At 35.1% G+C, this 71,171-nt stretch overlaps 6 protein-coding genes across 15 annotated transcripts; 3 read left to right on the top strand and 3 right to left on the bottom strand.

The window, feature by feature from the left end:
• Positions 1–11,505: 11,505 nt before the first annotated feature.
• Positions 11,506–14,886, bottom strand: LOC104899685 (UDP-glucose 6-dehydrogenase 5). The gene is made up of 2 exons (XM_010686923.4): positions 14,731–14,886; positions 11,506–13,234 (listed from the first exon to the last, which is right to left on the bottom strand). Exon 2 carries the CDS (start codon positions 13,211–13,213, stop codon positions 11,768–11,770), a length of 1,446 nt encoding a protein of 481 aa, XP_010685225.2. The 5' UTR covers positions 13,214–13,234; positions 14,731–14,886; the 3' UTR covers positions 11,506–11,767.
• Positions 14,887–24,173: 9,287 nt separating this feature from the next.
• Positions 24,174–27,354, top strand: LOC104899684 (uncharacterized). 7 transcript variants are annotated; one of them, XM_010686922.4, is made up of 2 exons: positions 24,174–24,387; positions 25,811–27,354. In XM_010686922.4, exon 2 carries the CDS (start codon positions 25,865–25,867, stop codon positions 26,984–26,986), a length of 1,122 nt encoding a protein of 373 aa, XP_010685224.2. In that variant the 5' UTR covers positions 24,174–24,387; positions 25,811–25,864; the 3' UTR covers positions 26,987–27,354. The 7 variants fall into 7 exon arrangements, with proteins under 7 accessions (XP_010685224.2, XP_010685223.2, XP_010685222.2 ...); XM_010686921.4 differs by having other exon boundaries at positions 25,808–27,354; XM_010686920.4 differs by having other exon boundaries at positions 24,174–24,394.
• An 8,022-nt stretch (positions 27,355–35,376) lies between these two features.
• LOC104899683 (1-phosphatidylinositol-3-phosphate 5-kinase FAB1B) lies at positions 35,377–47,629 on the top strand. Of its 3 annotated transcripts, none has more exons than XM_048648657.2 (12): positions 35,377–35,701; positions 36,406–37,365; positions 37,863–38,606; positions 38,737–38,890; positions 39,051–39,395; positions 40,435–41,319; positions 41,408–41,739; positions 43,600–43,723; positions 43,807–43,965; positions 44,395–45,900; positions 46,364–46,630; positions 46,928–47,629. In XM_048648657.2, exons 2-12 carry the CDS (start codon positions 36,764–36,766, stop codon positions 47,243–47,245), a joined length of 5,436 nt encoding a protein of 1,811 aa, XP_048504614.1. In that variant the 5' UTR covers positions 35,377–35,701; positions 36,406–36,763; the 3' UTR covers positions 47,246–47,629. The 3 variants fall into 3 exon arrangements, with proteins under 3 accessions (XP_048504614.1, XP_010685217.2, XP_057252222.1); XM_010686915.4 differs by having other exon boundaries at positions 36,363–37,365; XM_057396239.1 differs by lacking the exons at positions 35,377–35,701; positions 36,406–37,365 and adding an exon at positions 37,546–37,564.
• A 628-nt stretch (positions 47,630–48,257) lies between these two features.
• Positions 48,258–49,270, bottom strand: LOC125499626 (uncharacterized). 2 transcript variants are annotated; one of them, XM_048648658.2, is made up of 3 exons: positions 48,924–49,265; positions 48,710–48,834; positions 48,258–48,560 (listed from the first exon to the last, which is right to left on the bottom strand). In XM_048648658.2, exons 1-3 carry the CDS (start codon positions 49,080–49,082, stop codon positions 48,437–48,439), a joined length of 408 nt encoding a protein of 135 aa, XP_048504615.1. In that variant the 5' UTR covers positions 49,083–49,265; the 3' UTR covers positions 48,258–48,436. The 2 variants fall into 2 exon arrangements, with proteins under 2 accessions (XP_048504615.1, XP_048504616.1); XM_048648659.2 differs by having other exon boundaries at positions 48,368–48,586; positions 48,924–49,270.
• A 4,387-nt stretch (positions 49,271–53,657) lies between these two features.
• Positions 53,658–57,502, bottom strand: LOC104899680 (putative pentatricopeptide repeat-containing protein At1g77010, mitochondrial). The gene is made up of 3 exons (XM_057396240.1): positions 55,053–57,502; positions 54,508–54,645; positions 53,658–53,749 (listed from the first exon to the last, which is right to left on the bottom strand). Exon 1 carries the CDS (start codon positions 57,108–57,110, stop codon positions 55,074–55,076), a length of 2,037 nt encoding a protein of 678 aa, XP_057252223.1. The 5' UTR covers positions 57,111–57,502; the 3' UTR covers positions 53,658–53,749; positions 54,508–54,645; positions 55,053–55,073.
• A 5,034-nt stretch (positions 57,503–62,536) lies between these two features.
• On the top strand, positions 62,537–67,154 carry LOC104899679 (hypothetical protein). Its single transcript, XM_010686910.3, has 5 exons — positions 62,537–63,096; positions 63,238–63,847; positions 64,427–64,943; positions 65,042–65,123; positions 66,880–67,154. Exons 1-5 carry the CDS (start codon positions 63,031–63,033, stop codon positions 67,114–67,116), a joined length of 1,512 nt encoding a protein of 503 aa, XP_010685212.2. The 5' UTR covers positions 62,537–63,030; the 3' UTR covers positions 67,117–67,154.
• The last annotated feature ends 4,017 nt before the right edge of the window (positions 67,155–71,171 follow it).

The following is a 71,171-nucleotide window of genomic DNA, read 5'->3' as shown; positions in this document are numbered from 1 at the left end:
GTCATTCCACAAGCTAAACACTTTAATGTGGGCTTATCACCACCAAGGCAAAGCTCCTTCTTTGATACAAAAGAAAAGAAATTTTATCTACTCTATTATGGGTTCAGTTGAACTTAGTAAATTCATATATAGTGGATCCGAATCTGAATAGAAGGAAGGCTCCCAAATAATTAGGTCAACATTAATTCTTGTATAGAATATAGACAGATTTATTTCCGTTCTTTCCAAATACTCATTATTTTTCCGTGATTCACAGAAAGTCGGAAGGTATCTATTATTGAAATTTTAATCATGAACAAAAAAAAAAGTCACTCTATCCACGCCGTAGGGAAAACAAAAGGCAAAAGAGAAGCAAGTGGGAAGTCGGTAAATCATTAGGTTAAGCAGAATTATTAGGCTAAGAAACGGGAGAGAAGGAGTCATGTATCATGTTCATGTATATATGTGAAGTCAACCCCTTTTTATACTCCTATAGTCCTATTTATCTTGTATTACTCTTTCATACAAGATCTAATTTATATAATAGAGAAATCTCTTTCATTCTAACTTGTAGTAATGTTAATTAATGATGAAGTAAAGATTGTAATATTATAAAGAACTTTGAACAACGCATATAATTGGTAAATTCTTGAACACTCGTACAATTGAAAAAAAGTGTAATTTTATCATCTTTTTGTAGAATTATTTATCAATATATTGACCTTACTAAAAATGGAAAACATATTCTATCAGAAAGAGAATTGCACATTTGCACATTTGCACCTAACTAAAAGACAAATTTCATAACAAATTATTTATTGCTAAATTACATATCCCAAAATAATCTCCTAATTTATAGGATCGGAGTATGTCATTACCGACCTAAGATTAAACAAGAATCAAGCAAAATCTGATTCTTAGTGTTCACTTTTTCCGATAATTTAATCGAATATCCAAACAGTAAAGAAATTAAAACAACATAATCTAAACAGTAATGCACCAATAGCATATACAATAGCATTATCTTTATACTGCCTGCAGCCTGCAAGCTGCAGATAAGAGAAGACTTTAACAAATTCGTATTCATGCATGCACTAGGCTAAGCATGACCGAACTATTGAATCTTCTACCAAATTGTATACGTACGTAATGTTTAAGCTTCTCGAATTAACATTTCATGGCCCTAATGAAACGATTGCATTAGCTGACCTAATGAACGGGAAAATGATAAACTCTAATGTGAAGCCTATAACTAGAAAGGTGTTGTAGCTAATTGTTAGGAAGAAGGACTCTATATATGATAAGTATTAGGGATAGGATTGTTATTCTTAGTAGGACTCCTCGAAATAAGTTGTATAAATATATTGTTATGATGAATGAGAAAGGTGACTGAAATTGACCATATCATAACATGATAAATATATTGGAAGTTGAGTCTATTTATGCATTTTGTGGCTTTAACTGATCGCTAATTAGAACAGAAAATCAAACGTGTTCGCTGTGATAATGACACTAGATTTAAGTGCCTGAAATCATATCTCGTGCAAGAGGGCATTATTTTTGAAACTTCTTGTACTAAAACTCCACAACATTAGGGAGGGTTGAAATTTCAACATATTTTAAATGTGGCACATGCCTTGTGTTTTCAAGCTAACCTACCTTTAAAATTTTGGGGGGATTGTGTGCAGGCAGCTTATCATTTAATAAATCAAACTCCTTTTGTTGTCCTTAATTATAAAACTCCCTATGAGTGTTTTTTTAGTAAAACCCCTACAATGACTGATATAAATATTTTTGGGTGTTTGTGTTATGCCTACAATATTTCTCATGGAGGTGATAAGTTTGCCGGTAGGAGACGTCGATGTGTTTTTGTTGGTTATTCTTATACCCAGAAAGGATGGAAATTATATGATTTAGAAAGCCATAAATAGTTTGTTTCCCGCGATGTGAACTTTCTTGAAAATAAATTTCCTTTTGTTGTGTCTGAACCTATAACTGAGTTAGTTGTGGAGGGACCGATAGGAATGGATGAATTATTAGATGAGGAAATACATATGCTTGTTGTTGAAGTTCCCGTCGATGTTGACGGGAGACTTGGCGTAGGTGATGACGTGGAGGTGGCGCCGGTGGTGGACGATGAGCACATCGATTGAGGTGGTTCCACCTCTGGAGGCCGAGCCACGTGCACCGAGCCCTGCAAGTGTGGCCAGTGATGTTGGCACGCAGGGAGGGTGTAGAGTGGATGGTGGAAATGATTTGGGATGTGGAAAACGGGCTAAAATTGCAAATAAAAAGTTGCAGGATTATGTGACTCATATTGTAGTGAAAAACAAAAATTCATCGACTCAGGCACCTGTTTCAGCATCGTCCTCGGGTACTCCCTATCCTATTACACATTATGTTAGCTGTAAAAATTTTCGGACAAACGTCGCAGATTTCTAGCAACCATAACTGTAGGGAATCCTCCGAAATCATTAAAGAAGCAATGAAGCATGAAGGATAGCGTGAAGCCATGGGAACTGAGATAAAAGCTCTTGAAGATCAAGGAACATGGGTTTTGCAACCTCTTCCATCCGGCAAGAAGGCTTTAGGGAGTAAGTGGGTTTATACAGAAAAATATGATGAGCAGGGGAAATTACAGAGATTGAAGGCCAGATTGGTTATGTTTGGTCATCATCGGGTGGAATGAATTTATTATAATGAAATATTTACCCTGTAGCAGAATGACTACCGTTCGCACTTTCCTGGCCATTGCAACGATAAAAAAAAATAGGACATTATTCATCAGATGGATGTCCATAACGCCTTTTTACATGGTTATTTGGAGGAGGAAGTATATATGAAAATTCCTCTTGCTTTTCAGGGAGGAAATACTAATATGGTGCGCAGGATGAAGAAATAATTATATATATGGCTTAAAGCAGGTACCTAGGTGTTCGTTTGCTAAATTAGCCACTACGTTGAAAGAATATGGTTTTAAGCAAATCGTATTCTGAGTATTCCTTGTTCACTTTGACCAGGAGGAACGTTCAGTTAAACGTTCTTATTTATGTGGATGATATGATTATTGCAGGAAATGATCAGGAAGCTTTACTAAACTTCAAAGCTTACATTGGAAAATGTTTGAATATGAAAAATTTAGGTGCTTTGAAGTATTTCCTAGGCCTTGAAATTGCCAGGGGGCGTGGGAAATTTTAATGTCTCAACGCAAATATGCATTGGATATTATATCTGAGGCCGCCTATTAGGTGCCAAGCCGACAGAGTTTCCAATGGAGCAACACCATTAGCTTGCTTTGGCTGATGGTGCTTTATCTGAGGATGCAGAGCAATATCGTAAATTGATTGGCAGATTGATTTATCTGGCTATTACTAGACCTGATTTGGCATATTGTGTTCATAGTTTGTCACATATTTGTGTAGGCTCCTAAAGTAGTCCGTTGGGAGGCAGCTCTACCAGTGGTATGATATTTGAAGAAAAATCTAGGGTAGGGTGTATTATTTCGTTCTGATAGTGATCTCCGCCTGGAAGGGTGGTGTGATTCTGATTAGGCTAGTTGTCCTCTTACTAGGCGCTCTTGGAGTGGTTGATTCGTATTGTTGGGTTATTCTCTTGTTTCTTGGAAGACTAAGAAGCAGCCTACAGTGTCTAATTCCTTTGGCAAGACAGAATATCAATATATGGCTGCCATTGTCTGTGATTTAATAAAGTGGTTAAAGCAGCTCCTTGGTGATCTTGGAGTTCATCATCCTACAAGGATGAGATTATATTGTGATAGTCAATCTGCGTTGTATAGTGCCAAGAATCTTGTGTTTCATGAAAAAACTAAATGTACTGAGGCTAATTGTCCTTTTGTTTGTGACGATGTCACCGAAGGATCAGTGAGTCTGTCATATGTTCCTACTAAGTTTCCGTTGGCAGATATGTTTACTAAAGCTCTTGGTAGGACTCAGTTTGAATTTTTTAGAGGTGATCGTGAGACGGGTTGGGTCGGACCGGACTATGCTTAAAAAATGCCAATTGGTCGGGACGGGACAAAATTCAGGGTAAAATTTGTGCCCAAAGTCTGCTATTTCGGACCAAAACGAGCGGGGTTTTTGGGCCAAATTGGGTCGGGCCAAAAAAAATTGAAAAGTCATTTTTGGCTTGCCAAAGGAAAAAAATATTCAGGTCAGACCCGACCACGGGCCAAATAATTCTGCCCAAAACTCATCTAAAAAGCGGGTCGGGCCGAGCGGGGACAAAATGATCAGCTCTAGAATTTTTGTTATCGAAGTTGGGAGTTTGCAATTTGTATGCTGCAAGTTGAGGGAGGGCGTTACGAAGTAGGACTATATATATGATAAGTATTAGGAATAAAGTTGTTATTCCTAGTAGAACTCCTCTAAATAAGTTGTATAAATATATTCTTATGATGAATGAGAAAGGTGACTGAAATTCGTCATAACTTAACACTAATGCAATTATGCAACAGTCTCTTTTGCAATGGCTTGGTGAGATAGATAATGCAATGGGACTTCGCCATTGTCAAAAAACAAAAAAAAAAAAAAAAAACTATATAGGCACCTAATTCGCATGTTATGTTAATCGACTTCAAAACTCAACAAAGGTAAGCTAGCTAACATATTTAGAGGTCGTCATATAAAAGGCAACTTGTAATTGGACTAAATACTAAGTTAAAATAATTAAACAGCAAAGCCTGCACAGTGCTTCCTCTCACATTTTCCCCATATTTTATATTTGCACATTCGAGATTTGCTCATTTATGTGACAAATGTGCAAGAAAAAAAATATGCTTGGAAGCACATAATTCTAGTTGCTCCTTTGAACACCTAAGAAATTGTAAATAAAAGGATAAATCTTAAACCTTTGAAGATTTTCCCCCCTAACAGAATAACCAATCAGTGATATTGCATAGTGAAGCACATAGAGCATCCCCATTCCCCACTCATCGTTTATTTGGATATAAAATAAATTTAGTCATTAACCTTGCTAAAAAAACCATTAGGTGGCATCGTCCATGGTTTTTTTATGTTTGTATTAGGGTCTTGCTATGATTCATTCCATAATTGAGCATCCCATGACTCAAACCATGAGATAAGTAATGAAAATAGAGAGAGCGGGCTCATATATGAAAAAGTGTGACAAATTTGGCTGGCCAAAAATACAAAACAGTGAGTTTAAGTGGTAAAAACGAAAAGAGCCAATGAGGAATTGCCACACATGCGGACTAAACAACAAAAACCAGCAACACGTCAGTCATGAGTGGGGGTGCTTATTGCACGAGCCGAGCCCGAATAACATTGCGCTCGGCTCGAGCTCGCTTAATTATTCGTGGGCTCGGCTCGGCTCGGCTCGTGAGCTCAAAAAGCTTGAGGAAGCTGAGCTCGGCTTGAGCTCGTGAATAGTTCTTGCTGCTTGAGCTCGGCTCATGAGCTCGGTTCGGGCTCGCTCTCATGCTCGGGCGGGATTATGGGCTCGAGCTCGTTTGGAAAATTTATTTGCGAAAAATATGTATAAAGTGAGTTCAATTATTCAGTATAATAACTTATTCAAGCAACACAAGTAATTAACGAATTATTCCAATAAAACAATACAAAAGTTCTACAATAATACAAAAGTTTCACAATAATAAAAAGTTCCACAACAATACGATACCAATCAAACAACATTTGATCTTGTAAGAGACCGTCTACTTTTAATTTAAAATCAGGCACGGCCTAAACCTAATATTAAGAAGAGAACTTGTCACCTTTTTTTAAATATTGTGACTAGTTTAATCTATTTAGGGACCAGTGTAATCTATTTCGTGGCCAGTTTAATCGATTCAGTAATGATATTCTTTAACACATTCAGTGACTAGATAGTTTAATCCATTTAGTAGCTACTTTAATCCGTTTCATAAGACTACCAGGTTATTTTTTGAAATTGTATGTTGTCGTTCGAGAATCAAGAAAACAAAGAAAGGAGAAGAGAAGGGATATCTAGAATAGTGTTAGGTTAGAGTGAAATGGAATGGGCTTGTTAAAAAAATTCAATATTAGGTTCATCTAATTTTATGTTAAAATTAGACCGTCTGTTCTAATAATTTGTGATCAAACATATACAACATATTACTTAAAATAAAGGGTTCATTCTTTTTGTTTTTGTTTTTTTGTTTTGTTTTTCTTTTAATTGATTTTACCTTTTCTTTTTCTCTTTCTTTCAATGTATACTTAGTTAATATATTTAAAAGATATATTTAATATAATTTTAAAGATATATAAAATAATTTTATAATGTAAAATATATTTTTAGTATAAAATAATAATCGAGTTGTTCACGAGCTTTTTGAGCCGATTTATACCTAGCTCGACTCTACCCGTTTAAGTCTCGAGCGAGCTCGAGCCCTAGTTGAGCCATAACGAGCCGAGTTTTGGCCGAGCCGAAACGAATTATTCACGAACGGGTCAGGCTCATTATCACCCCCTAGTCATGAGTCAGCGCGCCAAACCCACCGTTTATTGACATGTGGAACCGCATTGGAAGGATTTTTTAATTGAGATTTTGGAATCTAAATAACTTTAAATATACAAATTTAAAAATATTATCACCAAAATAATATTTTTTTGAGATTTATAAATAGATATTCATTTTCTATATTTTGACACGCTTTTAAAATTAATTATTTTCTCTCTACATTACATACTTGAATATTTATTTTTTGAAGATTTTATTATTGAAGATTTTTTTTTTTAATTCAATTAATTACTACTATATGAAATTAATTAGGATAATAAATACACAAAATAATTTTATTTATAATATTGTATAATACTATATATATCAAAAGGCAAAAATAATGTATTGATGTAGGAGAGAGAAATTAGGATGAGTAGTAGAAAGTAGGGGGTTCACAAGAAAACCAAAACTGAAAAACCGTACCGAAATCCAGAAAACCAGTCAAAATGGACGTACGGTTACCGAACCAGAAAATTCGGGATTAAACGGTTCAGTTCCCAAACCGATAAAAATCACGGTTAAACGGTACGGTTGCAGTTATGATTTTTATAAAACGGTTAACCGAAAAATCGGATAAATTTATTTTATTTTATTATTATTTAATTTTTTAGAACAATTATATTAATTAATTTTTTATTAAATGTAGTAATTTAGTAAGTAAAGTGGTGTAGATTGTGGAGTCTATAGACTGATTTATGTGAGAAAACGTAAGTCAGTAAGTACTCCCTCCGTCCCTAAATAGAGTGCTCATTTTTCCATTTATGTATGTCCCAAATAGATTTTTTATTTTTTTTTATTTGGTATGGGTTCACCAATTAAAATATTATTTTGAATTCAATTTTTATAATATGACCCACTTTCCCATCTGACCCATATTCTCTCTCCTTAATAAACAATTCATAAAAAGTGTATCAACTTATATATTTAAATATTATTACGATTTTTTCATGAGGTACCCCTGAGGTTTAATGAAATGCACCAGGTACCCTCGTTGTTTGAAAAATGCACCAAATGTCCTTGAGGTTTGACTAAATTGCACCAAATGCCATTAATGATGAACGGCGTTAGTGTGTCGTTAGTGCATATTTACAGAAATGCCATCAGTCAGAACTGGCGCCATTGGATTGATCCCCTAATCCACAACCTTTCGTATTTACTCTTCCCTTCACCCACACCCTCTGTTTTTCAAACTCTCTCATCCAAAAAATGCCCTAAAGATAGCACAAAAATTTTTAGGAGAAATTTGCATAATCTGAAGACTGAAAATTGGAGTGGGAAGTTCAAGGTGTATAATTTGGGTTGTTCGCATCTGAATTGCGGATTTTGAAGAGGAATTGGGTGCACTTGGAAGTTGAAGAAAATCCGTGTTAAATCTTCAAAACGAATAGGTATGTATCTCTCTCATTCAGTTTTCTTTTAGTGGAATTAGAGAAGTTAATGGTTAAAATGTTTGAAATTAACTTTTTTTAGGGTTTAAGTCTGTGATTGTTGATTGTTTAAAGTTTGAATTTTTTTCCTTACTTCATGCATGTTATGATGTGGTTTTGATTCATTGCTTGTAATATGTTTAGGGTCAGAGATATTTGGTTACTTTGTGATTACAAGGGACGTAGGTTTGATGTTAGGGTATTAGATATGGATGAGAGTAGTTATATGGATTTGATTGATGAGTTCATAGTGGAGGGACAAAATCAAGATGTTCTTGTGCTTGAAACTCCTATTCAGTAGTGAAGGAGTCCAGAGATCGAATTCGACCTTTATTAGTGACAGAATGAGGGTTAGTCATCTAATACTTTCTAAGTTTTTTTTGTTTTCTTACACTACTATTTTTGGTGTTTGCTAATGTGTGGTACATAAATGTAGGGAGTTGAAATTGTCTTGCATGAAATTTTCCCTGATGCTGCAAGGAGGATATGCTGCCAGCATCTTTATGCAAACGGCAAAAATGCTGAGTTTAGTGGAAGTGCTTTTCACAAACTATTTTGGGTTGTTGTTGATGCATACAACATGTATGTTTACAAGCCCAATTTCTTAATTTTTTTTATTATTTTTGGTGAATTATACAAGTCATATTTTATTTAATGGAATTCAGATGCATTTGATTACATTGCTTTTCATTTCAGTTCTTCATTAAAAACACTAGTAAAAGAAACATGATAATTCCTATTTTGATGGCTACTTGCAAGCACTTGTGTTATTGCTTGATTTTTTTTCTTCAATTGCTTCATTTCCTCCACCAAATTAGCATTATTTTCCACTTCTTCTTCAAGTATATCATCCCCATTGTGTTGCTCAACATAACCACTACACCACCTAAATTTGTTACATGCATCACACTTGTAGTATAATCATTGCGGATTCATTGATGATTTCGAGCTCCTAATCGCAAATATTCTCCTACATTTGCAAGTCTTGGTTGGCACTCTAATGTAGGAGGATTAAAATTTGAAGAGCAAGTGTGGGATTGTGAGTTCATTGTAGTGTAAGAGGCAAAGTAGGCATAAGAGTTTGAAGAGTGTATCAAAATGCATCTGATGTTCTTTAAATAACCCCACAAATATCTCCCAACGGCTAGTTTTGAATTTCTTTTTGAAAAACTAGCCGTTATTACCATTTTCATACATTTATCTTATACTTCAAAGGTATATGGTGCATTCGAAACATGCACTAACGGCACACTAACGCCGTTCATCATTAATGGCATTTGGTGCAATTTAGTCAAACCTCAGGGACATTTGGTGTATTTTTCAAAAAACGAGGGTACCTGGTGCATTTCATTAAACCACAGGGGTACCTCATAAAAAAACCGTATTATTTAATACAACTAAGGCCCCACACATGATTTCTTCTTAATACGTGTGTCCGAAAGAAATGGGCACTTTATCTAGGGACGGAGGGAGTATTAAATAACAAAATGCAAAGCCTCCTTCATCCTTCAACTTGTAATAGTTACTATGTGCCTCTGTGCTCTCATTGTGAAGTTTAGAGATGATTGTGAACTACTCTCACTGTGAACTACCAACTTGTAATAGTTAAGATTTTTGTACTTGTTTTTTCTTAGAACTTTGAGATATATATTGTATGGTGCAGAATGTTTTTAGAAATGATTGTCTTTTATAGAAAATCTTGGTATTAATGGTATATTATTTATGTTGAGACAAAATTTGAAATCTAATATATAAAATTAGTAAATAATTTGATAAAACTTGAGTAACGGTTAATGGTTAACCTAAAAACCGTACCAAAAAGTTGGTTAGCCATTTATGCGGTTACCAATTTGAACGTTTATGGTTTCCAAAAATGGCGAACCAATACTTTCAGTTACTGAAACGGTTAACCACCGATGAACACCCCTAGTAGAAAGTAGGCGTGAGTAGGGGTGTGCACCGGTCCATAACTTTTCTGATTATCCGGAATTTTTTTGGATCGGGACCGGACCGAAACTTTTCCGATTGGACCGGAATTTGTATTTTTAAAGTCAAAAATTCTTTTTGCTAAGGTTTGATTTGAAATTTTTAGTAAATTCGATAGATTAAAAACTAATAATACTAAAAGCAATAATCTTAAAGGCAAAAAATATGAGGTTTTAATTTTTCCAAATTTTAAACTTATTTTTTTTAACCTTCAAACCTATTTTTACAAAAAAAAAAAAAAAAAAAAAAGCAGTCTATTAGTCTGGATTAGAAAATTCTGAATTTGGACCGGACCGAAAACTCAGAATCCCAAGTTTTCATGGTTTGGTCCCGTACGAATTTCGATCTCTATCCAAAACTGCACACCCCTTGGAGTGAGAAGGATGATGCTTTTTCTTTTGGGTCATAATTGGGGTTCATTTGTCAAAATGAGTCATACATGATCAATGTTTTAAAGATAAAGGAATGACATGTTTTTTTTGGAGCATGAGTGACCATGTTCTATATCAATGGAAGTTCACCATATTAACAGATTTAGCATTTTCATTTGGGTAGTGTCTCACTCTGTAGTTTATCGTAATAGCTGCAATACGACACTAAGATTATGCAATATATATGTTGCATTTGTAGGATAAGGTGGCATGAACTAACAAAGTGGAAGAAATTTCATAAAACTAATTCACCTATCTAGTAAGAGAACAAAACATATCTGGAGTAACAAGATTCGGAGAAATCTAAACTGAAAGACATTGCGAGCTTGCTGCAGAGCGCACACACATGTTTGAACTCTTCTTGATCTTTCTGATCCTCCACACAAGCTTCTTCACCTTATTGCCCTTCTACATAACAACCCTTGTTGCTCATTTTCCGTCAACATTCGCCGGAAAGGCACGACTTTACCACCACTATTCGCTTAGTCCCACTCCCCAATACCTTTGGTGAAGAAATATCACTCATTTCTTTGCAGTTTGCATAGCCACCTTTGTCTTGTTCCTTGCAGTGTATTGTATCCCTTAGCTCTTCGCATATACAAATGGCTTAAGCCTTGTTCGGAGATTACGCATCTAGCTAACTAGCTAACAAAGATGATTGGTTATCCTGATAAATAACATTTCAACTAGCTAAAATTTCGAAATCATAGTACAATACTTCACATCTTATCAGCTAACTTTACCGGACTACCAAAAAGATGTTAAACCATTAATATTTCTTTTTTAACTAAGGTACTTTACAACACTAATTTTGCTAAAATTTGTCTTTGCTGACAAGGCTTTGATTCCTTAATATATTTGGTTCCGGTTTTTCCCGTCAAAAAAAAAAAAAAAAAAAACACTAATTTTGCTAAAATCGACTTAAACATCTGATATGAAAAGCTAATAATAAGAGCTAAACAGATCAAAAGAAAACATAGAATGAAAACTTTGATTAGTCAAATAATTCATTTAAAGCCTCAGCATATTTTAAAATGCTGATTCACGAAAACAAAAGAAAACTATGAGGTCAGAGAGAACAAATGGAAATTAAATAAACATAGAATGAAAACTGCACATTCCTGTAACAAGTATAAAGAAAGCAGAACAGTTGAAAATAAAAACAGGTCAAACCCTGATCATTAAAAATATAAGTAGAGCTTAAATTTATTAGTATCATCACTAGGAATACTAAATAACAAATTTAAAATTCTGAGCTACATACAATCCTGTGATCCGCGTACATTTTGAGATTTAGCGGTAAAACCGCAAACATCAGAAAGGCTGATTATAACAGACAAGATAACAAACATATAGAAAATCAAAATCTTCCTGCTCTACTATCCAATAGTAAGAGAAACTACCATATAAAGCTAATAAAGAATAGTTTCAAGCTCACTTCGTTTAAGCTACGGCAGGCATGTCCTTAAGCCAAGCATCGAGCGGCTTACCAATGGAGTAGACGATAAATCCGATGTCCCTCAGCTTCTCTGCATCCACAATGTTCCTCCCATCGAAGACAAATGCAGGCTTCTGCATGTTGTTATAGATCTTGTTGTAGTCGAGGTTTCTGAATTCTTCCCACTCTGTGAGAATGCAAATACCATGAGAATCCTTGGTGGCTTCATAAGCATCCCAAACAACGCTAAGCTGCTTGATGGCAGTAGGGCTCGAAGGCTGAAGATGAGCCGGGTGATCCCAATCGAACTTGTTCATTGTAAGATCCTTCCTGATCTGATCTTCAGAGACCTGAGGGTCATAGATGCTTAGCTGAGCTTTGTCCCCCAATAGCCCCTTGCAAACATCAATAGCTGGAGTTTCCCTAGTGTCACCAGTATCTTTCTTGAATGCAAACCCAAGGATTGCAATCTTCTTATTGGATACAGTGTTGAACATTGAAGCAACGACTCGGTTAACAAAACGAGTCTTCTGGTAGTCATTCATCAGGATAACCTGCTTCCAGTAGTGAGCCACTTCAGGAAGTCCATTGCACTCACAGATGTACACCAAGTTTAAAATGTCCTTCTGGAAGCAAGACCCACCAAACCCCACGCTAGCATTCAAAAACTTTGATCCGATTCTGGTATCCTTACCAACAGCATGAGAAACTTGGGTCACATCTGCTCCAGTTGCCTCACAAAGTGCTGACATGGCATTCACAGAGGAGATTCTCTGAGCCAAGAAAGCATTTGCAGCAAGCTTTGAGAGTTCAGCTGACCAGAGATTTGTGCAAATGATTCGGTCTTCAGGAACCCAATGAGCATAAACGTCTTTCAGTGCTTTCACTGCCTTAGCACCATCAGGGGTTTCCCGTCCTCCAATAAGAACCCTGTCGGGTTTGAAAAGGTCCTCGATGGCAGTTCCCTCAGCAAGAAATTCAGGGTTGGACAAGATCTGGAAATCAATGCCTTTGCTATTGTGTGAGAGGATCTTCTCGATGGCCTCAGCTGTTTTAACAGGGACTGTTGATTTTTCAACAACAATCTTGCTTGATTTTGACACATCAGCAATCATTCGTGCAGCACTCTCCCAGTAAGTCAAGTCTGCTGCTTTGCCAGCTCCAAGACCCTGAGTCTTAGTAGGGGTGTTAACAGAAACAAAGACAATATCAGCCTCACAAACATGCTTTTCCACATCAGTGGAGAAGAAGAGATTCTTCCCTCGGCATTGCTTCACTACATCATCCAAACCAGGTTCGTAGATAGGAAGTTGGTCGCTGTTCCATGCATTGATCCGAGGGGCAGCAATGTCCACAACAGCAACTTCAATTTCAGGGCACTTGAGAGCAATGACAGCCATTGTAGGGCCACCAACATAGCCAGCACCAATGCAGCATATCTTCTTCCCCATCCTTTTTCTTGCTTAAAAAGCCTGTTATCATTAAAGCAGCAGTTGAAAGGAAGTAAATTTCATTTCAGCAATATGCAAACTACCAGGTGAAAACAATATCACAAGGGGAAATGGAGCAATATCCAACACCATAAAACAAATTTTACTTAAAACTAAGCATATTTCACGTAATTCCAAACCATAGATGTACATCTCATATGCAGAGTCAGTTCTTGAAGGGTAACCAAAGTATAAAGTGCAATGATGTGGCCAACACAAGGTGCCATTGTAACAAATTTATTCATAAACAGCACAAATGAAGATACAAAACAACCATTCACGTAATTGTAACAAACTAACAATACACTCCACCAGTCCCTCAAAGAGTATACATCCTTATACTTGTCAAAGTTTTACCTCTAATCTTTTGCAAAAAGTATATTGTATTTTCAAAAATAGCACTCTTCTTATCCTTGAGGTCGAACTTTGTCCATAAATTACTCTCAAGACAATAAATAAATATTATAATAATAAAATATAAAAGAATTATTCTTTAAGATAGATCAAATGGTATAACATCCTATAAAATTTATGCATCATAGTGGTTATAATATAATGTTTTCGAGAAGCATGCGTGCCTTATATTTATCGAAACTAATGTAAAAGCATTTCATAACTACGAATTGCTCTACAAATCTTACATGATGACATACATTCTTTTATGAAGTAGTGAGGTAGGACACTCTACGGGAATATGCACCTAGACATTTTGGAAAAGAACTCCTAATCTTTTGCCTTGAATTCACAAAAACAACAAAAACACGTGTAATCATATAACAAATTTCTTTAATTCTTCTGCTTTTAGCTAAAAAAAAGTTCATTCTTGAACCTTTTTTTTTTTATGCCCAATGTGAAATTAACAGCAAATGAGGTAAAATCTTACTGTTGAAGTAATAACAGGGATCAGATCTAAGATAAGAATTGTCAAAAGATCAATGATAATTGCAGATCCAAAGTATATAAATGTGAAACCAAAAAAAAGTTTAAAATTTTACTGGGTGAGTGTAAGTGTGAAACCATGATCTTGCAAAATCAAGAAGGCCACAATCACATAAATCAAGATACCACAAATTAATAACAACATATAATTATGAAACCAGATCTGGGTGTCTCACATTGGGTCCAGCAGATTTCCAGTCACAAAAACTTCAAAATTTGATTTGATTTGATGAAACAAACAAGAACAAAATGAACAATCGACATGAAAATATTCGCATGTAAAAATTGTACATAAAAATGTTTATCATTTTATTCTATGAAACAAACATGAATTGACAAGTTATACCAAAAATTCGGATCATAAATGTAAATTATCCCTAAAAACATGAGATCAGAAAAAAGAAGATGAATTCATGAAGCAAAAAAACAATAACAATGGCATGAATAATCACATGAAGTAGATCTTAAAAATCGCAAGAAATGAAATATCACATGAAAAATCGCAACAAAAGATCGTGTAAACAAGGGGGAAAAAAAACCTGGGACGAGCTTTGTTTGTTTTGTTTGTTTTGTTTTTTTTTTTTTTGTGGGTTAACAAGGAACGAGCTTTGAAGATCTAAGTTTTGGTGTGGAAGGGTGGTGATTTATATATACCCCATGTACTTTAGGAATTTTTGATTCAAATTGACCGACATTGTTGGCAATGGCATTGCCGCATTGGTATTAATATTATTGTTATTTAGTTTGTCTTTGTAAGAGACTGTCTATTTGAAATTAGGCGACTGTCTAAATTCAACATCTCTATTATACATCTTGCACCGTCTTTTATTAGTTAGCCTACTTTGATTTATGAGTTATAACATTATTCGATTTATTACTTTGACCATCATCTGTGCTTTATAAATAAGGAAAAATATAATCATACGGGATATCGTTTGATTCGTCTCCATATGTAGTAATTTTTACAAATACATAATTAGAGATATTATTACTCAAAGTTTTACATCGAAAAATGTGAAAAGTCCAAACGAGTAAACTAATAAAGAACGGAGGGAGTATAAGGGAAGGTAGAGCAAATGATATTCACATGAAAGATTCTCTTGTTCTTACTCACGCAATAAATCATGTAATTAATATAAAAAAAAAAATCAAACATGTTTAATAAGTCAAGAAATTCAAATTGAGACGTTTTAATGCGCGTAAATCGATGTAATTTTGGTTGGTTTTTTTGTTAATTTCTAGACATGCAAATTCTCCTCAGTTTATGTTTAATAGGATAATTTGGCCCTTAAGGGATCAACTGGGGGTCGAAATTATCACAACACAACTGCAATATCTCGATCTACGTGTCGAAAAAGTCTCCACTTGGGGTTTAGAAAATGAACGATTTGCATGGCTAGAAAAACTAGTCAGTCTAGGGTTTAGGGAGGCAATATTTGCCCTTTAGGGCTTAATTTGAGGTTGGAATTGACAAAAAGACCAAAAATACCTCGATTTCCGTGTTGAAAACCGTCTCGATTTGCCTTTCGGAAAAATTCTCGATTTCATGACTAGAAAAACTACTTAACTTAGGTTGGGGGGGGGGGGATTTGCCCCCTAAGGACCCGATTTGAGGACTAAATTGACAAAAAAAATGATAAAAAATACTCATTGTGGGTGTTGAAAAAGTCACGATTTACGTGCCATACTAATAAAATGTCAAAATTAATGAAAATTTAACGGAATTCACTTAAGAAGTGCTACCATGTAGAAAACCTAAAAGTTTAGGGCTACCAAGTATATAAAAATTAAAGAAATGCGACCATGTAAAAAACCTAAAAATTGGGGGGCTACCATGTAGAATTTCCCATTATCTATTTAACTTAATTGTCAATCAATTTAATTTTCAAAAAATATTCTATTTAACATTGATTCCAAATCTTTGAATAATGAGGAAAGTTGTTATATGAAGCGAAAAAGACCTTGAAATTACAATTTAAAATTTTTACTCCATACAGCATAAACACCATTGTTTTACTTAAAATCTAAATTACAATTAAATTAAATTTTTATATAAAATAAATACATAATTTGTCATCCCTATAACAAGTTCGTTCAACTTTGTGCAGATGTAGTATCTAATAACTATCAAACAATTTCAAGTCGAAATATAGTCGAAAAATTGGCAATTTATTACTCTGTACATATTGCATTTAATCCCTTTGAAACCATTTTTTTAATTACGAAAAATAATGTGTTGATCATGAACAAGTTGACATATGTATATGCGCATAACTCTTTAATATAAAGGAAATGCACAATATGATATATTGTAACCCTGCGAAAAATTATTATGTAACCTTTACAAAACTTTGAATTCACGCATGCATTACGTGTATAAATTGGTAGCTAAGTTTAGAATGGATCACCTAAATATAGTTACTAGTTTAATATATTTAATAACCAAGTTGATCCATTCAGTAACCAGTTTAACCCTTTTAGTTCTCACATTCTTTAATCAATTTAGTGGCTAGATTAATCAAGCAACCATTCTAGTATATTTAGTAAGATTGTCGGATTACTTTTAATGTTGTCTGTTGTAGTTCAAGAAACAAAGGAAGAAGAAGAAAAGAGACATATAGGTTGGTGCGATATGTTTAGAGATAGTACATTGGGTTAGAGTTAACTAGAATGGGCTTGTTAGGAAATATAGGTTTGAAGTTGTCTAATTTTATGTTAAAATTAGACTACCTACTCTAATAATTTTTTTAATTGTTATTAGCATGATACTCCCTCCGTCCCCAAATAGACTTTACATTTCTTGTAGGCACAAATATTAAGGAAAAGTTCCAGGTGGATCATTAGTTGCATAAAATTAGAATAAATAATTGCAATTGGTACATTATTCATGATTTTTTATTAAGGAGAGAGAATTTAAGTGAGTAAGGTAAGTGGATGAGACTCGTGATTAATTAATTTATGTAAAAGTTGTACAATACAAATTGGAAGATTTAAAATGTATATTGGGGGACGAAAGGAGTATGTAGAAATATGTGCATTTAAATACGTAATCACTTAAAAAGACACTAACAACCATTTATTGAATTTTGGATATTATTGTCCAGACTTTCATAAGTATAAAAATTTAAAAAAGATTGTAGATTAGTGGTTAGTATGTTTGTATTTCAAATGAGAGGTTGCGTGGTTGAGTCTTTACACATATGTTTTTGTTGATTATTTTGTATCATTTATTTGAGAATGGGGAGATAGGGGTGAAAGTTATTCGGATAAAAATCAAAATTCAATTCAATCCAATCCGAATTAGTAATTCAGATCGAATTATTCGAATTGTGTTCTGGTTGGATTCGGATTGAGATTTTTTGAAAAAAAAAAAAGAATTTTCGGATCGGATTAGATTAAGGGTACTTGGATCCGAAAATACAATATAACTGAATAGTAATATGTCTTGTATTATGTAAATTTTGGGTTGGGCTTAAATGCTTAACTGATTTATTTTTTTAAAAAAGGTCCGCTGCTTAAATGTTGTTGTTGTATTCTTTGTTGTTGATATCAACTTTCTATGTGTTGTTGGACTAAAACTCATATATTTTGTTACGTTATATTGTAATGAATTATGGCCTATGGGTTTGTTTTCAATTTATTAATGGACTATGGTATGAATTTGTAAATTGTAAATCTATTGGACACGTTGTTGTCGGCTTCTCGCACCTAATTTATTACTTAAAAGAATAAAGACTTAAAAAATCGAATTTTCTAATCGTATCCAATCTAGAGTTTGAAAATTCGGATCGGATTAGAACACTAAATGGTTTGGATTTGGGACGGAAAATTGAAATTCAAATTTTGTTCAGATTAGATTGGATTAGGCTCAAATCCAAACCGTACACCGAACTTTCACTCCTAGGGGGATACACATGTGGCAGCATAACATTACATGGGCAACATAGCATCTATATATATTTCTCCTCTACATTTCCAACCAAAAATAAAAAATGTAATAAGGCATGCATTAAACATTTTTAGGGGCTCCTACTGAGGACCCCTTGGTAAGAAGAATGACCTTACTGGAACAACACCTATTGCGGGTCGACCAGCCCAACTACACATGTCAATGCTTAAGAGTAAAGGGAGAAATAAGAAAATCCCTACTCTCAAGTACAATAGGTAGTGAATTCGAACTTGTGACCTCAAAGTCATAAGGTGAGTTCCCCACCACCTCCACCAAACAAGCTTGATTTATCCATTATTCTATTATGATTGACTCCTTCCTGCCTTTGTTCTCCAGTCTCCACTTGCACCATATGTGATATGTCCATATGTGAGTAATGTGACGTAAAGAGGTTGCCAAAATGCAATAACCTGAACAAAGAACATATCTCCAAGAACAACAACACAGAATTTTTCTTCATGCGATAAGATCCTGCAGTGGCGCGTGTGCCGCGAGGAATTACGAACGGACCTACCCCCCTATAAAAAAACAAAAGGTGAATACAAAAATTAAGCATGAGTATCGGAATTTATACATAAAGTAGTGAATATAAAGTAAACCACATTAGATTATTCTCTCACTAAAGACTATTTGGTCTAATAGTATGATTTTACACCTCCTACATGGAAGTCCAAAGTTCAAACTTGGTAGAAGTAAAAATTTCGATATTGTTGGGGGAGGTTTGAAGCTTGTTGGACCTATGAGTGAGTGATCTTGTGTGAGAGTTTCAAGAAGAAATTCTTCTTACCACACGATTTCCAAATGGAGTCCCAAAAAATATAAAAATAAATAGATATTCTCCCACAAGACAAAAAGTAATATTTTGGTTATCGAAACCAAGATATTTTTGTCTTGTGATAACCAACAACCAGAAAAATTATTAGACTTTTAATAATGGTCAGTATTAGTTCATAGTTCTTATAGTATTCACCCTGCACATGTTTTTGTGCTTCGTGTTTAAAAAAAAACTTATTTTTTAACCAATTATTTATAACAAAAAACATGGTCATTAACATCACACTCTCAAGTGAAACAAAAAAACAGCCACACCAATAATAATCAAAATTAAGTTTGACTACTAATGTGATTAGTATACACAACTTAAAATTATTATTATATATATAACTCAAGACAAAGAATTGTCATGTTGCCACAGGTGTTCATCTATCCCCAAGCAAATATTTAAAGAGAGGTTAACATATACCCCACAATTATTGAATTTAGTATTTGGTAAACCGATAGAACTCACAATTACACCTCCTCATCCAAAAATGAGAATTTCATATCTTAAAACACAAAACCAAGTAATTTGAGTAATTTAAATTTATGATGATTTTTTTTAAAAAAGTGTGATGACTCCTTTACTTACTTAAAATAAAATTATGATGAATCTTTTTTTTTTGAAAGTATGATGACTTACTTATGCTATGTTCAGTTCACCTTATTTTTGCTTATTTCAGATTTAATCAGATCAAAAAAAAAAAATCAGATCAGATCAGATAAGCTCATATCAGATCATGCTTATATTTAAAAACTCATTATAACTATTAATACTATTATTTACTAGTATATTTGTTCAAAAGGATTATTATTGTTGTTGTTGATGTACTTATTAATTATTAATATTGGTAATTATTATTAATCTTGTTGTTATCATTATAAATGTCATTGTTATCATTATTTTAAATTATTTTGTTGTTATTAAATAATAGAAAATTAAAAGCCACGTGTTAAGAACATAAGCAGATTGGCGCAAAAATAAGAAATATATAAAATATGATAACTCAAATTCATGACAACGAAACTACTAAGTTCGGATTACATTTCAAAATAAGCTAAGTGCGAGATACAAATTACTCCCTCGTCCCAAAATATAGTTCTCATTTCTATTTTGGGTGTCCCAAAATATAGTTCCCATTTTCATATTTAGTTTCACATTTTTTTGTAGTTTGTCTAGAAAAACCGTCTCCCATCATTTTTTTGCTTCTTAAATTTTGTTTTTTCCTTTGTTTATTCAACCAAAATGTTACAATTAATGCTCTTTCACCAATTTATTTAAATAAACAAAAAATCTATACTAGCCCTCTTAAATTCTACTTGCATAAATTACCGTGAAAAAAGGGAAATGGGAACTATATTTTGGGACGGAGGAAGTATAAATAGATCCAGTATACCTCTTCCTACCGAATAATAAATCTCTCTAGCTATTTGAAGTTGCACGCTATCCATTTTTTTCTTGCGCAAGTCATAGTTGTTTGTATATCTTATTTTATTTTATATGAAAAAAAGAGTTCAGCCTGCCGACTTCTCAAGTGTGAAACATTTTTTTAAGGGAAAGTGTGAAACATTTCATAAGGGCTCTTACAAATTAATGACTTGGGTTATATAATTATTTCTAGTAATTATTATTATTATGATAATTATAATTATTGTTGTTGTTATTATAATAATGATAATAATAATAATTATTATTATTAATAAAGTTGTGATAGAAATAAAATGATAATAATAGTAATACTATAAATAAGATCTTATAATGTATTGCATAATAATGAATTACAAAGTAATAATATAATAGTAATAATATATTTTATAAAATATAAGATCTTGTAAATCAGACCAAATCAGATCAGATCAGAAAAATAAGTTCAGATCAGATCAGTTAAGTTCAGTTCAGAAAATTTCAGGTGAATTAAACATAGCCTTAATCTATTACATGAGTATTGTTCTTTTCAAATAACTAGCAATCATATGTTTAGCTTTTCTCATCATGTTTAATTAAAATTTAATATGTACTCGCTCAACTTTTTTTTTATCTTTCTCACTTTTTCTGTGCGCGTCTCCCAATGTACATCTTTGAACTTAGATATCTTTCATTATATATTAGTAAAAATTATAACGATTGAATATTAATAAAATACAAATTGAGACGAATCAAACAGGACCCCACATGACTATATTTTTTCTTATAAATTGAAAAAAAATGAGAAGATTCTCTCTAAGTATAAATAGTGTCAAGCTTCTAAGTGAGAATGATAAAAAGAAAACAGAGGGAGTATTTGCTAGATCAGTAACAAAGGATGAATACAGTCTAGCTACAAGTGTTTTTTAACTACAATTCTACAAGTGTGTATTAAATTGACTTATCGTTATTTCTTTGTTGTTGAAAGGTTTTAGCAGAGGTGATCATTTTGGCCCGGCCCGACCCGGCCCGTTTTTGGGCCGGGTTGTGGGCAGAATTTTTCGGCCCGTGGTTTGTTTTTGGGCGGGCTTTGAGCAAGCTAAAAACGACTTTTTAGTCTATTTTTTGGCCCGGCCCGTTTTGGCCCGCAAAAGCCCGGCCCGAAATAGCGGGCTTTGGACACAAAAATTCGGCCCGAATTTAGGCCCGGCCCGGCCAATGGGCAAATTTTTTTGGCCGCGGCCCTGCCCGAACCCGGCCCGGCCCATGATCACCTCTAGGTTTTAGTTTGACTTGACCAAAAATAAATAAGAAAAGTTTTAGCTTGGTGATTGTCCGGTAAATTAGGATCCGATTTTCTTAGTAATGGAAGATAACAAATTAGTCTAAGTTAATCCATTACACTATTGAACTACCCCATCCATTTTCTCTTGTTATTCCTATTTGAAATTGGGTAAAAAAACCAATATAATTTAAAAGATGAGCAAGATTTCACTATTTTGAATAAAATTAAATTGATTGAAAATAAAGATTATAACACTTCAAGTCTATCTATGTTAGGCAACCAACAATACAAATGTTTGAGGGGGTAAAAGAGTAAAAGATGGCTATTGAATAGTGTGAACACATTTATTGCAACTTAAAACCAATGGACATTTAAGTCATAAAAATTACATTATATTAATGGAAGTATTCAATATAGGAACAACAACTTAAAACTTCCCAATGGCAAATATAGAAACAACCGAACAACAAAAGAAAACTGATGGAGTATCACAAAAATGTGATCTTTCAATATTATTTTATAATAATATAAAGATATATTCTCATACATTAATAAAATATTACAATCTTGAATATTGTCCAAGCTAGGGTTGGCAATGCTTGATACGATCCCATAACACGACACAAACCCGAATTAAAGTTATTGAGAGAAACACGAACCCGACGTGAACACGAACACGAATGAAACAAAAATTCTTTTCCTTTTGCCCCTCCACAGCATAGGAGCAGTAATCCCTCCGATGACCAACCTTACCACATTAGAAGCAAACCAAACTTAGATTCTTATATTCCACACCTTGCCACGCCTTTGCCACCCAGACTTTCGATACTAGTGCCCTTGAGAGTTCCAGCTCTATACACACTCTCGCATACCTTCCTCGTGCCACATTATCTGTAGCATAATCTACTTTAATGGGTTTCCCCACCTTCTCTGCAATGGCAAACATGGCCTTTTTATCGTAATACTCCAAAGGTAATTCCGGGAACCTGATCCACACCATAATTTTGTCAAAAGCTGATTGAGACGGACGAAAAATCCGGTTTCCATTTGGTGAGCATCATGTAGTGGTTCAAATGAACCACGACCCTTCATATAAAGCTCGCTCCATATCATTTCCATTATTGAATTTGAAGAGGAAAACATCCTGTCCGAAGTCAATCACTTCTACTACTCTATCATTTGTTCTCCATATCCGATTTACTCTTTCCACTAAAAAACTCCTGTTGATTGACATCCCTAGGATCTTTCCCATTAAAGTATTCCTCCAAGGCTGTCTAAGTTTCTGAAGGGTTTCCTTTGTGAAGCTCACTGCCAACGGGGAGTCTGGAATTATAACTTCCTCATCTTCCCATTCTAACGACGTCTCCATTATTAATGAAAGGTTACCGTTTTCAACAAAAAAAAAAAAAACGACGTCTCCATTAATTGCTTGGCCTCCTTGAACCATTGAGTTGACCATGCTACCGAATCCCTAAAGGAGCTTAAATTTACCGTGGATTGAGAAACCCACTTAAATCCTCCCATTTCCTCCTCATTTTGGGTCATCCCTTTCTTGGCGGCCCACCATACCTTCCTTATCCTCCCCTATCAAGGATGCACTGGCCTTTGTATTCAACCCCAATAAAGTGGATTCTAACCTCCTGCCAGGATCCATCTCTTGATCCGCTTCCACATCCATCTCCATTTCAGTTATGGTCCTCCAGACCAGTTGGAATGTCTATCTTTCAACCCGGTTCCTAGAGCCCCTGTACCACTGGTGCAAAGGAAGATCTCTGATGACCTTGTTGAAAAGTGAACTTCCAAGAACGACTTTTGGAAAAGAGAACTCGAGAGAGAAAATTTTAGAGAGAGAAAATTCTCGCACTTACGCCTTGACACTATACGAATGTATTTACAAAGAACTTTCTCCCGAGTAGTTACATTTATCATATTATGCAACTAGTTCACTTTTTATATTATTTTTGATACATTAATGGGCCAACCCAAAATTGACACAAAACCAAACACAAACACGCTCCACTAACATGAATGGCCAACCGTAATCCAAACCAACAACTAGTTTTATCTTAAAAAAAAACCACCACACATTTAATTCCAATTTGGTGAATATCCTTCACAGGAGTGCTGATAAGCGCATATCCGGTATTTGTAAATACCGTGGCAAATTTGTAAATAAATACAACTTTTTCTTTTTTTTTTTTGTTTTTTCTTTTTTTTTTATATTTTTTTTTTGGGTTTTTACTTACATACATTAATGATCTGATTCACATTATAGTTGATCTGATTCACATCGTAGTTGATTTGATTCATATAATAGTTGATCTGATTTATCTCATACATGATCAGAGTTATTTAAATTGCCATTAAATCAACTTTTTTTTTGTCTTTTTCTGACAAAATTACTAACATACCCCATTATAGACACTGTTGGCCCATACCGGATATGCGCCGATAGTTTCTCTCCTTCACAGTACACACGCTGACACACACACACAACCCCCCCAACAACTATAAGGCCCATCTAAAGCACTGATTTTGCTGGGCGACGCCGAGTCCGCACTCTGCAGAAGCCCATCTTCCTAAATCCTAAAGCAATCACACAACACTTCACGGTGATAAAACCTAAAAAGTAAAACCCTAAATCTTTCATTTCAATTCAAATTAATTTGATAAAACCCTACAAAATTTCCCCTTTTCCTCACTCATACGAAATTCTGAGGCTCGAATTTATCTCAAAGCTCGTGCGTGGTATTTTTTTTTTCCTTAGATGAATCTACTTGTTTAGACAATCTTTTGTTACGATTTTTCCTGTAGATCTACTTCATGTGATTATCATGCGATTGATTTTATATCATAGTAATTGTTTGTTACATAAATTCAACTTGTCATATTTTTAGGGTTAATGTAGCTTCATGATTCCAGTTTTTGGTATAACTTCTTAGTTACAATGTGTGCATTGCGTATATTTTAACATGCCATTGTTCATTTGTTGTTGTTTGTTTCATCAAATCAAATCAATTTTTTGAAGTTGTGTGACTGAAAATATGGAATGAATAAAACCCAGCAGCTGGCCGAGCTATTGGCTTAAGTAATGCCATTTAGTAAGTTATACAGCTGCTTATATTAATTATTGTTATTAATTTGGGGCAGAAATAACCAGCTCTTGCTTGTCATAGTTTCAACAAGACAAGATTGATGGTGCTCTACATTTATGTTGTTTTCGTAGTCTTTTTAGTTTTAATGATTGTTGAATATGTTCCAAGTGCCAGGCCCAACTCCAGAAGTTAGGAGTGGCGATGAATTTTCGATTTGCTGGTTTGATGTGTTTTCCGGGTATGGTAATTAGTGAAATAGGGGTGAGTATTGGCTCCTTTTTATTGGCATGGTGGTTGTTATGTCGGGTTCGTATCTTGGTTGCTTGAATTAATAGGGACGGAGGGAGGGAGGAACATGTTCTGTTTTAGTGGAATTAGAGGTTTCCAACTTACAATATATGCAGATTCCTCATATTTGGTGTTCCAGGTCTGTTAGGATTATGAATTGACTCCAAATTAGATTAGTAGTATGCAAGTAGCTTGTGGACAGTTGCAAGTGCAGTATGTGGCTCTGTGCAGGGGGGATACGTTTGACCTCGTCTTATTGTTGCTTAGGTGCTACTTTTGCTAGAGGCATTTGTGCCATGATAATTGATAGTTCTAATGGTAGCGTTGTGGCGAAGTTATATCTCATACATAATCTGCCCTAGTGTGCACATATTCTTGTCTTTGGCACGTTGCTTTACGGGTCCAAATTCCTAATAATGGACTTTCTAAATACTTTTATATGATTGTATGAGTTTGCAATCACTGGTTTCTAGTGTTTCCGTGTCGGTGCTTGATGTCCTAGCCTCAGTAAGTTTCAGGTCTATACTTGTGGATAAGGCTGATGCATTTGAAACCCCCCTAGCTATGACCTATGCTGGTGCATGTAACTTGTGCTGTAGGCATCTTTTCTGGCTCATTGACTTATGTGATGCATTCTTTTGTTACTTTAAATATGATCTTTTGCATTTTGGTTGATTAATTTTTGTTCAACCCCAAAACTACCCTTTTTGATAGTACTGAGCACTCCCTTGAATTTGAAGTATTGTGTTACTAATGGGTGCTTTAACTGGGTTCATAGCAGCACAGATTGCCACCATCATTCACCTGCCTCCTCATCCACTGTCTCTTCGCCAAGATGGGAAGGAGCAAACCAGAGATGAAGATTAAGAAACGCAGTCAAAAAAGTGGTCTCTCCGCAGTGATCGGAAAGAGCAATCCAGAAATGAAGATAAAAAAACGCAGTCGGGAGCTAGTCGAAAATAGTGAAAGTGCAAGGGATGCATGTTTTTCTGATAATGATGACAAGCAATCTATCGTCAAGAAGAATGAGGGTGATGTAGCTGGAGAAGATAGGAAAGCTTACAAGTCAAAAAAAGCTCGTAAAAACAAAAGCAGAGACAATCCTTTACCAGGTGAACTTAGCATAGTGGTAAATAATAAAGACAAGTCAAAGAAAGCCCGTAAAAACACAACCAGAGACGATTCTTTACCAAGTGAATTAAACACAGTAGTGAATGATAAAGAGGTTTCATTGAAAGGAGATGGAGGAAAGCCAAAGAAGAAGAAGAAGGATGGCCTTTCAACAAGTAAGAAAGGCAAGTCAGTGAAGGAGGTGCAAGAAGCCAAGTCAAAGAAAGCTCGTAAAAACTTAAGCAGAGACGATCCTGTACCAAGTGAAGTAAGCACAGTAGTGAATGATAAAGAGGTTTCATTGAAAGGAGATGGAGGAAAGCCAAAGAAGAAGAAGGATGGCCTTTCAACAAATAAAAGTAGCAAGTCAGTGAAGGAGGTGCAAGAAGATGCAATGCTTAATGTATATCAAATCTCTTCAGGAGAGGAAGATGGCTCCAAAGGGATGAGAAAGTGGATTAAGGAATACCATGAGAGGAGACCTGGACTGAAGATACTGCAAGAACGGATTGATGAGTTCATAACTGCCTATGATGAGCAGGAGGAGCAGGCAAAGAGAGAGAGAGAAACCAAGCTTGCTGAGGAGGGATGGACAGTGGTTGTACATCGAAAGGGTGGGAAAAGGACGACTGATCCTGAAAGTGGTGTTGCTGTAGGATCTGTAGCGGAGGCTGCTGTGCGCGACAAATTGGCTAACAAAAAGAACAAGGATGTTGGGCTAGATTTCTACCGATTCCAGAGGAAAGAAGCCCACAGGAGTGAGCTTATGAAGCTGCAAAGTAAATTCAAGGAGGACAAGAAGCGAATACAACAATTTCGTGCTGCTAGGAAGTTTAGACCTTACTGATTGTTTTCTTTCATTCACCAAGTGACAACATAAGTCGTCTTTTTTTGAAACTTTTAGAGAACTGATTTCTAGAGTCGAAGCCATGAAGAGCTATAAACTTCATCCTATGTTACTCAGACATGGGTATGAATGTTCGGCGAAGGTACATATCCAAGTGTCAGACATGGGAGACAATGTTTTTAATTGGACGTCCATTCGAATATGTAATATTCATGAAATGTAATCCTAGTCTACTACATGCTGTTGTATACAAATGCCATCACTCCAGGTTGACTTGTGTTCATTCTCTTATTCATTTCTTGTTTACCCCTCTATTCTACAATTTTTTTCTCTATAAATATGCGATCTGTAAGGTTTTATACCTTGTCGCTTGTTAGAATGTTTAATTTCCGATGCGTGTATGTGAGAATAGATGAAGTGTTGAATTCATTTGAAGATGTAAATTGTAAATTCTCTTTTATGCTGTATGCCTTAGGTTCAGCTCTTTCAGGTGGGAAGATTTTTTAGCGAGAAATTATTTTATATTAAAGTTGAATATATGTGTGATGAAAAATTAGTGTTTTATTTCAAAAATAGAAATAAAAAAGGGATAAGCTAATAAGGGACATTTCAAAAAGGAATATGGGTAGACTAATAAAGATCGGAGGGAGTATTTTTCAGATCAGTTGGTTCAGCTTATTAAACTAAAAAATACGAATGCAACTCTTTCTCTATATAATAAATTTTGCAATATAATTTTTATGTACTTAAGCCTTATATTTTACGATTAAATTATACTCCCTCTGTTTCAAATTATAAGGCATTTTAGCTAAAAGAATTTGTTTCAAAATATAAGGCATTCTACAATACCAATGTAAGATTAAATGCAACTTTATATTATCAAGATAAGCTTATAGGTTATTTTGTATTATCAATACAATATTTAATGTCAATTCTTATTACCCATGCAAATCTAACTAAAATTAACAAAGTTCTTAAGGAACTTTTGTTTTTGTTTTTTTTTTTCAAATTGAGGAATAATTATGGCCAAAATGTTGCCGCATGCATAGTGTGCATAAAAAACTAGTTTCTGTTGACAAAAGGATTGATTATTAGAGAAACTAGTGACATAATGTTCCTGCATGTGGTTTGTGGGTATGAAGGGGTAGTATTGAATCTAGATCTCTCTGTTCATTGTTGTCTACTTCCATTTCTTTTATCTGATTGATGATCGGCCGGCTGTTGCATATAGATACAACAACCCATCTAGAATCTAGATGATTAGATATTCACATGCATCTTAATGATGTATCCATGCTTTTCGTATGCATGGCTGGATTTTGGCATCTGCATAAAGGTCTACAACATAAGATCACATTTTATAAAGGTTTAATATTGAGCTTAAGTCCAGTTGGAAAAAAACTGATATTTTTATCGATCACGGTGAATACTCCTTTCTCTCTTTTCTATTACTTATACCTCTTTATCAAAGATTCTCAAGTCACACCTCTACTTATAATAAGGATCTTATTTTATTATAAGAATAGGCCACAAGAATTTAAAAAACGGCATGTACGCTTATCCCACCTCACTCGAAATTATTTGGAGAATGGTTTACCAGAGAAAAAGTTTGGTAGCGAGAAAAATGTATATTTGAGAATGAGATTTCATAACAGTAATACTACTTAAAGTATAAATTTGTATGGAATTATCATGGATTCATGGGCATAATCGCATTTATTTGGTAGCGAGTTTATCAATGTATCACTATCTTTTATCCAGCTAGCAACAAAACTCTAAACTTCATCACATAATAAAAGTTGGTGTTTTGAGAATCTAATATTGTGTTCTTTGATTGTGACACAAAGTCTTCGAAGTTAACAGTTGGAAGGTGGATTACTTTCATTTCAATACTTTTGTCTATTATATAAAGTATTGTATATAAAGTTGATCAGTAGTACGCTCCTTCTAGTTCAACTTGGTCATCCTAATTTTTAATTCTTCGTAACAGGATGTTGAAAATTGAGATTTTGAATAAATGGTACCATGTGCAAATTTAGGCGCAATTACGATGATATGTTTATTTTCAGCGCAAATTAGATCCTACACCGAGATGTAGGATGAGTATCCTACACCTTGCCCATGTGGCTGGCTTTTGGCAGTATTTTTTAAAGTGGGTCAGCTCTTTCTCTCTCATCACGTGCAAGGCCGGTTAAGGGCCTGTGCAAGCTGGCCCTCAGCACAGGGCCCAATACATCAGAGGGGCCCCAAACAGAGACAAAAAGAAAAGGGACGTAGCAATAATCATATATTGAATGCTGGGAGCAGTGGTAAAAATCTCCTGTGTTGTAGACCTTTAGGTTGCGTGTTCGAACTCCTGTGTCGTGATTTTTCATCTGCATTTTTAGCTGAGTTCAACCTCTATTTTTTATCCTGCTTCTAAATCTCTTCTCTATTTTGTTGGAAAAACCTCCTTTTCATTTATATTTTATATAGTTTTTGTTTTTCATGGCCATTCTAATTTTTCTCTCCAATTTATTTTTTGGAAACTTGGATATTAATATTTTCCACCCTTCTAAACTTTTATTTTTCAAAAAACTAGGTCTATTGCCGTTTTTCAATCATTTCACCTTATTATTCATGTAATCATAACCATATCAAATGAAAATTTCATTCAAATAAAACCATAAGTCATCTACATTCTACACCTTTATTACAAGTTTATAGAAAACTGTAAATTTTGTATATGATTTTTTTCATTGTTTTCCAATTTTTTTTTTTATTTAAGGGAAACCTCACCCCCAAAAAGCCCCTAGTGGGATTTGATCTCATGAGGTCAAACCTTTACCACTAGGCCAAACTTTGCTTGGTTCATTATTTTCCAATATGTAAAACATCTAAACTTCTTTGATTGTCTAATTATAAAATAAGGAGTATTAAAAAAAAGGTTGCTTGATTATGAAAAAAAAGATGCAAATATCTCAAAGCTGTTAAATATGATTTTATAAATAGCACAGGGCCCCCAAATAGTTTAAGACGGCCCTGATCACGTGAAATAATTTTTTTAATGTGCATATGGTTTGGTGTACAATAATATACGAGTGTACATTTGCAGATTTTCAGTGATCAAAGCAATGACCATCAGTATATATTGTGATTTTATTGAATTTCGGTATGAGACTGTAATTGTACCTATTGAATTTAATTAGTGAACAAACATCAAATACACCAGTGTACAAAGATTGGAAATTACTCACTTGACATATTTCAGTATGGGACTGTAATTGTACATATTGAATTTCATTAGTGAACAAACATCAACACACGCAGTGTACAAAGATTGCAAATTACTCACTTGACATCAGCTTCAGGAATTGGGTTAATTTCAGCTGGGGGGCTGTCATTGTACTTTCAGCTTCAGGAATTGAATTAGCACCTTATATTTTTATTTTTTTTTGTCAAAAGGCACCAAAACAAAAAATTCCGGTGAGAAAGTAAACTTTCAGGCCAATTGACTTACTTATTCACCAAGAATTGACGCGTGACTCTCACTTTTCAATTTCTCTCCATTTTCTCTCACTCACTGCCCTCATCTCATCAACAGGTAAATAAAGTCCCATTTTCTTCCTCCCAGTTAAACCTTCACCAGTAAAACTCTTCAACAGTTCCTCCATTTTCTTACTCATAAAGTATAGAATCATAAACTGCACTCTGTCATCATCAGCAAGGCAATAACTTTCTCAAAAGGAAGGAGAATCTTGGATTTGTCCTTTTGTGGGAAGGTAATTTATTCCTCCAACTTTACTACACTTGTTAGGGCCATTCAATGTCGGATATCGGATCCGAAAATTTCGGATAGGAGGATTTGAGATCCGAAATTTTCGAATATCCGAACTTTTCGGATCGGGTCATTGGGTTTTCGGGCCGAATATCGGGCTTTCGGACCGGAACACCAGATTTCCGGATCAGATATTTTTGAACACCCCTAACACTTGTAATTTTTTTATTAAAATCTGAAAATCTGCGCTTTTGGCTTGTTCTTTATTGATTAATCGATTCTTGTAATTGTTTACTTTATTTTTAATTGGAAAATTATTGCAATTGACTGTATCTTTAATAAATTCCAAAATGAGTGCCAATTTGAATATGGTTAATTTGACATTTTTTCATGGGGGTAGATTAGGGAAATGAAGAATATGGTTGAATATGTTGGGGGCGAATTGTTTACGAAGGACATGTTTGAGGAATTGTGCTACTTTGACGTAGTTTATGAAATTAAGCATTCTTTAGGCTATAAAATGTTGGTAAAATTTGGTTTAGAAAGCATGGATGGTGCTTGGCTAAAGGAAGAATTGAATTTGCAGATAATAGTTGTTTACCTGAATTAGAGAACAATTGACAAACATAACTACATTACCTTGTACATTGCGCATTTTGAAGATGAAGGGGTTACAGATCAACAAGGGGGTGGAGACAATGGGGGGGCAATATAATGGGGCACATAATGACAATGTGGGGTGCACATATGTTAACAGAACAAAGAGATCAAGTGTGTTCCATGAGAGAAGCCCGAATCCACAAACAACGACCACCCTTTCATCTTACTTAAATACCACATTCACAACTAGACCTCCCAAACTCGTTTGCAAAAAAAAACTCAAAGGGCTTATCAGTGACACAAGGTTCCCCAGAGCCCATTTTCTTAGTTACACATGGTCCATTAGATGAAATAAAGTTCATCTTTAGTGAGGGTGAGGATGAAGATAGGAACATTAATGATTTATTTGCTTCTAACATTGAGGAAAATATCTCAGAAAATGTGACTAGGTCTCTGAAAGGACTGGAAAAACCACTAAACAATTGTGATAGGTTTGAGGAAGAAAGTGAATCTGCAAATGAGCAAACCGATGAAGAAGATCTAGAGGAGGGATCTATTGAGGACGACTTTGAGGATGTATTGACTGGGGAGGAAGGCTTAAATGAAGATTCAGAAGAAGAGGGTAGCTTCATTGATTCTGATGAGGAGGGAGAGGATGGTTATCCCGTGTTTAATCCAGATGTTGATTTCAAGGTGCGAATTATGCTGAAGCTTGGACTGGAATTTCCAAGTGTTGATGTACTAAGAGATGTTGTGAGGACTCATGCTATAAAAAAAACAGGTATGATTACTACCGTACCCTCTGCATAACATTAGAAGTAGGTTTATAGTGTATTGTAAATATACGTGTGAATGTCCATGAAAGGAGTCTAAAAGGATGAGATGCATTTGTAACCATCGTAGGAAGTGTACATTTAAGATTCATGCTGCTAAGTTGAAGTTAGAGGAAACTTTTCAGATTAAAAGCATGAGGTTGAAGCATAAATGTGGTTTTAAGAATGCTAATTCAAAAATGATATCCAAGTGCCTAGCTTTAAGATACTTAGAAGATTTCAGGGCTGATTGCAGTTGGGAGGTTGAGGTGTTTAGGAATAGAGTGATGAGGGATACTGGGGTGAGAATAGGATACTACAAAGCATATTATGCATGGAAGAAAGTTTTGATAATGATCCATGGGAGTGCTGCAGAGCAATATGCCAAAGTATGGGATTATGTGGCAATTGTGAAGAAGCATTGTCCTGGCTCAAGTGCTTTTGTCAAGGTTGGAAGAGTGGAGAGGCCACCTACTGTTTTTCAGAGGATGTACATATGCCTACAACCATGTAAAGAGGGGTTTATTCAAGGTTATAGACATATCATTGGGGTGGATGGATCATGGATGTCATCTTAAAGGTCCTTGGCCTGGTGTTTGCCTAACCTTAGTGGGAAAGGATGGAAATAACAACCTATTTCTTATAGCTTGGGCTATTATAGAGGTTGAAGATAAGGATTCATGGTCTTGGTTCTTGGATCTGCTAACCTCTGACTTGGGGTCAATCTCACAATCCATAACTTGGGTGTATGAAAATGAAGAGCTTACTTTCATGTCTGACAGACAAAAGGTATTGTTCACCTACTAATTAACTTATTTGTACTTACACTAAAGATGCAGCTTTGTTGAATAACATTTATGCTTCTTTTTTTTCTTTTAGGGCCTACTGTCAGCATTTGCAAGTGTAGTCCCAAATACTGAAACAAGGTACTATTGCAGGCATATTTGGGTAAACTTCAAGCAAAGCTTCTTAGGAGAAGCATACAGGAAGGCTTTTTGGGCTGCTGCTAGAGCTTCTACTAAGGTGAAATTAGCTCATTAGTTTACAATCTGATGCTCAGATTAATTTATATATGAGATTAATTACAAAATGAGAATTTAGTTGGCTATTGTTAAGTATTAGTTTATTTTTTTCATTAAGGTGGAATTTAAAGCAGCAATGGAATGCATCAAATTGTTGAATGTGAAAGCTCATGCATATCTTGATAAGATATATGTTGAACACTGGTCTAGGCACACATTTTCTACAAAGTCAAAGAGTGCAATGTTGTTAAACAATGTGTGTGAGAGCTTTAATAATGTCTTGAGGCCAGCAAGAGACAAACCCATATATTGACTATGATGGAGTGGATGATAAAATATGTGATGAAGAGGGCCTATAGTAAAAGAGAGGGATTGAGTAAGTATGATGGCAAGCTCATGCCTGTTGTTTTGAAGCAGTTAGAGGCAGCAACAGATGAGGCTAACAATTGCTTTGAGACTCCAGCTGATGTAAATGAGTTTGAGGTTGAACACAAGGGTGAGACTTATGTAGTTATGCTGGATGAGAATCATGTGGGTACTATAAACGGGATTTGAGTGGCATCTCATGTTGCCATGCTATGTGTTGTATTCAAGCTATGAGGCTTGATCCAGAAGATCAATTTGTACACAAGGCTTACACCAAGGAGGTTTATGCATTAGCATATCCTCTCAAGTTCCATGCTTTACCTGGCATTAGTCAATGGGAAGAAGCTGACTCCATAGGCCCTGAGCCTCTTGAATGTAGATCAATGCCAGGTAGACCTTCAAAGAAGAAGAGGATAAAGGAAAAGGGAGAAGGAAGAGAAGAGTTGCCAGATGAAGGGCTTGTGGTTAGGCAACGGAAGCCAAACCAATGCTCCAACTGTGGAGGGTATGGCCACAACAAAGCAAAATGTTCCGACCCCACCTCAAGCAATATAAAGACAAGCAAAGCCAAGGTAGTGATTGAGGGCCCAGCAAAGAAGAGGGGTAGAACACCCAAGAATGCAACCATCCAAAGAGGCAAGCACAACTAAGAGTGGAGGGAAGAAATCTGCAGCATAGGGAGGGAAGGTTGCAGCAGTTCAACCAGTGAAGCCTCCAAAGAAAAAGCAAAAAAAAGACTCCCAATTGAGCCAAGATGTGCCATCTTTTGAAGCACCTCTATTAACCCAATAGACTTGGGTTCTTATGTATTGCTCCCTGGTGTAATCAGAATGCTAATTATGTTTTTCTTGCTGGATTTTCGATTGATGTTCATTTTTTGCAAGAATCATGACTTTATTTGAATTTGAGAAAATTATGGTGAAATGGTTCAATTGGTGCCCAAATTTTTGATTTTGATTACTGCATTCATCTTACAAAGTAATTGTTGCATTTAGCTAGCAATTGGAATAAAACACACTAATGATTGACTAATGTCCAACTTAATTAAAATAACACTAATGAAAATGGAATTAGTACACATGCAACCAAGTGGGTCATTGAAACCCTTGTGTGGCTCCTTCTTTTCTTCATCACCGCAGGAATTGAAGCAATACCTCTCTTCTTCTCTTCTTGGAGTTTGGAAATTGTCGTCCTCAATTGTTTCACCTCATCACCCAATGCCTTCTTCTCCATCAACAACTTGTTTGTCACCACTGTCTGCCACTCAACAATATCTTCATCAATCCAGTAAAAAGTCTTACAGCCACGCATCTCTGTGTTGGCATCATAGCAAGGGCAAGCTTTGAACTTCCTCCCAGAGTTTGAAGGGGTCCAGGAAGTGTTTTGTGCTATGGGTAGCCCACAGTGACATTTGGTAGGAATTCTACCCTTGTGAAGAAACATAGGTGTTTTTAGCCATGGATCTGAGAAATTAAAAAGGAAGAGATTTAATTGCAGGGATGGAATAGATTTGAAAATCAAGGATGAAGAGAGGAGAAGAATTTACCTATTGATGAGGGCAGCGAGTGAGAGAAAAATGGAGGGAGATAAGGAAGTGAGAGTCACACGAAAGGAGAAGGCTAATTCTTGGTGAGTAAGTGAGTCAATTGCCCTAAAAATTGACTTTCTCATCGGAATTTGCTGTTTTGGTACCTTTTGACAAAAAAAAAAATTATAAGATGTTAATTAAAAAAAAAAAAAAACAAGGTGCCATTTCAAAAAAAAAAAATAATAATTTAAAAGGTCTCATTTGACAAAAAAAATACAGATAAAAATGATAGAAACGACAACAGCAAATTATAAACTGATGCAGCCTGTAATACATAGAGCACAAAGAAGATGGAAAAACCCAAACATTTAATGCAGCTTCATCATTTTTAATTAAATATTAATCTAAATCTAAGTCCCTAATTTTACGTAATGTGGGAATTTTTCAGATTTATAAGTCTCCATCAAAAAATTCTGTCCTTTTCTTGAAATTACATAATTCTTTATTTTCTTTTTATAATATTACGTGGGTTGATCATGCATAATGATTAATGAAGAAAAAGAGAGGAAATTGACGAAGAAATTGAGAAAATTCTTTTAGGCGGCGATCGTTAGTTACATCTCAATCAAGGTAATACAAAATTATTTGATTTGGGTTTTCTGGATTGTTTTTGATGTTTATTTAATTTTATAATTATATAGTTTGAATTTTAAATTTCAAGGGGGTCCAACATTTTGTGATTTTATATGTTAGATGACGTGAATTTGAATAATATTGGTCATGTATATGATTATTTAATTCTATGTAAATTTGCGTAAGGGGGTGTTTTATTGGATTTAAAATTTTGGGATGTTTATCTTTTATGATTTCCGTGTTATGAAGTGTATGATGACAGATTGGAATTTTGATGCATTTGTTGCAAGTAAGCGTGTTATAAGAACATATATATTTTGGGAATGTGGGTGTTGTTTTTCATTTCTTTAAGTTCCATAGTTTTTATTTGTTTTAAAGGGTTCAATTTGATTCGAAATTTGGAATTTTGATGGTATTTTTGAGTTGGTTGGGATTTGTATGTTAAATTTGATTGTGGGTAGTGCTCGTTAATAAGTTTGGTATTAAGAATTACATTGTTGAAGCATCTGGGTACAAATTTTTGGGATTAATTGTGAAGAAAAATCAAGAATTTGGGCTGTCATTTTCAGGGATTGGGGGGTATTTGTTGGGATAATTGGTTTTGTTTTTAGAGGTTTTGTTGTACCAGTATTGATAAGTTGAGGGTTTAAACTATCAGGTTGTTGAAGTTTGAATTCATACTCTGAAGAAACTGCATTCAGGTTGTTACTTCAGTTCTTGAACTTGGGAGGAAAAGACGGTGCTGGCTTAGAAGAGCATTCTTGAGCTACGGAGGATTGTCTCCGAATTGAACTCAGGATTTGGCATTTGAGTGTTTACAGGGTGTAGCAGCATGGTTTGGGCGTTGTATGATGAACGTGTGGTTGCTTTTCTATGGCAGATTTGACTTGTTTTATTGACTGTGTTTTAGTTGGATTCATTTGATTTTAGGAGATTTTAAGTTCAATCCTCCTTCCCCACCTCAAGGCTTTGCCTTTTTTTGGATGTGAGGTGACCATTAGGTCATTGTGCAGCCAAATGAGCATTGCACAATGAGTGGGGAAGGAGGATTGTTAGTCGATGGACAAATCAAACAAGAACCTGGATTTATTTGGCATTCTGAAGGCTTGGATCCCATGGCAGTGCAAATCTGCTAATGTGTCTAGGGACTTCTGGATGCCCGATCATAGTTGTAGGGTATGCTATGATTGTGACACCCAGTTCACGATATTCAATCGTAGACACCATTGTCGGCTTTGTGGCCGTATCTTTTGTGGAAAATGTACTGCAAATTCAGTTCCAGCTCGTATTGCTGACTCCAGTAATCTGCTGGGTGAGTGGGAGAAGGTTCGTGTGTGCAACTACTGTTTCAAGCAATGGGAACAGGGTTTAGCTCGTGTTGGTCATGAGTCACGTGATGTTATTGAACGTTCACTCTCAGCAGCTAGTGATGCCAGTTCAAAGTCTAATGAATCTGCTTATGGTAGCACTATTACGATCTGTTCAATGTCTTTTGGTATCTGTGAACAATCTTTTGAGAGTCTTTCTCATAGTCCATGTCAATCAGCAATGATGGATCCGTCTGTAGATGTCCAGGGCAAGGAGGACTCAGGAAGGAGCATTATGATTGTCCCCTATGCTGATGATTCATCTATAAATCAATGTGGATCGGGTACCAACAGGTGTCATTCCTTCTCCATTCTGGTTAAAGGAGTTCCTTGATGTATGCTGCTGTGTGATTAAAGTTTGAAATCCCTTTTCTGTATTTTTTATGCTTACATTTATTTTCAACTTTGCATGATCGAATCAAGTTTATTGTTCAAGCTACTGTGGGCTGCCTTTAAGCGGTTGATTGCTGTTGTTCATTCGTTCCTATTCCATGTGAGATGGTTTATTTCAGTATGTTTAATTAGGCATCTAGAGCTTCTAGATTCTCTTTAAAGAGCTAATGTTTTATTTTTGCTCTGTAGAGAAATTTCATGCTGCAGTTCACAAACAAGTTGCTGCTGATTTTTTATTTATATGCTCACTTGCATGTCTTCAAGTCACTTGAGATAATGCCACTATCCCCCAAATAATGATGTCTATCAAGTTGTAGCATTATATTACTACTTCATCAGTGGATATACACCTGGGACATACATTGACTAATTGGTGTTGATGAATCTGTGATTTGTAGGAGTGATGAGGATGATGATGATGATGCATTTGGTGTCTATGATTTGGATTCCAAATCAAGGGGTTGTTCTGAGGCTAATGGCTATTTTGGTCCAGTGGATATCAATGCAATGCAAGATGCCTATGAATCACATAATTATGTCCTTGATATGGGCAACGGTGACACAAAAGGCTTGATTAGCTCTGCCTTTCAGGATAATTATGATGTGCAAGTTGATGGTGAACACCAAGCTAGGAAGATGGAAGATCTTGAATTTGGCGATGTATGTGAAGCACCCTCATCTCTTTGCGCTGTTGAAGATGTTAACACCGAGCCTGTTGATTTTGAGAACAATGGACTTCTTTGGCTTCCACCTGAACCTGAAAATGAAGAGGATGATAGAGATGCTAGTTTATTTGATGACGACGATGATGCAGATGCCATGGGAGAGTGGGGTAATTTGCGCTCTTCCAGTAGTTTCGATAGCGGTGAATATCGTGAAAAGGAGAGGTCTGGTGAAGAGCAGAAGAAAGCCATGAAGAATGTAGTTGATGGGCATTTTAGGGCTCTGGTATCTCAACTTCTGCAGGTTGAGAATATCCCAGTTACTGATGACAATGTTAGAGAGAGTTGGTTAGAAATTATTACTGCTCTTTCCTGGGAGGCTGCTACACTTCTGAAGCCCGACACAAGCCGAGGTGGGGGGATGGATCCTGGTGGGTATGTGAAGGTGAAGTGCCTTGCCAGTGGACGTCGTTCAGAGAGGTAAGTACATGGTTCTTAGCATAATTTGGAATAGGCTGCCTTCAGAATATCGCACTTCTGGTTTTCTATTATCTTTCTTTTTGTTGTTGGCCTCTTTCCTGATGCAGAATTTTGCTATTGTTTCACTTAGTATGGTTGTCGAAGGCATTGTGTGCAAAAAAAATGTGGCGCATCGTCGAATGACTACACGAATTGAGAAACCTCGTCTCATGATCCTTGGTGGAGCTCTAGAATATCAGCGGGTCTCCAATTTGCTGTCAAGTTTTGATACTCTTCTGCAGCAGGTTCTGAGAAATTATTTTTCTCGTCTTATTCTGTTGTGCCTTTTTGTGTGTGTGTGTGTCAGGAGAATCTGGATCTGTAACTTTAATGGCACACAGATTATACTATTGATGACTTTCTCTGACCACCTCCCAAATTGTTTATATTGATATTCTTTAATAGGAAACGGATCATTTGAAGATGGCAGTCACAAAGATTGATGCGCACCGCCCTAATGTATTGTTGGTAGAGAAGTCGGTTTCTCGATATGCACAAGAATACATTCTTGCTAAGGACATCTCTCTTGCTCTCAATATCAAGAGACCACTTCTTGAGCGTATAGCACGCTGTACAGGAGCTCAAATAGTTCCCTCAATTGATCATCTTTCTGCGCAGAAGATGGGATATTGTGACCTTTTTCATGTGGAGAAGTGTTTTGAAGATCATGGATCTGCTGGTCAAGCTGGGAAGAAATTGACAAAAACATTGATGTACTTTGAAGGTTGTCCAAAGCCACTGGGTTTCACAGTAAGTCCTATATACAACAATATGGCAGTCCAATAGTTTTGCTTGTTATTTTTTCACTGCTGTGTGGAATTTTGAAATTTTTAAGCCTTGAGGTGTATGAAATCAACCTCACAGTTGTCTAATCTGTTGTGAGAACAATAAAAGTTTTTGTTATCTCTCTCAGATAATAATTCCTTTGAAGCTTCATTCATTTATCGAGGAGGCGAAACCTGTGTACGGTTTTCGACATGCTTCATAAGAAGCGAAGCTCGAACCATGATCTTAATGACATCACTTTTCTCCTCTCTAGATTTTGCTTACTATGTGTTCTCCTGTGTTCATAAGAAGCGAAGCTTGAACCATGATACTATAACCGAATGAATGCGTATAAGAACTTTTAATCGTGTGTTCATCTGAGTCACCTAGGCCTTTTATATATGAAAAGCAAATTTCTCCTTCCTGCCCCTTGGTAGGGGGCAATTTATCAGTGTCATACCTAAACACACCTTCTATAATTTATCTGCTAGTGGTAGATGTGGTTTAAGTTTACCCTAATATGCTATCTTCATTCATGATCTGGATGAGAGATGGAAATTCACCTTTCACATCCCCTCAACCCCCCCCCCCCCCCCCAAAAAAAAAAAAAAAACTGTGACGTGGAAGTTGAGTGAGAACAAGTAAGAATTCCAGAGATTTTTTACACTTTATATCTTTTTATATCTTATCATCCCAAATGGATCATAACCCAAGCTTGGTGACCAGACCAATGTGTCCATGCTAGGCAAAATACTAAAGTTTGGCAAGGTTGGTGTACCTGGTGCTGCCTACTGCTCATGATAATGTTGGTTCAAATGTTGTCTTTTATTATTCTTACGAGTTATGACTAGCCTCTGTAGGTTGTAAGCCACGGAGCTCATCTAATTGTGGTTAAGTTTAAAACAGAAAGTATGTTTACCATTATATTATTTTGCACGTTTACTTTTTTTACTGACTTATGGGCCTTATGGCGGTTGTTTCTTTGGAAATGATTTACAATTTTTTTTAATTTTTCATGTTGTAGATTTTACTTAGAGGTGCAATTGGAGATGAGCTGAAGAAAGTGAAGCATGTGGTGCAATATGGAGTTTTTGCTGCTTATCACTTGGCTTTGGAGACGTCTTTTCTTGCAGATGAAGGAGCTTCCTTGCCTGATCATCTTTTTAACGAACCAATAACTGTAGCACTTCCAAATAAATCCTTAAGTATCGATCGGTCTATCTCAACGATACCTGGTTTCAGTTTTCCTGCACACCAAGAAAAGATTGGGGAGTCCCAATTAGTGAGTAGTATGACTACTGCCTTACTAAGTGGTGCAAACATGCAAAATACAGAATTGATTAAATCATTGTCTTTACCTTCAAACACAATCATTCAAGATGCTGGACCCTCTTTAAGCTATAGTAGTGCCACTAGTCTCAACTGTAAACCACCAGGCAATGTCTTTGGTTCAGAGCCTTCTTGTGATAATGTTGCTTCTATATCAGCAGTTGACAAGGAAAAAAAAGTCGGAGAATTTATGGATCATGATGCTTCTGAAGTTAATTGTGGTGAACTATTACATGCTCACCTTAGAGAAGATTATTCTGATCCACCAGAGTCTAGCGAGCATGTATCTGTTTCCGAGGATGCTTGTAATGCTGATGACATGACTGGCTTATATGAGACAGCAGGTTCTGAGGTTATCTTTAGGCAACAAGATGCTCAACGTATCATGCAGAATCCTGGATCTTCGAAAGAGGAGTTCCCTCCATCACCATCTGACGCTCAGAGCATCTTAGTCTCCTTGTCATCAAGATGCGTGTGGAAGGGGACAGTGTGTGAGAGGTCCCACCTTTTTAGGATCAAATACTATGGAAGTTTTGATAAACCTTTAGGCCGGTTTTTACAAGATCACTTATTTGATCAGGTAATTTCACTTATTTTAAGATGCATAAATATCTTTGTTGATAACACAATGAGTAAAATCTGAAATAAGTTTATCCTGTCTTCAACAGAGCTACAGGTGCCGTTCTTGTGAAATGCCCTCTGACGCGCATGTTCATTGTTATACTCATCGGCAAGGCACGCTCACGATTTCCGTTAAGAAGTTGCCGGAGATTCTTTTGCCTGGAGAGAGAGAAGGGAAGATATGGATGTGGCACAGGTGTTTGCGTTGTCCAAGGACTAGTGGTTTCCCTCCTGCAACTCGGAGAATTGTGATGTCAGATGCTGCTTGGGGATTATCATTTGGGAAATTTTTGGAGCTTAGCTTTTCAAATCATGCAGCAGCAAGCAGGGTTGCTTGTTGTGGTCACTCTTTACATAGAGATTGTCTTCGGTTCTATGGGTATGTCAGTCAATAATTAATAGTTATGAGTTATCTACTTGTCCCTGTGTAGTATGGGATGTTGCTTACCATTCCTGAATATAAAAGATCTCCTCGTGAAATGGTATTGTTCTCATCGAAGGTCATTGCAAGTTCATCGCCTCTTGCTTCAAATAAGTTATAGAATTTGTGGTCGTGTTCGAATTCAATCTACTTACTGGAATAGACTAGTCCATACTAATCTATTTCTTAGTCATATGGGTTCTTAGAGTACGTTTGCTTCGTAATTTTTGGGCTCCATGAGACGGAATCAATTACCGATTCCCTTTCTTTTTGTTTGGTTCAACCCCTCATCAATCTATTACCATTACTTGGTGGTAATGGACTCCCCCAATATGTTGCCCTTCCCTCCCCCTCAAGTAACAACATACATTATTTGGTGGTAATGGTTACCATTCCATGGCTTGATCCAAATACCTAATAAAGCTAACCATTTTTGTTACTATTCCTCTCCTTTATTTATTTCCATTCCATACCTTGAACCAAACGACCCCTTAGTGCATTTTGTCGTTAGTGTTAACTTGAGTTAGGTTTAAATGAGCTAATGAAGTTCTCGATATGGTTTAGATATTGTTTAAATTTTTTAGTTCAGGTGGTATTTGAGTCTATTGTTAATTGTTTTTCTTGAAAATCCAATCACTATGTCAAATTGTTCTTCGATTGGTTTGTTCTGGATCTGGTTGATTTAAGTTCGGGTCAAATTGAGTTAATTGTGTTTTGGTGATAATTGGGTACTTGGGTCTAGCTCAGGTTAAGTTAATTTAGGTGATTTAGACACAAGTAGTTGTAGGACTTGGTGTGACCTTCATCATCTTGAGATGATGTTTTTCTTTTTTTCTTAGTGTGATTGCTAAATTAAATTAAGCTATCAAAAGTTTGAAGATAAAAAGCAGGTATATCAGGAAAGTACAGTTCTTGCCTTCTTGGGTTTTCATGATGTTGTTACTTGAAAAAGGATCCACTATTTCTTGGGCTCTTGAATTCTCATCAAGTCAACCCCGCAAACGATCAAAGCAAACATGAGAAAGACAGCGAACTGAGAAAGTAGCGATAGTGCTTTACATACGTAAAAGTTAAAAAAGTAATATAAACTCCATATACTGTTGAAATTTCCTCAGTCCTCAAGTCATTTGGTGAATAGGGTTTACCAAATACTAATGGCTTTTTTTGCTTGTTTGATGATTGATAATATGATATGGCATTATCTGATTCTTAGGTAATTTGGGTTGAAGCTGTGATCACAAGTTATCTTCTAGTCAATACTTCCATTTTTCTTGTGTGTACTATATTGACTTTTTATACTATATAGTCAACCCACTCTGACCTTTTCTTTTTACTCGTATATGAAAGAGAATGCTAGCATATAAATATTTTCAATATTATCAACTTTTTATAATTTTAAGTGGTTAAATGGGTGCCTTGACAAATGTGAAAAGTCAAAACAGAAGAAGTATCCAGTTCCTTTTTCTTTTTTTCAATTTTATTTGAGTATGGTACCTATTGTATGATTTTTTTTTCTTCTAATGTTGTGTTATGATACAAACTCAAACAGGTTTATTAATACCCTCTAAAGACATTCTTATGAACATCTTCTTTTAGTATTTCACACGGCTTTGGTACTAAAATTAGCTATAGGCAACGTGAAGATTTGTGGTTTAAAATGAGATAGATGTCCAGGTGAATGAGGCAAATCAAGGAAGATATCTATAGTTTTCAACCAATAAAATAAATGTATAAAGAAGAAGATGAGGGAAAAGGGGAAATGGTGACATAAGAGTTTCTTTTTCAAACTACTTGTATTGATTTTCTAAATTTGTGCAGATGTGGGAAAATGGTTGCTTGCTTTCGTTATGCATCAATTGATGTTTATTCCGTATACCTTCCACCTGCTAAAGTTGATTTTAACTATGAGACTCAGGATTGGATACAAAAAGAAGCAGATGAGGTACTATAATAGGATATTATGATATGTCAAAGATTTTGTCCCAAATATGTTTTACTCGTGTATTGAAAGTGTCTTTGCTTCAGGTTGTTAGAAGGGCAGAGTTATTGTTTACTGAGGTGCGCAATGCCATTAGGCAAATTGCAGAAAGAAAGAATGGTGGACTGGGTGCTGGAATAATATCATCTGAGTCAAGATTTGCCACTCTTGAAGGACTTCTCCGAAATGAGATGACAGAATTTCAGGTAAGAAATCCAGCGTCATCTGCATGCTGCTCCTTTTGTGGTATAATTTGCAACACTTTCGGGGAAGTCATCAAAATAGGCAAGTGCATGTAGTGACTGCTGTGAGCCTTCCTTGCTTAAGTAAATGTTTTCCTTTCTAAAGTTGAGATGTTATGTGTCACTGGAGGTTGAACATGTGGGACCTCCACAGATGACAATCAGCGTCATCATGTTGAAACTGCAGTCATACACTGAAAGGATGATATCTCTTCTGTAGACTGGTTGTATGTGTTTCACTCATTTGCATTGTGCTTAATTTCTCCGCAAGGGAATCTAAGGATGGTTTATCATAACTGAACTCTAATGTGTTCAGTTCTCCTAGAGAAAAGTGAGGAATTGGTTGATTGTGTTGTAAGCTTAGAGTGATACAATTAATTTATCTTTTTTCAGGAAGTGTGTCTGAAATCCTCTATCAGGGAGGTGAGAAAGGGTCATCCTGCTCAAGACATCCTGGAGATTAATCGCTTAAGGAAGCAGCTGCTCTTCCAGTCTTACTTGTGGGACCACCGCCTGGTTAATGCTGCCAAGGACGACGGCCAAGATGAAGATAGAGCTTTCCCCAATGCTGATTTTATGGGGCTAGACATTCTCCCAAGATCAAAAAATGCTGTTGCAAGTGGTGAAGCTCTTCCTACGGACCCAAACATTATCAGGAATTCCAATCTGGAAGAAGGAACTAAGAATGCTGTGAAACCACCAGAGACAGATTTTCAAACTAGAGCTAGTCCAGATCGTACTCGTGACTTTGAATACGTAGGTGATCACTCCACTTCCACTGGGATTTATGAACAGTCTGATCGTTTGGAGTATGGACCGACAGTTCGAAGGGCGTTATCTGACAGTCATTTTTTAAATCTTTCGGATACCCTTGATGCTGCCTGGACGGGTAAAACTCAGCCAGGGGTTGGCTTATCAAGAGATAACAACTTCTCGTTGACAGGGTCGATTTCAGTAGATTCTCAATTGGCAGTAGTGGCAGAGAGGTTGGCGTTGGAGAATCGAGTCGAAGAGAAGGGTGTTGCCAAGGTAACTTCATCCCCTTCACCAGTGGCATCAACAAACTCAAAAGGCTCTGATAGTGCAGAAGACACCATAAGCTGGCTGGGGATGCCCTTTCTCAATTTCTATCGTTCTTTAAATAAAAACTTTCTTGGAAGTGCTCAAAAGCTCGACTCTTTTGGTGGGTGCAACTCCACGTACATATCATCGGCTCGGGAGTTGGGGCTACAAGGTGGGGCCAAGTGGCTTCTGCCTGAAGGTCCATATGAGACTGTGATTCCAGTCTATGATGATGAGCCAACCAGTATAATATCTTATGCATTAATCTCTCAAGATTATTACTCTCAATTATCTGATGACGGAGAAAGACCAAAAGATATTGAGTCTGCATCTTCATTGCCGATGCAAGAATCAGCCAGCTTTCATCAACTTCTTCCAGTTGATGAACCAATGAATGAATCAAATAGAAGTCTTTCAATAGATGACAACATCTTTTCTACATCAGGCGCTCGCAGTTCCTTCATGTCGGATCCGCTTTTGTACACAAAATCATTGCACATAAGAGTTGCTTTTACTGTTAATGGTCCTATTGATAAAATGAAATATAGTGTTACGTGTTATTATGCCAAGCACTTTGACACCTTGAGGAAAATCTGTTGTCCGTCTGAGCTGGATTTTGTTAGGTCATTGAGTCGCTGTAAAAAATGGGGAGCCCAGGGAGGTAAAAGCAATGTCTTTTTCGCAAAAAGTTTGGACGAAAGGTTCATAGTCAAACAGGTTACTAAGACGGAGCTTGAATCATTTATAAAATTTGCTCCCGAGTATTTCAAGTATTTAATAGGGGCCATAGACACTAAGAGCCCAACATGCCTCGCAAAAATCTTGGGTATCTATCAGGTATTTCTGACCCTTTAGAATTGCTGTTAATCTACATATATTTCAGATATCGCACTGTCATGGAAAATATGCATTTAAATTTTGTTTCTCTAATGGGATCCAATATCTGCTGGAGGTGACTCTGCAGAAGTTCATGGAGATGAAATGAATTAGCCTGACTTATATGAGTCATGTTTTGTAGTTGTGTAGCTTGGAGAAGTGTTGGTTCTGAGAGTTCAATGCTATCTTTTATTTTTTTTTCTTACCTTTTAAGCTGTGTCATGTCTTGGTGTGCTTACCATTATTTTTGGTGTGCTTGCCATTATTGTTCGATAATACCTTTTCCAGTCTTAACAGCATGAAGCAATGTTATATACTTATGAGAGGCCCACAGTTGTTTTTTTATATTTGTTCCTGTGCATTGCCTGGCTTCAATTATAGAGTATGTCTTTGTAAATTCTTTATCACTGGCTGTCTGTCGCAGGTTACAACAAAGAATCTGAAAGGAGGCAAGGAAACAAAGATGGATGTTTTGGTCATGGAGAATCTTTTGTTTAGAAGAAATGTCACAAGGCTCTATGATCTGAAAGGATCTTCAAGATCTAGATACAATCCAGATTCCAGTGGAGATAATAAGGTCCTTTTAGATCAAAACCTAATTGAAGCAATGCCTACCTCCCCCATTTTTGTTGGCAACAGGGCCAAGCGCTTATTGGAGAGAGCTGTGTGGAATGACACTTCTTTCCTCGCTGTAAGTCCTTAATTAGGTGCCCGTATTTTTTATTAGCACTGGGTTTCTAGGATGCCATATTTTCATAAATTAACATTTGCCCAAAATTTGGTAAATACTAGTGGGAGTAGTAATCCATCTATTACCACTGGCGTTTCCTTGAAATTCGATCTGTGAACCAAACGAAACTAACATTTGTTCATTTCAATGCATTACAAATTTGAAATTGTGAATAGAATTTTAATCTCATTGAACAGTACAAGGCTCTAGTCTTGTTATGGTCTTCCTATTAAAGCATATAATTGCTGGTGAATGCAGTCCGTTGATGTGATGGATTATTCTTTGCTTGTTGGAGTGGACGAAGAGAAGCATGAACTAGTTCTTGGGATAATTGATTTCATGAGACAATATACCTGGGATAAACATCTGGAAACATGGGTGAAGGCTTCTGGTATTCTCGGTGGTCCCAAGAATGTATCTCCAACAGTAATATCCCCCAAACAGTATAAGAAAAGGTTCCGGAAAGCCATGACTACATATTTTCTCATGGTTCCTGATAATTGGTCTCCGCCTACTATAATACCAAGCAAGTCGCAAAGCAACCTGTCTGAAGAAACTGCTCAAGGTGGATCGTGAATTGAACGACGTATGTAAATTGGAGTGTAGTTAGTCTAAACAGGGAACTTTGAGGTACAATCCCTTCTATAGCGTTTCATTCTTTTGGTCCACTAGATCTTCCCTTAATTTTTTTGTAGTGAAATTTGATTGTAGCTTTATATTAGAAGAGAGATCACATCATTTGTGAGAAAAAGATGCCGAAAGAGGGAAGAACGGTGAAGTTTTGAATGTCTCGTGAGTCATGGGGTTATATATTTGATAGCTCACCCCATGTCTTAAATGATGTATATGGTTTTCTTTTCCCCCTATTTTTTGGTATATTAGCATTACAGGCTGTAATTGAAATATAATTCTTTGGGAAAGTGTATAGTGTTGAGTTTTCTGTGATCAATCTTTAGATGAGATGAATGCATTTCCAAGTAGATGTTGACATATTGTCCTGCGATTGACGTCTAAAGTGTATGCACACTCTTATTGCTTGCTTGCGGGTGCCGTCACAGCGCCTCACAGATGACAATGTGGGTCGTCAATGTTCTCATGACTAGAGGTCGCCACTAAGCCACCTGAGCTGCGTTCTGGGTCACATGGCGATCCCAAACCGGCTTGGCCTTGTCCATCAATTCTGTTTGACCCGGTTTAAATTGCGTACCGCTATTTCATGAAATATAAGCCAGATTTTTTTGAAACAATTGCCAACCTTTTGGTGCACCCAGACCAGTCCATGACCCTGTTCGGCGTGACTGTTGACTGAACCCAACATTCACCTCTACTCATGACCTTTCAAGCAAGGCTTATGAAATATACTGGATGCAGACTCCAAATAACAATAATAATCCATTTTCTTGGGGTTAAGTGTAACAGTGTAGGACACAATATGTCTTTTATGGATGCTGTTAAAGATGAAAATCACAAGACGAGAAATGTTTTGATCAACACCGTACTATCTTAATGTCAAAATTAATTGATCATATATTGACTTTTTTTCACATGGTATGTGAGTACTTCATTTACATCCTGGACAAGTAGGAGGTACAAAAGTTGCTCATTGATGTTGTTATATTACATACTTGGTTACATAAATAAACTATATGAACGAAATGCTTTTGACTTAACAAAAGCTCTGGTTTTTTATGTCACATAAAGAGAACAATAACAGTTCTCAATTAAGAGACAATTTATACAAAGTGATTACTACTATTTTGCATTTGTTCAATGCAATGAGTTAGATCCATTACATGAATGTTTTTCGAGCAAGACGCTACCATTAGCAGCTTCTCCATCCATAATCTGGAGCCATCGCTGTTGAAGAAGATCAAGTATACCGGCACCATCCCTGTATATTTTCATCTATCACGTCAACTGCTTGCACAAAATTATTACAAAATTTTAAAAGAACTCCCATTTTCTGTTTTCTACCAGTACTCCACCACATATTACTATGTATCAAACATGCTGTGAGAAAGATGACAAAGATAAACTTGCCTTGAAGGTAAAGGTGTTGAAGGATATTGCGGATGTAGACGAGGACCCTCGTCGAAACCTTCACATATAATTTCCCCTCTGTCATCTTTATAGCAAATTATACCGGTTGAATGATCTTCAAAAACCTGCAGTATCAGCCAGTTATGCATAAAATCATTATGCTATAAACCGCGGATCAAGAACCAAGAGGTAAATCAATGAAAAAAGAGCAAACCTGGTTTTTAATGGAGGATCTGATCTGCAGATTGTTAATTCTTTTGACAGGATGCACAGTTTTCCTAAGAATTACCAACCCATAAAGAGGCTTTCTGAGAGAAGGAGCAGATTGTTGAGTTATGATATGAGGTGAAAAGGAACATTGTATGGCTGCCATTGATCCTTTACTAAATCAGGAAATTAAAAGAGCAGCACAATGAGAAGATGATACAGTGGCAGAAACACTGAAATAGAAGAATAAGAATGTTACTCAGGAGTGGGACTTTTATATTAGAAAACAAGGAATTGTTGAAGTTTAGAAGTTGCGGCAGATGCAGCTCTTAATCTAGTTTAATACAAAGTGTATTACTATACATTAATAATTGCATTATATGGTGATGGAAACTTAATAAAGTGTCTAATCACAGTCCATTATGTGGGGTCAGAGGGCCCCATGTTACTTATCTTCTAACTGTTGCTGTTTGTCCTTCAATCAGTTGGTAATGCCACATCTTTTATTTAATTGATTGGCCTTGGCTGCTCTATAAAATGTTTGATAATAGATGTGCAGGTGGTGGTATTACCGTTTTCTTTTCTGATCCACTATACTGTATTCTATGTCAACTTTTTTATGCATCTATATGTGTCTAAATCGAGGTGGCAAACGAGTCACTCGGATCGAGTTGGATATGAGCCATATGCGGATGATGAGTCATTGAGGTTAATTTTAGGTTCATGTACACGTCGGATCAAAATTTTGGTACAAGTCATGTAATTTCAAGGTTAACTAAGGTAAATCAGTTGTATCATCAAGTACTCCTACAAGGTCAACTTTTCCCATTTTAAGCATATCATATAAATTTCCAACTATTTTTTCATAAAACAAAGAACAAGAGGGGGAAAAAATAACCAATAATGAAGCATAATAACCACCATGGCACCATCCATTGAATTATGCCTTTGATAGAGTAGTAGGAGGCTCAATGCATGCAGATTTCCCCAACCTACAATTTTCTTACTCTAAACTATTGATCAAATTGTAGTAAACTAAACTTCAAGTAATAAAATCAATATGAATTCACCAAAGATTACAAGTTAGAGTCAGGAATCTAAACATATAATTAACAATGCTGATCATCAATTCTTGAGTGTAATTTCCAATTTAAAGGTTATCACATTAGTTATAAAAGTCTTCCACCTTAAACTGATCGATTAGCAATACTTTAACCATTCATATCTTTAGTTGCGTACGAGCAAAAGGTCAAGTTGATATTTGGAAAACATATGTCGAGACGAATATAACGAGATCCCACATGATATATTTTTCATTTTGTATAAATAACAAACACTGGTCAAAGTAAAGTATGTGAACAATGCTAAAGGACAACTGTGCAGATTGAAAAGAAGCGGGGAGAGAGTATATTCTAAATATTATCAGATTTCATATGCTGATAAGCTATGAAAAGTCCTGCATATCTAATATCAAGATTTTGTGTCGTGTTATCAGTAATATAAAAAAAGTGTGGGGATCATGAAACAGCAAACAGAATAAATAAGGATCATCTGAGGTGGACAATGGAGCTCTGGTAACTGATGTTATTTGCGGGAAGACAATTCAGAGTTTTGATTTATCCCCTTAAAAATTCAGGCTAGATTGGGGATTATGACAAATTAAAGATTTTTTTATTGTATAACATCTGGTTAATTTGTTGTTTATTTCGAAAGGGCAATATGCTAAATTTGACCCTCAAAAAAATGTGAATAAGATACTTAAAATTTTTGACAAGAAATAGTAACTTACTAATTATGAAAAAAGATATAATTATTGCTATAATCAGCACCATAAGCTGGCATTAGAGATATAGAATTATTCAAATTCGAGATAAAGGCGGTTGAAGTATAATAAAAAGAAGCTCACTCACAAGTAATAATAGATAAACTATAAGCACATCAGCATATAGGTATGGTTGAGGATCCTTCCCACACAAAACTTAAATCGTATACTTAGGAATACCGTACACCTAACATAAGCTTAGTTTTTGCTCATTTAAAGAGTTGGAAAAAATAGTCTTAGATATATGATACACTCGATGTCAGATGTATGATATGATGTAAACCTGCGCACACCATAACACAACAACTACATTTTTATCTATTTCTTTTCTTCTAAAAGGAGAGAAAGCACTAATAAATGAGTATCAAACACAATGGTAAGTACTTTTAATTGTGGCTCACAAGTTACGTTATAGGTGTTGTTTTGGCAATTTTATCAGAGACCATGGATGTTTTAGGAATCAAAGGTTAATTAGAGCATGGCCATTGGATAATCTATAATCTAGATCATGAGGAGAGAGGGAGAAAAATATAATAAAGAATTGGAAAAGAGAAAAAAAGAGGAAAGAGAGGGGGATGATCATATTGTTGCAACGATCTAATCAAAGGAGGATCGAAGCAAAAAGAATTGGAAGGAAAAAATGAAAAAGCAAAGTCAAATGATACGTGTAAGAAGGAAAATAAAAGAGCTTTCTGTTGGCCCCACATTGCTGAAACTTTACCATTCAAAGGCCAATATGACTCCAATCCCATGGCTCACATTAATCAAAATTTTGTAATGTTGTAAAATTTTGCAGCAATTTTTTTGAATGGTTTATTTCTTTTTTAAAAAATAACAATTATACCAATATATATTTTTTTAAGACCAATATTGAGTTACTTCCGTAAATCTCTTTTTTCAGTTAATTTTGTCATTGAAAGTTATATTTATTTCCTTTTTTTAGATAAAATCGAAGATAGAGAATATATATTGGGGTATGGTAAAATGTATGAGTGAGAATGTGGTGATCCAAAATTGTTGATCATCCATTAGGGTAAACAAATGATGGTAAAATCAATAGTTGATCATGAATGAGTTGGAAAAATGAGGAGGCATAAAGTAATGATCCCAAATTTGGGACCATCCATCCAACATGCTCTTAGCTTACGCCACTTGTTGGGTTAAGGGGGTGTTTGGGGGAGGGAGTTTTAGAGAGAGTTTAGAGTTTTGACCAGTAAAAACTCTAATTTGGGTGTTTGGTGACAGAGAGGATTTTAAAGAGAGTTTTGTACCAAAAACTCTTATCAAAACTCTCTTTTGGAAAAGCTGGGTAAAGGAGCTTTTTCATGAGAGTTTTGGAGAGAGAAAAAACAAATGACTATTTTGTCCATATAATTAAAACTAAAATTTGTTTTTCAAAAAAACATGTCTATAAATGTCATTTTACATGCTCTAAAAAGTACAAAACTCTAAACAATCAGCTAAGTGTTACCAAAAATCTTTACACAACAATTATTTAAATCAGCAGTCAAATCCTCTGAACAAAAAAGTAATCATCTAACCACAAACTCTAAACTCTAACCTTTAAACTCTAAACTCTAACCTCTAAACTCTAAAATCTAAACTTTAATCACCAAACAAGGACTAAATATTTGTTTGTTTGTTTTTTTTTTTTTTTGACAAATGGTTAAATATTTGTTATCTTACCTAGTTTTGACAGTTTGGGGTTTCATGATTGGTAGACTACGTTGCCACTGATAATAAAATTCATAATCACTACGATGATGACAATTGACTGTAGAGCAGTAGATTAGACAATTGACGAAGAACTGATCTTCCAATGTGCGGTATATGTTCATTCACTGCAACTTATCAACTTATATAAGTTTATAACCATGTCAACCATCCTATCATTATCAACCAAACCCATGTACAATTAATTTATGTCAACTTTCTTATCCTGTCTGTTCAGGATACTTATTTTAGTTCAAGACTCGTAAGAGGGACTAAAGAAAAACACTATATTTGACTATTTGTATAGAAAAAATAAATTAATTCTTTCAAGAGAATAAGTTTTGGCCACCTATTCTCTAGATATGACAGCAGCAACAAGACCAATACAAGGTGAGGGGTTGCTAAACCATCAAAATTTGATGAATCATTGGCCTGTCCTAAAAGTTATTTGACACTGAACATTGACACGGAGATGAAAATTACTTCCTCCGATCTTTTTTAATTGCAACGTTTTCCTTATTTGAAAATGTATATTAATTGCAACATTTTCTTAATTGGTAATATTTCTTATTTATCTCTATCGTATCACATGGATCCTACTTTTTATCTATCTCTATCTCTATCCTCTTCACGTGGGTTTCTTAAAAATATGAGCCAATAGAGTATATTGCAATTATTATAGAACGCAGGAAGTAGTAGTTTAATGTAGAATCAAATATTGGAAGTGGATGGAGAGAACCAAAATGAAGTAATACAAAAAAAAAGTGAAAGTGTTGGGAAAGAGCTAAAAATAGTGTGATGTAAAGAGAAGGAAAATCTAAGTATAAAATTCTTTTCGAAATATCTTAGAATGAAAGCATGAAGAACATTTTGAGAAAGATGGACTAACTAATGTAAAGTCACAGAACACATTACACATACAAGATGAGGGAGTGAACAAGGCTAGTGTTCCGAAACATCCCACATTAAGCCACCAAGGAACTAAGAACAGTCCATCATTTTCGAAACGCATGCCACATAAAGATTGACGCAAAAGAGTTGCTAGATGATGTATACGTTCATAGAAGCAGTGTTTGAAAAGGAGGAGAAAAAAATAAACACCAACATAGCATGAATTGCAGTCGTACTAGATCATCATTTGCGAAAACAGAACATGAATCTTATTCTCTTTAAAATCAATAGTGTAAACAAGAATACAAGATAGTAGTTACCTTATCTGGCTTTGCTTTTACGAATTCACCAAGTAATGCCAGAAAGTGTAAGAGCATTTACAAAACTCTCCAAGCACGGATAACTTCCTGCAAGAAGTAAAATTCAATGAGATCATGCAGAAATCCAGAACTTTAACCTCTTTAAGTATTTACAACTTCATGGATAGGCAAATATAATGAGATCAGGAGCGCAAAGCATCATTACTGATTTGATTTTGCAGGTTTGAACTCACTGGCCAGAACTTATGACCCTAATCTAATGCTTTATATCTGAAGGTGCCAATAGTTTCTGCTGTATAATTGACTATACTAAGCTCACAGAAGGTAAACTAATACAATACAGATGCTCCTTAAAAGTTCAGTATGAAACAGATATTACTTCTGGGGAGAGATCAATGAAACAGGCCAAACTTCTTCTAATTTGGCTGTCAAATAACCCAGACAAGAACAGTTACGCAATATTCAGGATTAGCTAAGGCAAGCAATCAGAATTCACCGAAAGATGATACTATCCATGCCAACTTCTGAAAGGCCGCATAAATTCATGTTATGTGCCCAACTTTCTTCATAAAAAGATTTTCTCGGCTCAATGACAAGGTTCTCGGCGGTGGCTTTTGAGTGTATTTCTCACTAACGATTACTCTGAGCTATGTTAAACTTTAATTGTAGCAAAACATATTTTCCCCACAGTGTGATGAATAAGACATAACAGCACATTGAAAATAATTGAACATACATTCTGCCATATCAGAAAGTAAACAAACAGCTTAATTTCCTCTACAATATGTTACTACCAAACGGAGATATGAAACCAGTATATACTAGAGCTACTTCAACATGCTTACATTACACAAGCAACAATGAAAATCACCAAACAATCAGCTGAAATTGAGGTTAGAACTTGCAGCTTCTCTCATGGCTACAGTGTGGATTGTTCATGCCACATCATTTCTCTCCAACCTTTGATCTCCTCTCATCAAAACCTGGGGCATAGAAATCATTAGTGTGTGCACACATGCAAAAAATGCACAAAGTAATAAGGAATGCGAAAAACAAGGCAGGGTCACCAGTCAACGGTTGTGCTTGTTCATCTCTAGGCATATATGCATACACATATTCTCAATCAAGCATCAACATAAGTGCAAAGTGTGAATGGGGTTTGAATATAAGTTCTAATTAGTCTTTTAGTCAGGTAGGTATTCACATGGCTTCAAGCAAAAGAAATTTGTTATGGCCTCAGCTCGGTGAGAGCAATCCATTGTTCACTAATTCCAACAAACAGAATCTAATACTCTCAGTTTATTGGTCCCAAGAAATTGTAACCTGATGCTTTAAAACTATTTCATTGCATCTTGATCAAGGGGCCAAAGAGGCAAGTGCTGAAACTTACATATAACTTTGGTCATGGAAATCACCAGCTAATACCACTAATCTTTTCAGAGCAATTAGTTCTCATCATATCTCTAACTCGTCTTGATCCTTCCCAGTCGCCCGAAGTAGCAAATATTCCAGACAATTGGACATAAGCACTTGAATTTTCAGGATCAAGATGAATCATTAGCTCTGCGACCTTCTTACCCAGATTCTTATTTCCATGGGCCACACACCCTCTTAGCACGGAAGACAGCATACTAGCATCTGCTTTGAATGGCATTTGCGTAATAAGAGCCATTGCTTCCTCAAGGCAACCAGCTCGAGCCAAAAGATCAACCATGCATGTGTAGTGTTCATATCCTGGCTCTATATTATAATCAGATTTCATCAAATAAAACCACTTTCTGGCCTCCACAATCAGTCCACTATGACTGCAAGCAGATAGAATTACAGTAAAAGTAACACCATTGGGCTGAACTCCAGCATTTCTCATGTCAGAAAACAAATCCAAAACCTCCATTCCTTGCCCATTCGTAGCATAGCCCGTTAGCATTGAATTCCAAGAAACTTCATCGAATTTGACCATTCCATCAAACAACTGCCTGCCCAAGTTAATGAACCCACACTTGCAATAGAAATCGATGAGTGAGGTACAAACAATCAAGTCAGATTCTAGGCCAATAATCGTGGCTCTTGCAAAAACCTGCTCACCAAATTTAAGCGAAGTGATGGTGGCACAGGAGCTGATCACACTTGCAAGACTAAATTTGTCCATTCGAACTTCAAGCGAATTCATATTGCAAAATAGCTCCAAAGCTGAAAGGGGACAACCATTTTGACTAAAACCTGCCAACATTGAATTCCACGAGATCAAGGTTTTATCTTGCATATTGTCAAACATATTTTTGGCTTCCTGCACTCTTCCACAGTTACAGTACACATTGATCATAGAATTCAGAAGAACAATATCATGAAGCTCAAGCTCGCTGAAGAATTCGCAAGCATCATCTGGATTACCGCATTTGGAATACATATCAATAAGAGAACATGCAACAACAACGTCCATTGAGACCCCAGCTTTGCAAGCATGATTGTGCAATTGTTTTCCATAATCAGGAACACCAAGACTCGAACAAGCACTTAAAACGCTAGTAAAGGTAGAGCAATCCGGCTTCAAGTCCTTGTTCCTCATCATGTTGAATAAATCCAACGCTTCTCTTGGTTGATCATTAGTGACATACCCAGAAATCAGTGAATTCCAAACCACAACACATGGATTAGTCATTATATCAAATATTATTCTAGCATCATCCAATTTACCCACATTTGCATATCCTGTAATCAATGCAGAAAGTGAATATTCATCAGTCTCTTTTGTCAACTTAAAGACCTGTTTTGCATTGTCTAAATCACCACACTTGCTATACAAATTAACAAGAGAACTCCCTAATATTGTATCGAACTCAACTCCATCAATGACAATCCTAGCATGAATTTGCTTCCCACAACTAAGAGCCATCATATCAGTACAGGCACCAACTACAGTTGTCAAAACAAAAGGATCCCTCTTCCCTGACTCAACAGAATCAAAGTTCATATCTTTGAACATCCTCAAAGCTTCTCTCGAAAACCCGCGACGAGCATACCCATGAAGCATTGAATTCCAAGCAATACCATTCTTTCTCGGCATCTGATTAAATAACATCCTAGCTAAACCCAAGTCGCCCGATTTCACACACACGGAAATCACCACATTCCATGAGAAATCATCCTTGTAAGGCATGGAATTGAAAACTTGTAATGATTGATCTCTGTTCCCTGACTTCATGAATCCCTCAATGAGAGTATTCCAAGAAAAGCAGTTTCTCTGGGGCATTTCATCGAACAGTTTAACTGCATCACTCATGGTACCACATTTAGCATAAACTTGAAGAAGGCGATTACTGATGCTAATTATGGAATTAAGAATGCCCTTTTTGAGGAAAACGAGGTGGATTTGCTTAATTTGATTAACGGAGTTGTGGGTGTTGCAAGATTTTAATAGTTGTACATAATAACGCAAGTCAAAATCCATAAGTAAAGTTAGAGGTGTTAATGAGCCTGGATGGTTCACAAACTATTCAAGTTCGGCTCAGTCAAAGCTATATCAAAGCGAGAGGGCTCCATTCGAGTCCGAGATCAGCTCAAGACTCTAATGAGCCGAGCCTGAACTACCTTAACCTCGACTCGAAAGCTCAACCGTGCACCTAGAAAGAAACATAACCCTCTTATCTCTCTTTATTTTTGCGTATCTTTCTCAATCAGATTGTTGAGACCGAAAAAAAAAAAGGTTCTTCAATTATTTGGCGCCCAATTATTTTGAAGAAATTATGTTCATTTGATCTTATTTTTTAGGATAATGAACAGATGATGCTTTTGTATCAAGCCTGGGCTGGCTTTTTTTGTCAGGCACGGGCCTGAGGCCTGCGACTTTATATTGATTGGTTACAAAGTCGTAAAATGCGATTTTTATGTGTATTTAATAATTATTAAACTTCAAGGAATAATTGAATAAATATATTTACGGCTCGTTTGATAAGAGCTCATGAATGATGGGAATAGTAGGAGTATATATTATAGTGTAAATTTGTACTAAAAATTCAATGTCATTACCAATGGTAATAGTAATACTACTCCATCTCAAGATATTCATTTTCTTTCTAAAATCTCATTACTATCCATTACCACTTGAAAAGGTGGTATTGGGTGGTAATGAAAATTTATAAAGGGAAACTCATGTTTTGTGATAAATTTTTCATTCCCATGATCATTGACATGAGAATTATTTTACAAATTTATATTAGATTTTATTACTATTACCATTATTTATGACCATTAATTAAACGGGTCGTAAAAGTACAAACTAGTCCAACCCGAATTATGGTTTTGACTTATATAACCTCACTCTATATGGGCCCATAACTAAAAGGCCTAAATCTTGATTTAAGTGAGAACTTCTATTGCCAATCTGCCATCTTTAAACTCTAATTAAAAAAAGTATTCCTACATTTCAGTAATTTGGGCTATGTTCTTTTCATTTTATACTACAAACTTAGAAGTATTACTTTTGTCAAAATCTGATTAGATTAGAGCAACCCATAAAAGTTCAAATTAGACCTTCTTATTTATGTTTACTTAGTACCAAAAAATTTCATATTCGTTTTAAAACTTGTTTTTGAAAATCAAATATTTGAAAATTACATGATGAGATGATTCCTACAATATCCTACATAAGTGTATGATTTTTCCTATAAATTAACATTAAACTATGGTCAAAGTTAAGTTAAAACAACAAAACAAGACCAAAAACATTTAGGGATAATTCTTGTAAACTTATTTGTGTTTATTTCAGCTTATCTTAATTTATTAGACCTTATATGAACTTATTGTCATTGTATCATAACTTATTTGTAAGTGTATCAAACCTTATTTTTGCTTATCTGAACTTAATAAATATGATTAGTCTTTATCTAAAATTCATTTGATTATCTAAAGGACTTGTTTGGTAAAGAGCGATTTCGGGTAAAACTAGAGGCTTGAATTCATGTTAGAGGATTTGAATAGTCAATAATCCAATTTGAGTGTTTGGTCTAGGGGTGTTTTGCAATTAGAGTTTTAGAGCAAAAAGAGAGGTTTGGATCACTGTTAGAATTTTGACTAGTCAAAAACTCTTAAAGGGGTGTTTGGTAAAAGAGAGTTTTGGAGGATTAGGTAAAAATATGTTTAATGACTTTTTGCCTCTAGTAATAATACTACATATAGTATGTATTAAAATGTCTATAAATGTCATTTTACACAAACAAATGGCAATAATCTTTTAGTAATCAGTTAACTTTTACCAAACACATTTATAAAAAAAAAGTTGTCAAATCTGCTGAACAAAAAGTTAAAACTCCAACAGCTAAACTTTAAACTCTATTTGCCAAACAGGGCCGAAGTTTTCAATTAGCTATCTTAGACCCAATAATCTTTTTTTTTTTTTAGAAAATTGGTGGGATGAGATTTTTTTTAACATTTGAGGTCTGGAATGAGTGGGTCAATTACATTTACGTTCTAATGTAGGCGTGTTTTTATTTCATTTACGCGAAATGAGCGCGTATTTGACTATCTCATTGTAAAGGTTTTATTTGAAAAATATTTTGAAATATAGAGAAGTCGCCAACAAGTATTTAAAAGAAGACTCATAAACCTAATTGGATATTATCAAAGGTTAGAGACTAATCCAATGTAGATTTTTCCGTCATGACTCCCTTAATACTCAACGAACCATAGATTGAGTTTCAGGGTGAGGGTACGAACACGGTCATGAACCACGTTCACCTGTTGATGACCTCTACTTAATATAGATTAATGTCAAGATCTATACAAAAGAATAACCAGAGTATATTTTCACACCCTAAATATATATTAGTCTAGGTTCGTTCATGAAACAAATAAAAGACTATTTTTTTTTAGTGATATGTTATTAAGCAATCAATATTACAGTATTTCTAGCAGGTTGCTTGTTCAAATTATGTGATTAATGTTAGAATAGTTATTTAGGTCTTGATTAGCAATAATATATAACACGTGAGATGATGAAAGCATATCAGAACAAACATGTGACATGCATATGTATGAAAAATAAATAAAAAGAGAAAAGGTTATAATGTACAAAAGAACGATTTTTATATTAAAAATCTAAATCATGAAAGAAATAGTTAGTAACTTTAATATAAAAATAATAAATTTATTTAAGGGCCCTCAAGAGTATACCCGTGCGACTTAGGTTTGAGAAAATGACAATCTTAGGGACAAGTAATCGTGAAGCCTGGAGATCTATCAAAATATGTGTATGTATGTGTGTGTCTAAAAGTATAAACTTCGTTTGTGATTGAAAATATGAAAGTAAAGGATAATTCGTATTCGAGTGTAAGGTGCGTAAAAGGGCCTTCGTCCAGTGTTCGTGTAAAATCGTATATTAAAAAAAGTGTTTAGATCTAGAAAACCATTGCATATTTATAGGAAAAAAAGATAGAAAAGTAAACCGCGCGTCACACATAAAATGCACTAGGCGTGCGTCTCTATGTGACGCACAAAGACACGTTTCAGATGCAGAGTGGTGCACTTGAAACAACTCATCCTAGGGTTGTTCAGAGTGCGGTCTGGATCGCACAAAACCGCAACCCAAATAATTTTTTCGCATTTTGGGTTGATTGCGGTTTCAAAATTGATTTCAAACAAACTGCGGTTTGCTGTTCTGGTGGGGTTTTAATTTTTGTAAACCAAAACCGCACCGTAAACAGCATCTTTATCTATTTTGATTTTTTTTTCAAATATACTTGACAATGTGGCATACAAGTATACAACTGAAAAAACAAGTTTTAGGTAAAGAACTTGTACACTTTTGATAAAATATTATTTATGTTTAAATATGAAGTCATGTTTAATTATGAAGTCAACTTCATATTTATTTGGACTCTTTATCTTTATTAACATTTTTTTTAACTCTTAAATGACAAAATTAATGTTGCGGATGAAAAAATAGTTAAACCGCAAACCAAACCGTTTTGCGTGGTTCGATTTGGGTTGATTTGGTCAAAAGTGCGGTGCAGTTTGGGTTGGAAATTAAAAATGTCAAGCCGTATATTTGTGGTTTGGGTTGGGTTACATCCCAAACCGCACCAACCTAAATTGCGAACACCCCTAGCTCATCCAGTGCGCTGCGCACACGTAGTGCGCTAGGCCAGAATGATGCGCTTGAAGCAGCTCATCCAGTGTGCTGCGCGCACGTGGTGCCCCACGCGCACCGCCTTGTGTCATACACATTTTGACAACCTTTCTTTTAAACACGTTTTGAACAATTTTCTTTATCCTTTAAATGCAGAAATCAATTTTATGGGATAAAATTCGATTTCAATTAAAAATGTATTTGAAAATAAAAATTTATTTAAATAAAAATTTTAATTATCATTGAACAATTAGTTGGGATTTTTCAAAGGATTGGGCTGGAAATTTTCTTTATGGGCTCAAACTATAATTAATTGGGCTTCAAAATAGGATTTGAATTATAAAAATAAGCTTTTACAATTTAAATAGTTTTGGACTAGCTCTCGGACTGCTCCCCCTTTGGGTCGGACAAATTAAGACTGCGATATGGTTCATCAGTGAGCCCTTAAATTGGAAGACATGATTATGTGTCCACGCCTAATTTTGTTAAAAATTACATCAATAAACAATAAAAAGATACGACAATATATTATGAACATAGGGTTGGCAATTAGTCAGCTAGACCTTGACTGTCCCATCCCTTGCGATCCAAATTCCCATCCACACCATCCATCACCTGTCAGAAATTCCATCCATATCCACTCCACCCATCAACCGTTGGTGGAGTGGGTGATACTAGAAAATAAAGACTATTTTGCACACTTACCAATTTTTTTAAAAATTGAATTGTTTTTACTATCACGTAAAAAGATTGATATGGCCATATGGGTGGATGGATGGAGCGGGTGCTGGGCAAACAATGTCATTCATATCCGACTTGACCCACCATCTGACCCAACACATCACACGTCAATCACCCGCTCATCGCTTTGGGGCGGGTGGATGGATAATCCACTCACCTAATGGGTAATTGTCATCTCTAGTCCTTATTGGTCATTTTATATCATTATGTAGAAATCAACTATCAAATACCTTTATACAATCAACTAGTCAAATCAGCTGTTAGCTAACACAATTAGCTAATTACTATTTGCTAATTGTCAAACAAGATTGAAATTATTTTTTCTTATAAAGATTGAAAATGAGATAAGAAAAACAACCTTCATGTCTAAATTACTAGGTTCCGTTTGGCAAATAGAGTTTAGAGTTTAGCTGTTAGAGTTTAGAATTTGTTGTTAGAATTTTAACTGTTTGTTCAGCAGATTGACTGCTAATTTGACAACTTTTTTTTATAAATGTGTTTGGTAACAATTAACTGATTACTAAAAACTTATTGCCATTTGTTTGAGTAAAATGACATTTAATAGACATTTTAATACAATGTGTAATCGTACTATCAGAGGCAAAAAAAGTCATTAAACATATTTGTACCTAATCCTCTAGAGAAAAACTCTCTCTAAAACTCTATTTTACCAAACACCTTTTTACCAAACACCTTTTTTAGAGTTTTCATTCCAAAACTCTTTCTAAAACTCTATTTTACCAAACACCTTTTTTAGAGTTTTTGACTAGTCAAAACTCTAAAAGTGGTCCAAAACTCTCTTTTTACTCCAAAACTCTAATTGCCAAACATCCTTAAATAAACTAAATCTAAAGAATTCAATCTACATCACCTTATTTCAATTGTCAAGTGATGATAACATAGCTCTAGTTAATGAGTTGATAAAGCTATCTCCATTATACTACTCCAATTCTGGTACTCCTATAAATGATTCCTCAAAAGATTAAACACATCATTAAGCTAGACATAATTTCCCAAGTTTGAGTACACAACCCCTTTCTTCTTCCTTTGTCATTACTCCTGGAGTGACTTTCCCTCCTTCCAAAGTTCCCTCTTCTTTTCATAAAACACACATTTATGATTTGATTAAAATCTACCTACACATTTTTTTTGTCATATCTTCTAATCTTCCTTCCCCCTTCTCTCTCTAGACTGTCATGCACAACTCAAAGGACTAGTCTTTCACTGTTGCATTGTTTTGGGCACAGAGAGAAACACAGAGGTGGTCCAATTACCACAGTCCACACTTCTAGATGAAAGAGAAAAAACCCATCACATAATATAAGAAACACATCATTTTTTTGGATGGTCAAAACTCAAAATACCTGTTTATTTCTTTTTCTAGCTCTGCTTCTCTCATTTGTATGATTGTATCATTGTATCTTGTATGTAATAAGTTTTGTACTGGATATACTACCAATTTTCACCTCAACTCCATATTTTCTTTCTTCATAAATTTTCAAAAATGGACCTCAACACCCCAAAATACTATCAACCATCATCTTTATTTACATCATCTAAGGTGGTATTGGTAAGATTTTTTTTTTTTTTATAACTCAAACTCAAAGTTTTGTTCTTTTCTTGGTTTCCCTTACTTTTTTTTACTGTAACTTTCAAAAACCCTTGTTTTTTCACTCATGATTTAAATTTTAACCCACTTTTTACTATGTAGGAATCAGAAGAAGGTAAAACAAAGGGAAACCCATTTGCAGAAGCATTGAAGAACAATAATGCAGACCCAATTTGTAAGCTGAATTTGAAAGAAACATCAGATTTTGTCAAGTCATTACCAATGAATAACTGTAATGGTACTCAATCAGTTCAGAGGAGGAGGGAGAATGTTGGAGTTAGAAAAATGGAGGCTCCTTCAACACCAGGAAGACCTGTTTTTAGTTTTAGTGTTTCAAGAAAAAGTGTTCCTTCAAAATGGGAAGATGCTGAAAAATGGCTCTTTAATGGTGGTGGAACTGGTGCTTCTTGCCATGAATCTCCTGCTCATCATCATCATCATAATAATAATAATAATAATAATAATAATAATCATAATAATATGATTAAGCAAAATGAGGGTCCAAGAAATTCACATTCAAAAGCAATTTTAAATGAAATAATTGCAGAAAAATTCAGGGTTATTGAGGAAAAAAAGATTACAAAAGAGACACTTCCAAAGTTTATTAATTGCACTTCTGCTGCTTCTTTGGAGGACCACCATCATCAGCAAAAACTGAGTTCATCTATCACTTTCAATGGGGTAATAATTCCTGCTGATTTGCCTCTAAAAGGTATGTCATTTCTCAATTTCTGCTTTTAGGGTACTTTCTAATTTTTTTCCCTTTTTTTTTTTGGTTCTGCCCATTAATTTCTAGACTTTATTTTGTGGGTTCCATGTTAAATGCTCCTCAACTGAAAACCCATTTTCCAGAAATTAGGGAACTGCCAACTGATAGCTTGGAAAGAAAAAGAAAGTGTAATTGGATGACTCTGGTCAATTTCTAATACTAAAGGTCCAAAGGGTGGGATTATCTTCTTAATCTAGTTAATTATCTGCAACAAAATTTCTGTCTTAATACTAATGTTATTTTTATTGTTATAAATATATTTTAGGAATATACCAAATTTTCAGATCATTTTTTCATAGACTTGGGCATGAATGTGCACATTGTATTATCTGTTGCATGTGCAAATTTCTGTGCACACTGCAGTTTATTCAATTTTTAGGTAATTTTAGGTACTTGGATACATTAAAAGAAGGATTTTTGTTCTGATTTTGGTCATTTGTACAATTTTTGCATTAGAGTTCAGAAGTATTAGTTATTATTATAAGCTGATAAATTAACAGCAAAAATGTTGTAAAATTGCAGACAAATTCACAGATGAGATAGGTCCTTTTAGCACCAATTGTAGATACTCAGAACCCACAAAAGAGGCATTTTTGTTCAAAAGTCATAGAGCTCACAACAATGAGGCAATGACAGACGCTTGCACAGAAGTGATCCCAATTCAAGAGGTAAAACACAGAGATATGGGCACTGAAATGACCCCAATAGGCAGCAATACAACTTCAAGGTGCCACACACCCTTTAAGAGCATCTCCCCCGCTCGCCATAACACTCCGGCTAGCCGCTCCGGCCTACTAGCATTGGTGGGTCAACCCACTATTCCAATGGACATGGCACAACTACAAGAGTGCCACCTTGCCAAGCTCCAGATTGGGACAACCCAATTCGATTCGGTAGCGACTAATTGGAGCTCTAGAGAAGAGGAGGAAGAGGAGATATCCAAGAGTTTAAGACATTTTGAAATTGGGAGGAGGAGTTCTGTTTCTGAGCCCAGGGTTTCTGTTTGGGAAGAAGAGGAAATGACTAAATTTTGTCTTAGGTGAATTAAACTGCATATTAAAAGAGTAACAAGTTTATTTTAGTTTTGAAATTTGAATGTTGTTATTAATTCAAATAGTTTATGTTGGGATTTGTAAGGTATCAAAGAGAAGAGGCCAAAATTCAAGCATGGGTTAATCTACAAAATGCCAAAGCAGAAGCTCAATCAAAAAAACTAGAGGTATTATTCTTGATCTCTTACTTTTCTTCCTTATTATACAGAAGAAAATGCATGTTGTGAGTTTTTTGGTTCATAGCAACTATCAATTGTATTTGTACTATTTAACAACAGATGTTGATTGTTGATTTATAATTGTTGTCGATAAAAACCAACATATCACCATTATCTATTTTAGCTATACTAAGACGGTGATGAAATTGGTTTCACTATACAACATTTATGATTCAATAAACTATTTAAAAGTTGTTTCTATCATTGACGATAATGAAAATGACAATCCTCATCAGATGACTGACATATCAACTGTTTAGAGTCCTTCGAAAAACAAATAAGTGCGATAAGTACACTGTTCGAAGTCCGATTCTAAACCATAGGATCGGACAAAGAACATTATCAAGTGCATAAAGCAACTGCTCGTCATGTTGTCTATTGCTTCAAGTTTGTTGTTCACCTCCATGAGTTAGGTCTAAGACACTAGTAGTAGTATATGTATCATGTAAGGTAATATAATACTTCTATAGTGGAAGTCTATGTTGCTCAGACTCGGGTACCCATGTCCGACACGGATACGTGTCTAAGTGTCCGACTCGGCTACTTTTTGGATTTTTTTCTATTTTTTAGCCCAAAACAAAGTGTCCAAGTGTCCCACCCATGTCCGAGTGTCGAGGATCCGACACGGGTACTTGAGGTGAAATGAAGAGTCCGAGCAACTTTTATATTGCTAATAAACAAACTCCAAATCTGATGCAATTCTATGTAGCTTTAAGTTGCTGTATTTTGTTGACTGTGTTATAGTTTGAAGACTGTGTTTAAGGTTTTTTTTAAGGAGCATGCATTATCCATCTCGAGCCAAACGTAGCATGCAAACAATATCACTAAAGATTTTCTTTCTTGTTCATTTATTTATAAACTGGCTTGTTTAACTGCTTTTATCTTTTAAGTACCTTCCAAAAGTTTACTTGTTGCATTAAATTGGTCCTTCAGCATCATGCTTAAAGTTTAAGCATGTAATATAAGAACAAGATAAAATGGTAAGAAAGTCATGCAACTTTGCATACTTTAAGTTGAGACTTTCCCGTGTAATAGTAAATACAGCTGTTTAATATAGTAAGCTGTGTATACCCATGTGAAGCTCTTGTATCGATTGAATGTAAATCCAAATCGGAGGATTTTCTCATTGGAAAAACATTAGTATTATTAAAAAGATGTGTGAGAATGTTTAAGGATTACAAAAATGCATGTTTTGACCATTTTCTTATCTGTTTTGTCTATCTGTTAAGGATTACACATTTGGGAGGGAAAGTTCAAATACTCTTAACTAGGAGTTGTATTGAGCTATTCAAACTCGACTTGATAAGCTTGTGAGCTGCCTCGAATATGTGAATTAATAATTTATCGTAAACGAGTTACGACTTGTGAATAACAGTATGAATTCTTTGAGTAAATACTTTTCATGAGGACCTTGATATTTAGAAAAAGTTAGAAATCGAAATATTGGAGCTTGTATTATGAGCTCGATTTACTCGAGTACGAGTTGAGTTATGAGCCTATAGTTCTAGAGCTCAACATGCTCGAGTTCAAGTTTGGGTTGTTGCAAGTTCAGCTGAACTTGAGTTGTTTGACTCAACCATTAGGCCAAAACTTGATTATCCTTGTAAATATTCTAGTCATTAACCTTCAAGTGGAAATTGCTTGTATTTTTCTAGTTTTATATGCCTAACACATGAAACATGTTGGGATGGCAACAAATGAGCAGGTGAAAATACAAAAGATGAGATCAAATTTAGAAGAGAAGTTGATGAGAAAGATGGCGATCGTTAATAGAAAAGCAGAGGAATTGAGAGCATCTGCCCAAGTTGAACACTCTGAGCAAATTAGGAGAGCCGCTGAACGCTCTCAGAAGCTGATGTTGAACCACCACCACCACCACCGAAACTCCCATCTCTCTCCTCACATTATTTCATGTGGCTGCTTCCCTTGTACTTCTAAATAGTTATCATAATAATAATGACCAACATTCACACGAGGAAATCGAGCATATTTATCTTATTAGTTCTAACACATTGTCGCAAGGCGCAACTGATCATTTATTAATGCTCGAAATTATAGGTGTACATAAATTCGAATGAGTTAAAATTAGCTGAATAGAACACACCTAATGCATCAATGCTACGACATCTACAAATGATGGTGTGAACCAGCTTTGATATGGTTATATCACAAACTTGGCACCTGGCTTTTGGTTTGATGTTTATCAACTAAAATTACTCAAATTGGTAACTTTATTTTATTAGTCAATTTAACCAAGTCTCATTCATATACCTTAGGCTTAGAATGTTTGGTGACTAGCTCTTCTTTTGCTTTTTTTTTTTTTTTTTTAGCTTTTGGCTATTTCATGTTATCAAACAATCGAAATTTAAGTGTTCGACAAGTGATTTTTAGCGTAACTAAAAAGTTAGCTTTTCAATCAAAAGTTGGTCTTCAGTCTTCTAACGACCTTTTTGGTCGCCTTTTAGTTATTTCATTTATTTTACACTTAACATTAACGACTGATTTATAGACAATCAATAATTAAACAACTAATATTAATAAAATCAACAAAAAACAGCTAGTTAAATCAGCCAAATAAAAGAACCAATAAACAATTCTTATATCGAATTGCCAAATATTCTCCTTAACTCAAGAGTCAAGAGAAGTAAGATAATTGTTCCATAAGAGACCGGAATACAATTAACATTGTCATAAATCATGTCATATTGCATGACAGGGAACAAAAATTCCTATAACCCAGTACTCCTATAGACTTATGGTCACCGACTCGTAGCTTCTGCCTTCTTGGGGGGGATCCGTAAGAACCTACTTCAATGAATTTTAGAGCCTGTAGATTAGCTGAAATAGTACGTTAACTTTTCAGTTGTCACATTCATTTGATTGATTTTTTTTGGGTACAATATCTTATCTAAGGAGTTGAAAGAAAATTAAATGAGAGAAACGATAACTTTGCTCACAAAAACATAAATGGATCACGTTCACAATAACTTATGATGTAACAAAATTATATATATATATATTTTTTTTTTGATTGGGAAATTAAGTCAGTCCTGACCTCAGAGATCAGAGGGGAGTGCTCTACCACATGAGCTAACTCCTCATCCTTTGTAACAAAAACTATATGATATAGTTAGTTTTCATTTGATGTAGTCAGTTTTCGCTTGAGATAGTTAGTTTTTGTATGACTATATAATCAGTTTTTGCATTATATACTAGTCAATTTTCGTGTGAGATAGTCGGGTTTTTTTCCAACATAGTCAGTTTTTGAATGCTAGAGTCAATTTAGGTGCAAAATGATTATTGTAAATCTTGTCCACCCAAAAAGTTTTACTTTCTATAAATACTACTCTATGGCACGTAATATTCTTCATTTTCTAGTTCTCTAAATAAAAAAATTATAAATTGGTTTACCATTCCACAAGAAAAGATAAATGGCTGAAAGATTGTGCTACTCCAGTGTCATAATAGTAGGAGATGAAGTTGAAGTGGTAGCATTAATTAGCTAGATCTTTCAGAAATCTGAAGGCTCTCTACTTTGTGCAAGGAAAAGATTTGAAGTCTATGCTCGTTACTGAGTGCTAAATGCTAATGTTCTGTTGGAGAAACATCTTGCCAGAATGCCATCTATTTAAATAAATAATAATTTACTCTTTTGCTTCACCCAAAAAAAAAAAAAAAGACAATTTTTTAAAAAACTTTTGTTGCCAAGTTGTAATTTACCATGCCGCTTGAAATAGAAAATTGAATTGCTTTTGAGTTTGTCTGATAACTTGACTCTTGGAATTATCTTTGAATGGAATTTTGGCTTCTTGTGAAATGAGTGTGCATTTCTGAAAATGTTCGGTGGATGTAATAGATGAAGATGCTAGTTTGGACATTTCTTCATTTACTGTTTTGTAGTAATTGCAATGTTGTCTTTTTGTGCCTTTGGGTGATGAGCTTAGGATTCATCAGAGCAACGGACATCCCTTCTAGAAGTCGGGGTTGAGTTTAAGTGTTTTTGAAAAAAATATTGGAATACTGTGAATCAACGTTTTTGAGTGACTCTTGAAACAAAATCTATATTTTTTTCTTAATGGACAATTGTGTAAAAATTATGGGTTAGTCCCTTTATAAATTGAGCATTCAAGATGACAATCCCATCAAACTAGAAGGTAGTAACAAGGTACTTGAAAATAAGAATAAATGTTTATTGTAAATGACTAATATACAAAACATTTATTTATTTGAGCTTTTTTTTGAAAAAAAATAGATAAGCTTTTGACTTGTCATACAATAAAGTTGTTGACGAAAGTTGTTTGGTTATCAATTTTTTTTAGGTTACATTTAGATGACGAGTTTGTCCAATTTAATTTTCGTATATTCGAGTTTGATCATATCAGCTAACTTAATCAATATTAATCACGTGAATTTTGGGTTGGTTCCATTTGGATCAAATTTACGTCCTTAAAGTTTAAGTAAGTTTGACAAGTTATCTAACTAATTAGTTTCACATATAACATGGTTACACTATTATGCTAATTAAGATACTTGACATCCAATATGTGGAACATGGACCCGGGTGTATGGTAATCTACATACACCCGGCATGAAACGGCAGTAATTATTTAATGAAACGCTGCTGGAGGAAAAGGCATACTATCACTTACATGTGTTCCTAACAATATAATGTAGTATAAGGAAAAAGGCTTTTGGCCTTAAACATCTGACAACAAATTTTTTAAAAAAATGATAAACCTTGGATTTTTTTTACTTTTATTTATTTAGAAGACATTGTAACTTTTATATTTTTTTTTGGTCTTATCTCACTTCTCTATCTACCATTTATAATACTTGTTTTTTTAGTCTATTGTTGAATAATATATTCTGAGCATTTTTTTTTTCTCAATTACTAATGCACATGCTCTTTATTTCTTTTGATGATTTTCTTTGTTTGATAGTTTCATGTTTTTTTCATATTTATTTTTATTTTGTTATGATTTTTATATAGCTTTTTTATATCTCATGTCTTATATACTTATATTCTTTTATAATTAATATGATGTTCCTTGTTTGATACATTCATGTTCTTTTTATGTTTTTATTCATTTTTGTAATTTTTAATAATTTTTTGAATCTCAAGTATTATATACACATGTCTTTTACAATCAGTAAATTGTTCATTGTTTTATATTTTAATGTTCTTTTCTTATTTATTTATATGTTTATGAATTTTTAATAGCCTTTTGTTTCTCAAGTACTATATGCACATACCCATTTACAAGAGGCGGGTAGCTATTCCAAAGTACTATATGCACATGTTCTTTTATAGTTATTATGATGTTCTTTGTTTGATATATTCATGTTCTTTTTTATAATTTTATTCATTTTTGTGATTTTTGATATTTTTTGTTTAATAACTATTATATGGGCAATGTTCCTTTGTAATCAGTATGATGTTCTTTATTTTACACCTTCATGTTCTTTTTATGATTTTACTCGTATTTGTAAAATTTACTCTAAAATTCATTTTGTTAGAAAACAGTTTGCTAGTCCACGAATTGTGTCAATTATGCTACTAACTACGTTTCTTTTTAATGGCAATGTGATTTTTAATGGTTAGAAAAAATTAGAGTAATGAAATAATATAAAAATATGTTCCCCTTCTATGCCGATTTCATCTAATATAGCTTCGTCATTATTAACGTCATTCAAAACTCATCTCAAAATTCACAATCAATCATTATTAGTGTTATTATTTACAAAGTGAATGCAATCCAAGTAATTTAGTAATATAGTGTTAATAATGTTGTCAAAATTTACTCAAAATCATAAATATTAGTAGTTTTTAAAAAAAGATGGATGATATCCACAAGGTACATATATTTGATATATGTGGAGATACTTGCTAGGATCGTCCCACTGTCGCAATTCATGGGAAATATTGGTGGGTAGTTATTACTGCCGCAATTTACGTTTAACAAAATTCTTTTTTTTTTTTTTTTAGTTAAGGGGAAG

The sequence above is a fragment of the Beta vulgaris genome, chromosome 7, assembly GCF_026745355.1.
Source record: "Beta vulgaris subsp. vulgaris cultivar EL10 chromosome 7, EL10.2, whole genome shotgun sequence".
In the NCBI taxonomy this organism is placed as follows: Eukaryota; Viridiplantae; Streptophyta; class Magnoliopsida; order Caryophyllales; family Amaranthaceae; genus Beta; species Beta vulgaris.
Note: the sequence above shows the minus strand (reverse complement) of the source record. Positions and strands in the feature narration are given on the sequence as shown.

Excerpts from the sequence above, each read along its gene's own strand:
- LOC104899685 (XM_010686923.4), bottom strand. The coding sequence starts at position 13,213 with ATGGGGAAGAAGATATGCTGCATTGGTGCTGGCTATGTTGGTGGCCCT.
- LOC104899684 (XM_048648214.2), top strand. The coding sequence starts at position 24,943 with ATGAATTTTCGATTTGCTGGTTTGATGTGTTTTCCGGGTATGGTAATT. Across the intron at positions 25,003-25,810 it reads TGGTAATTAGTGAAATAGGG|CACAGATTGCCACCATCATT; the intron begins GTGAGTATTGGC and ends GGTTCATAGCAG.
- LOC104899683 (XM_048648657.2), top strand. The coding sequence starts at position 36,764 with ATGGACAAATCAAACAAGAACCTGGATTTATTTGGCATTCTGAAGGCT. Across the intron at positions 39,396-40,434 it reads CAAAGCCACTGGGTTTCACA|ATTTTACTTAGAGGTGCAAT; the intron begins GTAAGTCCTATA and ends TTCATGTTGTAG. Across the intron at positions 41,740-43,599 it reads GATTGTCTTCGGTTCTATGG|ATGTGGGAAAATGGTTGCTT; the intron begins GTATGTCAGTCA and ends AAATTTGTGCAG.
- LOC125499626 (XM_048648658.2), bottom strand. The coding sequence starts at position 49,082 with ATGGCAGCCATACAATGTTCCTTTTCACCTCATATCATAACTCAACAA. Across the intron at positions 48,835-48,923 it reads GATCCTCCATTAAAAACCAG|GTTTTTGAAGATCATTCAAC; the intron begins GTTTGCTCTTTT and ends CTGATACTGCAG. Across the intron at positions 48,561-48,709 it reads TCAACACCTTTACCTTCAAG|GGATGGTGCCGGTATACTTG; the intron begins GCAAGTTTATCT and ends GAAAATATACAG.
- LOC104899680 (XM_057396240.1), bottom strand. The coding sequence starts at position 57,110 with ATGGATTTTGACTTGCGTTATTATGTACAACTATTAAAATCTTGCAAC.
- LOC104899679 (XM_010686910.3), top strand. The coding sequence starts at position 63,031 with ATGGACCTCAACACCCCAAAATACTATCAACCATCATCTTTATTTACA. Across the intron at positions 63,848-64,426 it reads TGCTGATTTGCCTCTAAAAG|ACAAATTCACAGATGAGATA; the intron begins GTATGTCATTTC and ends GTAAAATTGCAG. Across the intron at positions 65,124-66,879 it reads CTCAATCAAAAAAACTAGAG|GTGAAAATACAAAAGATGAG; the intron begins GTATTATTCTTG and ends ACAAATGAGCAG.